The sequence below is a fragment of the Rhinolophus ferrumequinum genome, chromosome 18 (assembly GCF_004115265.2).
Source record: "Rhinolophus ferrumequinum isolate MPI-CBG mRhiFer1 chromosome 18, mRhiFer1_v1.p, whole genome shotgun sequence".
NCBI classification, from domain to species: domain Eukaryota; kingdom Metazoa; phylum Chordata; class Mammalia; order Chiroptera; family Rhinolophidae; genus Rhinolophus; species Rhinolophus ferrumequinum.
The window spans coordinates 35,480,633-35,541,580 of record NC_046301.1 but is presented as its reverse complement, the minus strand read 5'-3'; the positions used below and the strand labels follow the sequence as shown (position 1 = coordinate 35,541,580).

At 37.8% G+C, this 60,948-nt stretch overlaps 1 protein-coding gene across 2 annotated transcripts; it reads right to left on the bottom strand.

Moving 5' to 3' along the window:
• Positions 1–810: 810 nt before the first annotated feature.
• Positions 811–32,720, bottom strand: AADAT (aminoadipate aminotransferase). 2 transcript variants are annotated; one of them, XM_033135488.1, is made up of 13 exons: positions 32,340–32,720; positions 31,558–31,726; positions 30,446–30,578; positions 27,122–27,196; positions 22,446–22,655; positions 19,612–19,677; positions 18,349–18,431; positions 17,794–17,890; positions 16,477–16,538; positions 16,143–16,207; positions 14,692–14,798; positions 12,253–12,354; positions 811–1,842 (listed from the first exon to the last, which is right to left on the bottom strand). In XM_033135488.1, exons 1-13 carry the CDS (start codon positions 32,404–32,406, stop codon positions 1,825–1,827), a joined length of 1,254 nt encoding a protein of 417 aa, XP_032991379.1. In that variant the 5' UTR covers positions 32,407–32,720; the 3' UTR covers positions 811–1,824. The 2 variants fall into 2 exon arrangements, with proteins under 2 accessions (XP_032991379.1, XP_032991378.1); XM_033135487.1 differs by lacking the exon at positions 811–1,842 and adding an exon at positions 8,619–10,933.
• Between the last annotated feature and the right edge of the window lie 28,228 nt (positions 32,721–60,948).

Here is a 60,948-nt window from a genome sequence, read left to right as displayed (position 1 = left end):
AACTTTGTATTTGCTAGAAAGAAGGGATAATCATCATGGCCATTTCAGTAAAGAGCAAGTGAGGTAATTAGTTCAATAAATATTAAGTGTTAACCATAACCATATGCAGCTATGGGGAGAGGTGTTGGGAATACAGGATCAGGAAAAGAGCCCCTCTCCAGAAGCAGTTCCCCCAAATCTCTTAACTGTTTTAATCCCAACAAAAAGGTCGTTTTCCTGGCTATTGTATAATGTCACATTTGGATTTCCCAAGGTTTCTGTTTTTCACCTTTTTAGGTCTTACAAGCTTCAAGTTTCTGAAATTTCTCATATTTGTCTTCTTTCTTCAGTAGAGTTGACAGCTTTTTCTGCTGGATGGGTCTTTGGCTAGCCTGAATAAATGGTGTTTACTGTGTAAACTAAGCATTTGGCAAGCACGCTCATGTTTTTAAATGTAGTGTTTGGCAAGTTCTTGCTACGTGGAAAGTGTGCCATAAACATTTGTTTTAATTATTGAAAATAATTTTCAAGTTGTCAGGGTACCATTTAATGTTAAAGTGCTCAGTAATTGAAGTTTGGGAACAGCAGACAAAATGTGTGTCATTTGTGTTCTCGGGAATAAGGAGAAGGTGGAGCAATGTCTAGGAATTGAGACTGACACCCCAGAGTTTGTACGTCTTTTTCTTAGTCCTGAACCCCTTGGAACTCACAGTCAACTTTAGGCCCAGGCAGGTCAGTGGTTAAAGCATTAAGAGAGGGACATTGATAATAATTTTATTTTTACTTATTATAGAAGGAGTACATGTTCATTTCAGCTAATCGATAAACAGATATACGGGAAAAAACCTCACCTGTAATCTCACTACCAAGAGCTATTGCTTGTTCACATTTTCACGTATGTCACTAGGTGTTTCACAGTGAACGCTGCTGAGTGAAATTATTTTACTCCCAGTTTTGCTTTTTAAACCCCCTCGACTTCACAAAACTGCTTTTGTCCAGGTGACCAATGATTGCACTTTGCGTGATCCAGTGGGTCAGATCTCAGCCCTCAGCTAATTCACCAGTCGGCAGCACTGGCTTAGCTGGTGATGCTCTCCTACTGGCTGCCCTTTCTTCTCTGGCTTCCAGAGCACCACACTGGCCTGGCTCCTTCTGCCTCGTTGGCACCTCCTCAGCCAACTTGGTCTCTTCTGTTTTGCAGCCTGTCCATGTTAGTTTGCTCCAGGCTCAGTTCTTGAACCGCTCTCTATAATTGGTGATCATTCAAGCTCAGGGTTTAAACACCCTCATTTGCTGATGACTCCCACATCTTATCTCCAGCCCATGACCTCTGACCTGTCTCCCAAACTCCAGATGGACATTTCCAACGACAGGCTCCACCTCTCCATTTGGATGTTTTGTCAGTCAAGAAAACAGAAGACATGGCTATACATTCTGAGTCTGAAGGGTTTGACTAAAGGGAATAGGAAGTTTAAATAATGGTGAGAAGGACTGGGGCAGGGGTAGTCAAAATAATTGTTACTTCTATTTCAGCCTGCAGCAAGCATGTCTGGAAGCCATAGAAGGGCAGGATCCTCCCATCAACTCTTTCAGGCTACAGCAATAAAATCCTGAAGCTGCTGCGAACAGGAAATACCTACCAACTATCCCTGATGTGGGCAATTTTCAAAAAGCTCACTCAGAACTCACTCTGGCTTCAATAACTTCCAGAGAATAGGGTTTTAGATCTCAGTCCTCTCATTGGCTGACTCTGATGGAGAAAGGGGATTCTGGGAAATGTAGTCCCCTGTCTCTTCTTGCCAGATGCAGTAGTCCCTCTTATCCGCGGCTTTGCTTTCTGCAGTTTCAGTTATCTGTGGTCAACTGCGGTTTGAAATATTAAAAGGAAAATTCCAGAAATAAACAACATGTAAGTTTTAAATGGCATGCCATTCTGAGTAGCAAGATGAAATCTTGCGAGTCCCTCTCTGTTCTGCTCAGGATATGAATCATCCCTTTGTCCAGCATCTCCATATTACATACGCTCCCCACCCATTAGTCACTTAGTAGCCATCGTGGTTGTCAAATTGACTGGCTATCAGTATCGCAGTGCTTGTGTCCGTCACCCTTATGGTAGCCTACTGCAACAACATGACATCTGTGTCATTCACCTCACTTCAGCTCATCACGCAGGCATTGTATCAGCTCGCACCATCACAAGAGGAAGGGTGAATACAGTAAGATAGTTCGACAGACAGAGACCGCATTCATATAACTTTTATTACAGTATATTGTTGTAATTGTTCTATTAGTTATTTTTATTGATCTCTTACTCTGCCTTATATATAAATTAAACGTCATCATACATAGGTATGTATAGAAAAAAACATAGTATACAGAGGGTGCCAAAAAATGTATACACATTTTAAGAAAGGAAAAAGCTGTATTAAAATTATGCTGATGGTAACCACTTCGAGCACCTCTTGTAATTGCAGAAGTCAAACATGACTTGTATTCAGCTTTTGTTATTGGTATATATTGAGTATTACAATTTTAATACAGTTTTTTCCTTTCTTAAAAAGTGTATGTATAGATTTTTTTTGGCACCGCTGGTGTTTAGTGTTCGGTACTATCCACAGTTTCAGGCATACACTGGGGGTCTTGGAGCTTTTCCCTTGTGGATAAGAGGGGATGACTATATAGTAATTCCGCATTTAATGTTGTTGATAGGCTCTTGGAAACTTTAAGTAAAATGATTTGTAACAAAACCAATTTTACTATAGGCTCATTGATATAAACAAGACTTATGAGTAAGTTCCTTCGGCATATTTCTGGTCACAAAAACATTGCCAAACTTTTAAATAAAGAAAGACCCAAAACACCTCTAATAGTAAATATTGATAAAAATTTGTGAGCTATACATATATTTTAAAAAGATTAAAAGAAAAACAACAAGGAAAATCATTATTTTCCAACCTGCTTATTCCACTTCAGGGTTGTGGGTGGCAGGAGCCTCGCCAGCTAGTGGTGCAAGGCAGGACACCACCCTGGACAAGATGCCCATCCATTGCAGGACACATCACCCTCACTCACACTCACTCAGACTGGGACAATAAAGACACACAAGTCACCTCATATGTACATCTTTGAGATGTGGGAGGAATCTGGAGTCCCCAGAGAAAACCCATGCAAACAGAGGGAGAACCTGCCAACTCCACAAAACAGTGGCCCCAGGCCAGTGGGAATTGATTTTTTTTCTCATCAACATTATAATGAAATGAGATAGAAAAAAACGATGTTATTGAAGATGGACCTGCTGTATTTTAGAAGAGGGTGCCACTGATAATGTGTTGAAAACAATCTGGCACAGATGTGTAGTAGACTTCTGAAAAATACGCATGCAAAGCTCAACTTCCATTCTTTCTTCTCCAATCAGCTTCATCCTTTGCCTTCATCTTTGTTATTTATTGTCAACTCCATCCCCAGTTGCTTAGGTCAAATACTTTGTTTTTTGATTCCTCTCTTTCTTTAACACTTCCTAATCCATTAGGATATCCCATTGGCTCTATTTTTAAAATACTGGACACTGACCTCTCCTCACCATCTATTCTGCCCTTTCTTGGATCTGAGCCATCATCTTCTCTTGCCTGAATTACTGCAACAGCCTTTAAACAGGCCACCCGGCATCTCCTCCCATTCCCCTCAGCTCAGTAGCCGGAGCCATTCTCTCAAACGGGATATCGTATCTCTCTCCTAGTCAAAATCGCATGATGGCTCCCCAGCCCTAATAGAATGAAAGCTAAAGTCCTTCCAATGGCAACAAGATACTCTCTCGCCACCCCACTCTCTCCTAAAGCACTCCCTCATGTTTCCTCTGCTGCAGCCACACTGGTCTCCTGGCTGTTCCTTGAACAGGCAAGGCTCAAACCTGCTTTGGGGGCTTTCTGCTCCCCCAGATACCCACGTGGCTAACTCCCTATCTTGAATCTTTGCTCACCTTCTCAAAGGACAAGGCTAACTTTTCTACTTAAAACTGCGACATGCCATTGTGCCACAAGACATGTGTGCGCCATGTCATACTGAAGTCCTTTCAACACTGGTGATCAATCGATCTCTTGAACGAGGTCCCAAATAGACCTGTGCTATATTCCGTCTTCTGGGAAATCGCTCCCTACACCTAATTTGGGAAATTTGAAATACATTCAAATTATAAATATAAAAACAAAGAAAAACAACAACAAAAAACCTGCAACCTGCCTCTCCCCAGCTCTCCCAAACCTTCTTTTGCCAACCCCTACCCCACCCATGGCCCTTTTTACCTTCTCACATACTATATAAGGCCTTATTCATTATGTCTGTTACTTGTGGTTAATCTCCCAGGCTGTATGAAAGCTCCACGATAACAAGGATCTTTATCCACTGATGTGTCACAAACACTAGAACTGTGCCTGCAAATATGGGCATTCAGTAAATATTGGTTAAATATACGGATATATCTTTTTGTGAAGCAAAAAAAGGGATCATATTTTATAAACTATTTCATAAAAATGCTTGCATAATATTTCTTGACTATATTCCCATGGCAATAGACATACAACCCTAATATTTTTCACTAACTGCATTCCATGCTACTGTATGGCAATTTTCATTAGTTCAATGTTTAGTTAATGAATTTGTTTGCTTTAATGGTAACATTTTTAACAGCTTGAATGACATGTAATTCACATACCATAAAATTCACCCATTTAAAGTGTACAATCCAATGGTAACACATATTTATGGAGACCCTGCTATCTGCCAAGCACTGTGATCAGCTCTGAGGATAGAGCTGTGAAGAAAATGGACATAGTTCCAGTCCTCACAGAGATTATGGTCTGGGAGAAGGGGACAGGCAGACATTACCTAATAATTGCACAAATAATTACTGATTGTGGTACGTGCTACTGAGGAAAAGAGACAGGGTGCTACATAAGCAATTAACAGAAGGCCCTTAGCCTAGTTTGGGGGCTCAGGACAGGCGTCTCTCAGAAAGTAGAATTTAAACTGAGCGCTACAGGGTGAGTGGGAATTAGGCAGGTGAAAGAAGTAGGGCCATGTGGGGGCACTAGAAGGAAGGTGGTTTTGACTGGACAGCTAGACTGTTTCATTCTTTCACTAACACCGGGGGTGCCAAAAGTATGTATACCAGTGGACACGTGGGTCCACATTGCTCAAGCAGTAGTTCGCTGTCATCAGAAGTGTCTGGACGCTGATGGTAACCACTTTGAGCGTCTCTTGTAATTACACAAGTCAAACGTGACTTGTATTCATCTTTTGTTATCGGTATGTATTATTCCAATTTTAATACAGTTTTCCTTTCTTAAAATGTGTATACTTTTTTTTTTTTTGGCACCCTCTGCATTTGCTGAAATGAAGGTCCTTAAGTTATTTCCTTAAGATAAATTGTTGGAACTAAAGTCGCTAGGTCAAATGTGTGCAGATCTGTCTTCCCTCCCTCCTCTTTGTTCTTAATTTTTTGCTCTGTATCACCTTGCTACAAGGGTGGTAGTTTAGGTGGCTAGGGAATTGCAGAGGGAAGACTGCAATTTTGTTGCTTCCTTCCTGAGATGATTCAGATGGGGTTCAGGGAGACTTGGAAAAGAAGACTCTGTGGCAAATCTTTGTGAACTGAGGCTAGTGGATAGTTGCAATGCCAGAAGCATGGAGGACATCAAAAGATCTGACCCTTCAAATCAGGTTCCAGTATTTCTGCAGTGTAGTAAGAAATGTTTTTATTTTCTCTTAGTTTCTTCTTTAAACCATTAAGAGCTCCATTAAGTTGTAATTTTGATTGCTTTTTCAATGACTCTAATGAACACATTAGGTATTGTAGTCTCTGGGCAATCTCACTATTTAAATACTAAGTGTTACTGAAATTATGACCATATTTCAGGTTAGTATTTAAATTTTAAATTTTGCTATAAATTCCAAGTTAAAAAAAAAAAGGCATAAAACAGTTCACAAAAAAGCACATGAAACAAAATGGGAATTTAAAAATGTGAAAGCAGGAATAGGAAAGAAAAGCAATTTAGTTAGGTCAGGTGAATAAGAGAAATAAAATGAGTTTACATATGCAAATTATATGAGAGTAGGAATCCTGTAATACTTATCTCACCTTAAATTGATAAGGTAGCCTCTTTATATTGTTTTTATTGAAAAATTATTTTGCGTCTTTCTTTCCTCAGATATCTGCATTAGCTGCCCCTCACTTTATTCAGATCTTGCCTTAAATGCCATGTTATCAGAGTTCTTTCCTGATCATCCTAATTAAAATAGAAGGTCCAGTCTGCAGACTTAAGTGGTCTCCCTGCTTCTAATTTTGCTCCATTCTGATCCATTTTTAATGCTTGGGTCAGAGTGAACTTCTGAATTCCAAAGTTGGCTCATACTGTTCTCCTGCTTCAAACCTTCCAATGTCTTCCCATTTCCAAAGAATAATTCAAATTCGTGCGTGCCCTGCAAGGCCCAGCCTGGTCTGGCCAACCCCTCACCCTTATCTCTCTGGCTTTTTATCTTTTACCTCTTTCCTTTCGTTGTGGGCTGAATTGTGTCCCCAAATTCATATATTGAAGTTCTAACCCCCAGTGCCTCAAAATGTGAGTTGGAGATGGAGTCTTCAAAGAGGTAATAAAGTTAAAATGCGGTCATTAGAGTAGGCCGTAATCCCGTATGACTGGTGGGATTGGTGTCCTTACAAGAAGAAATGAAGACACAGCTTTAGACGGAGGGAAGACTCAGTGAAGATTCAGGGAGAAGACAGCCATTTACAGAGGCTGCAGAAGAAACCAACCCTGCTGACACCTGGATCTTGGACTTCCAGCCTCTGTGAGAAAAGCAATTTCTGTTGCTTAAGGTATCTAGTCTGTGGTACTTTGTTACAACAGCTGAGCAGACTGGTACACTTCTGTTGACTCGTTAGCCACTCTGAACTCTCTATAGTTCATAAAACGGGCCAAAGCTGTCTCTTCTCAGGGCCTTTGCAGTTTAGGTTCACTCGGCATGGAATGCTTCACACAGAGGATCTGCACAGCACATTCCCTCTGCTTTCTGCTCTCTGCTCATGCGTCACCTGCTCTGGACCTCTATTAAAAATAGTACCCCTGCGTTATCATCCACTATCCCTTTACCCTTATTATTTTCTTTGTAGCACTTACCACTACGTAATATACTTTAATTAATAATTTTTGTTGTCTGTCTTCCTTCAGCAGCCCTTGCCCCCAATGTAAGAATAGATTTTGTTCTATATGTTGATTGTCTAGAATAGTAGGCACTCAATCAAAATTCACTGACAGTGAATAAAATGAATATATGAAAACCTAAATCCTGAAGCTTAAAAGTAGGATAACTGTAACGGCAGGCTAATCAATACATACCTTTTACAAATGACACTCTTAGTTGAAATTGGGTCCCAGAAAAAGGAGTTATGGTATTTGACTTCAGGAAACTTAAAATCTTAATAAACCCGTGTCACCAGTTAAAATTAGATGTTTAGTTAATATTTGATTTTCATTAAGATTTTTATATTCTCTAAAAATTTACTTTTGATAAAGTTAATAATTGCTACCCACTGAAGACGTAAGTAGCACTTGAGAAGGAATTTGGAGATATACCATGCTGTAGAAGTATTATAGGGAAGCATGAAAGACTTTCTTACATGGAGGGGAGGAAATTCCTAAAGTGGGCAAATATTCAAGTTTAAATCAGAAGAGAAGTGACAATGGTTCTGTTAGGCCAATTTGAAATAGCCATACTGAATACACCTAGACCAGGTGTTCCAGCTGCTTCAGTTCATTGTGGACCATGAATGGTGACAACCAGGAATGCCAGAAATAAACAACAGAGAGTGACAATAAAAAACTAAACCTATGTAATTTTTGACCAGATTCAATTGACTTTGGTTATATGGATATGACTTCCAATTTGATTTTCCATTAGAGTAGTTGCCACCCACCATCCTGAGATATATTTTTTACCATTGCCTTCAAGAACCTCTGCTTATCCAACTGAAAAAAGTGTGACTAGTTGGCTTAAGATATTAAAACAAAAACTTTATTTTTAAATTATAAAAGGGCCATGTTAATGAATATTTTGGAAATAAAGAAAAACATTACCCAACTGTTGCCTTTTTGAGAGGTGTCTTCTTAGTAGTTACAGAGTTGTAGTTAAAGTATAAGCACACTTATACCCTGATCTTTCATTCCATTTTATCTGTATTCATTTTACCGTAATGCTTCATAAAATGAATGATACTGCTTCCTAATGCTGTTTTACTGGTTGTCTAAATCTTACTTACGTGGGTGAACCATAACTGACATAACCATTTTCTTATTGCAAGACCTTTAGTCACAAAACTTTGACCACAAGCCCCAGCCAGCATTTTGTTGTTTTAATTTACAACGACTATCTTTGTGTTTTTTAGTTTCTTCCATCTTTTGGGTTATTCTTTATGGTAAATGAATAGAAGTGGGGTTCCTGGTGGGTGGAAAAGGTTAACTTAGCAGCTCTGAGTCATTCAAATGGGGGCACATTCCCTAGAAAGGGCTGTTTTCACGATGCCCTTAGCTGGGAACAGAACTCTGGGAATATTCTGACCAATAAGAGTGTTTTGCATGCCGTGGGTCCTGACAGACTTTGCCCTATGCACATTTTCCCTTTGAGATCTTACTATACTCTTTTCCTGTAATAAACTGTACCTGTGAACACAACTTCTGAGTCTTCTGACTCCTTACAGGGAACCAACCCCTGTCCTGGTTGGCATTCAGTTGCCGATAATGGGTACTCCTCTACCTGGTTAAAGCAAAACGTGTTTATGATTATGTACTCTGTGGTTTCCAAAATTGTTGGAATGGCTGAGAAAGTAGACGGAGCTTCCAGGAACAATTCATCGCTAGCTCCAAAATTTCATTTTGGCAGAAGCAGAAACCACCAAATCAAGAAACTGCTTGCTGCAAAATCATGCTGCCTCAGCTATGCCAGCAAAATGGATGCCTCACTTCCCTCTTAACTCAGTTCTGAATCCAGGCATCTGAATGACAGAACGTAAATCATACCTGGAACTGTTGCTGCAGGGGCATCTCAAAATGCAGTATTTTACTTTTGCAGCGCTCAAAGTCTCAGGAAGGAAATTAGAATTTATGCCAAGTGAGTCAATCCACAGTACATTGTGTTAAAGACTGTAAACATTTTAATGTATCTCAATACTGCCAAGTTGCTTTCTGAAAAAGCTGGAAAAATTCACAATGGCAGTGACAGCAAGCAAGGCTCCAGTTTTATACTGCTTTAAAAAAGTGGATTAAAAAAAAAAAGAACATCCAGTAATAAAGGGCAGCCTTATCATCGCCTGTGTTCTTTCACTGCCTTTCTCTCACTCTCAGTTGTTCTTGGAAGATACAGATTTCTATAGATTGAGCTCACAGGCAATCTCCTGCATGAAAATTGGGGATAATAAATGAACTTATAAATCAACTATTCTATGTTGGTGACTTAAAAAACAACAAACAAACAACAAAACAAGGCACTCATTTATATAGTGCATGGCTAAGCAATTTTAGTTATTGTTGAAAACTACTGAATAAAGTAAGTGGAAGTCTTATTTTACTTTTATTAATCTCTCTAATTTATACTTTCCTCTTTTTATCTCAGGTTCCGCATCTCAGGCCTCCTCCAGGCTCTGCGTTTCTCCACTGGTTGCTTTAGAAAAAAGAACTTGGGCTTTGAACCAGCTGATTTGAACTCTGAGGTGAGATTTTTGCTCACGAACTTCAACTGTTGGAAGATATAACGTCTCATCTAGAAGCCAGGAAAATAATAACTATCTATGATGCAGATGTTTGTATACACAAAAGATGGCATAACAGACAAAGATATAAATTTCCTAATTTCTCAGAGCAGCTTCTAACTTTACAATTACTGGATCTTGGAACACTATAGCAATTTCTTACACAGCTGTGGAAAACTTATACAGGGTATTTATGATACACTATTATAATGAGATCTTATTCTTTTACATGTTACATGTATATGCACAGAAAAACATCCAAAAGGATGAATGATAAATGCTGACAGCAATTATTAAGGGGAGAGTGTGGGACATCAAGTGGCTTTTCCTTTACTCCTTGTGTTTCCTGGGTTGTTTGAAACATTTAAAGTGAGCATATGTTACTTTGTTAATCACATGGGAAAAATAAACCTCTTGAAAGGTGACAAAGAAAATAATTTAAAAAGTATATCCTAAGTACCTCAAAGGTGGATTTAAATTACATAACTGGTAAGAATGTGGTTTTGTAAATTGTGTAGTATGAAAAGGCAGTGTAGTAAATTTTTCTAAGTTTCAATCTCTCCTTAGACTTAATAGATCTGATGCCTTCAGGTATGTTTTAGTTTCAGAACTTTATTTTAAAGGGATTTCTATGGCATAACATAAGGTCTGTGGTATTTTTACTGAAAATCATTTATAATGGTCAAATTTTAATAATCTTTGCAACAATCTTTCATTAAAATTTCCTAAAAAATAGAAAATAGTTCACATTATATACCATTTGAACTTAATTATTTTCTTACATTTTTGAAATAATTTACTGTAAAACGTTAGTTTCAAAGAAAATTTGTGGAAAATTATAAAGCAACTACAGAGTTCTTTACAATAAAATCCCATCTAAAAATAATTTATTTTGCAAGCTGAAAATTTATCAAAAGGTATAAGTGGATTATAAACATATTTTGGCAATCTGGTGGATTTAAGGGCATTTTAAAAGTTGTCTAGTTAAATTACTACAGAAATGACATATTTGATGAAATCCAACCTGTTTAACATCAATGATCATTTCTTCCTGACAAACCATAGAAATAATTTATCTGAAAAAAATCTATGAGTACTATGATGTGTTTTATGTCTTCATAAAGATTCTTTTATAAGTTGGGCTAATCTCTGGAAGGCCTAAAATAGAAAATAGATAAGAATTAATGAAATGAGGGTGCTATTTAGGAAAAGTCTGCCATAACTTTAAAAATACACACAAAGAATATCCATCTAAGATAGGGGTGACATAAGGCAATGAAAAATCAAGTTTAACCTCAGTCTTATCTTGGTAGGATATCATCGATGTCATAATATATGTGGAAATAAACATATCAGAGTCCCAGAATATTTGTTGTTGTTCTTATAGCCCTCAAGGTCATCATTTTCTATATTATCTGCACCACATATTATTTTATTTTTTCATATAATCTCTCACCTGCATATACAGTCTGTATAGTTTCAATTGTCCAACTCTATTCTTATATAACAGCAGAGATAGCTTATTTAATGACATGAGAAAACAAGTAAATAAAGAACACACAAAGAACCAATACATCTGTTGGGATAAGTATAAACTTTTCCTAAGGTTAATGGCACCATTCAATTTATGGCTCTTCTTTTTAAATTCTCAGATACATAGTCTTTAGGAACTTGTTTCTTTGTTTCTTGTTACTTGGTTAAAGCTATACTTTGTGATTAATTTGAAAATATTATTCTATTTGACCCTTGCTAATATATATATATATATATATATATATATATCATATATATCACACACATATATATGTATATATGTAATATATATGATATATATCATATATATGTATATATATGAGATATATATGAGTATATATATATCTATATCTATATATATAAATATACATATGATATATGAAACATATATCTATATATCTACATGAAGAAAATCTCTTTCATTCCTTCATGGAAGTAACATGAGCCAAAAGTACAAATTCATGAAGCCATCATTCTCTTTCATTGAGGGAAAAAATCTATCTATCTATCTGTCTAGATAGATATATCATCTATCTATCTATCTATCTATCTATCTATCTATCTATCTATCTACATATTTTTTTTCTTCAATGAAAGAGACTGATGGCTTCATGAATTTGTACTTTTGGCTCATGTTACTTCCATGAAGGAAGGAAAGAGATTTTCTTCATAGCATATTACTCAACTAACACAGTTTAGTAGGTCTGAAAACTATTCATGCAAACGATAAAATATAATTCCAATTTGGTCTCTTCATTTGTCTACAGAAGTCTAGAAACAAAGTAAAATGTGTCTTTTAGTGGTAGTTCATGACTTTTTAACTAATACCTGTTTTTCAGAAACCCAAGAAGACATTAAATCATACTGTAACTCACAAAATGAACACATGTACCAAAAAATAGAATTGATATCTAGTGTTACTCTGAAGAGAATATTCTACTTACTGTATCCATTTGTTCTGGAGAAGCCAAAGAGAAGGACGCTCTTAAGTAAGGGCTAGGAGTGGAGCTATCAATGTAGAAATCACTTCCAGAAATGAAGAATATCTAAGAGTTTATGGGAAATAAGTGATATAACATTAAAGAAAAACTAAAAGAAAGTACAGGGAAATCAAAGCTCAGAATGGGGAAGGACTTTTTAAAACTAAAAGAAATTAAAGAAATCATAAAAGAAAAATACATTTATATAAAAATTCTGTATGTCATACAGTAAACAAAACTAAAATAATAGAAACTAGAAAATGTTTATAATAAATATGGCAAAGGCTACCTACTCCCCAAATATAAAGAATGCAAAAATACTGAGAAGAAAAACAGTAAAATTCTAGCTTTAATGAACAAAGGGCAGGTTACCAAAGAAAATGAAATGGTACTAAACATGAAAAAATGTTTAACCTAACTAGAAAAGTAATATAAGTTCACACAGTGAGGTATCCGCTTCCTGGGCATACAAATATATTCTGTTCCCCAGACTCTTTTTAGTTTTATGTGGACACATGGATCCTGGCCAATAGATGAAGTCATGTGTGCTACTTCTAGGCCTGGCTCATACAATTTTTTCCCTGTGTGATCCACCATGCTCTTTCCATTTTGCAGCCATCGTGGAGTCTATGTGTTGAAGACTGAACAACAAGGAGGTGGAAGGAAGCAGAGTCTCTAAGTCACTGCTTGGAGCAGAGTTACCTGCAGATCACATCTTTGAAAATGTTATGTGAGTCAGAAATAAATTTTGATGGTTTTAATTCTTTGAGATTGTTATGTAATACAATCATGTAATGCAATCAAAAGCACTAAGTAACTACTTGTTATAAATCTGGGCATCTTCTGCTAAAGTAAGATGAGTTGGAAGTGAAATGATTTGGGGCAGTCTGGGAAAAAAGATTTCAAGGCAGAAGATGGGACTTTGTGTCCTGATAAAATGAAAATCATTTCTCTTAATATAGTATAAAACTTTTGGCATGTGAGTTGTTGTTCAGAGAGTTGGAGATTATTTAGGAAAAGTAAATATATGTGCAACAGGATATATGGAATAGAGGAAAAAAACTGAAAAAAAACTACAAGAAAATATAAAGTCTCTATCCTTAGCAATAGATCAGAGATACATACAAATAGCCACTTATCAAATGTTCTTAAGATAATGGCGTTGATAGAAAAGCAAAGAAAACATAAAATGGATTTATTATACTGAAATGTGTTTCTTTGAAATAAATCAGGTTAGTGTTTATTAAGTATCTAACATATGCTGTTTCTAGGATTGGAATGATTCATAAAGCATGAGTCCTGCCCTCCAGGAAGATGGTTAAGAGAGGATGAAAGACTTTCCCAAGGGAGTGGAGCTAGCGCTCAAGTCCAGCCTGTCAGTTCCCAGGTTTAGCCTGTAGACTGCGTCCTCGCTTTTGCGCTAGCAGCGAACATGGCCACCATCAACACCATCTGTCCTTTTGTACTTTCTGCTTCAAGAAAAGAGTGATACTAGAAATAGATCTTAGTGTTTGCAAAAGACTGACAAACATGATAAATGAATGAATTAATGGAGAAAGGATTCTTTATATGATAAATTGGAAAGCTACACAAAAATATATTTAGGTTTCTCAACTTAATGAAGGCCTCCTAAGGAAACCTAAGTAAACTAATGATTTAAGTATAAAAGGAGAAAAAAATAATAGAAGGACTCTCACAGGCTAATTTGAGGTGAAACAAAGCAGGCACAAACTTTTCTGTGTAATTTTAACCATGTAAAATAACTGTGCAGCCAAAACACTAGCTATATATAAGCTTTTCAAGAAAATACATCACAAAGAGTCATAAAATCTGGTGGTGAAATTATGGGCTATTTAAAAATTTTCCTTTATATTTTTGTTCATTTTCCAAGTTTGCTGCCATGAGTATTCTTTACTTTCATAATCAAGAAAAAAACAAAACACAAAACCCTCTATTTTAAATACTAATGGCTAATACTTACTGAGCATTTACTATTTGCCAAGTCCTTTATACATAGTAACTCACTTAATTATCATAGCAACCTTATGAGACAGGGATTCTCATTATTTCTACTTTACAGATAAAACTCAGGGAGGGTAACTTACGCAAAGCCACACATCCAGCAAAGGGTGGGATTCAAACCCAGGGTGTGTGGTTCCAGAGACTGAGCTCTTAGCCACTAAACTAACTGTTTAGTAGCGGAGATGAATCACTATATTCCCGTTAATTTAGACCAGAAGAAGAATTACATAACCCAAAAATCTATTACGATTTTAACAATAAGATAACATATCTGATATTAAAACATTATGAGTTGAGGTGCTGGGCAACGATAACTATCTCTCTTGATTTTTATTTAAGAAATTACTTTTTAAAAAAGTATAATCCCCCCCCCTTTTTTACCTCTTTCTTAATGGCTTTTTCTTCAATCATTTTTTTTACATCATAAATGCCCTTAACTTTAATCCATAGAAACATTCCAGCAGTAGGAACGTGCCATTCTGCCAAACCTATAAACAGGAGAAGGGAATCAGTATCTCCTGAAGCTGTTTTTGATGATATGAAATGTATCGTTTAATGACATAATTGCAGTAACTATAAACTAGTATTTCCAAAAAAAGTTCCTTCAGTAATAGCATTCTTTAAAAAATATAATTTTATAAGTCCTGAAAATTGATGTTCTATGTTTTATTTCAAAAAGTGAGTGAGACAGTGGGTGCAAGGGAGGGAGGGAGACTTGTGTGTGTGTATAGTTACAATTTTAGTCTTAGGGTGGTATAAGAAATCTAGTGCCTATAGCTACTTCCTTTAGTTAGAAACAAATCTAAGCCAAATATGGCTCTTTCAATTTTAAAAAAAGGATTCTTCAACTCTTTCTAGATTCTTCCAGTATTTCAATTAATCCTATCATTTATGTAATAGTTTAGAAGTCCAGTGGATTGGAGTTTTTATCAGAATGTAATTAATTATGAAAAGAAGTACTTAAACTTCAGGAATTCCAGGTATATTTGTAGGCTTTATGCTTCATTGAGCATTAGGATAGAGACACCAAGGAGGAAGGATAATTATTTTGATTTTAATTATTATCTTTTTTTTAAAGATGTTGATTAAAACCTTTCCTTCAACTTCACTGTACAAAATGGTAGAATAGTACTCATCAAAAAAGATAATTCTATTTTTACTAAGACTTCGTAGGGAACAAGATATGACAGAAATAAAGAACTGATATATTTTGCTTTCTCTTATTCATACCAAAGGCATTTTTAATGATATAATTAAAGTCATGTAATTCATTTTGCTTCCTTTTTTAAATAGAAAATTAAATCTAAACCATCCTGCAATCAAATTAGCGATAGATAATATTAGACAGATAATAAGGTTAGTGATTAAAAGGCAAAGCATTTGTAATGAGAATCCTCTGTAGATTGTACTACTTTGTCTTTGCATAATCTTGTTAGAAAAGGAGTGTGTTGTTTGTTTCACCATGCCTCTACGATTTCGAGGAAAATTCTGAAATAAACTCTAAAACCTTTTGAATATAGATGTTGTTTAGCTTTAAGTTACTGATTGCTGGTTGATTATTAGACTAATTGGTCTATTTTTTTTTTTTTTAACCACAAATTCTTTGCAGCAGACAGGTAAAATAGAGATAAGTAGAAATGCGCCAGAGTTTGCAGACTATTACCTCTGAGATGATTTATAATGTAATATTTTCTTAACAAGAATACTCCTGGACTCCTGTTTCTCTCCCCTCAGGATTATTAACATTAATAATAGTACTTCTATGGGGTGTTTGTCACCCATTTTTATAGGTTCTACTGTTTATCACAGGATGGGGTACATGTTCCACTCACCACTTAACCACTTGTCTGCAGCTGCCAATATTGCATCCTTCTGGTTCCTATAGAAATCAATAACCCTAGAAGAAGAAACCAATGAAGGGATGTGTTTAGTACATTAACTGAAGAGACTACAAGCCTCTGCAGCCCAGTCAATAAGAATCTGTTTTCTGTCTCGATTAAAATGGTGAATGCTTGTATGGGAATAGAGCATATTTATTTGACCTTTCTGGTGGTAAACTTTTCTACCAGGATATTTTTTTCCTTTAATTGTGTAATAATTAAAAGACTGAAAATTACTAAAGCAACATCCGTTTCTATGTAAAACATGGAATCTAAAATACAGTACCTGTCTACATGTGCCAGGAAGCCCTCTTCTCCCCATTGGTGTAGAAGCTGTGCTACCAGAAGCTAAAAGAAATAAAACAATAACAAATGTCATGGTTCATCCTTTAATATGGGCTTTTTGCCAATCAGTCTTGATCACATGGAAGAAAATATAACACCATAAGAAAATATAACAAGCTGACCAAGCTTTATACACTCAGTGATTTAGAATAAATGTTAATTAAAAACAGTGATCTGGGCACCAAGCAAATATTTTTATTTTAACAATAAAAACAAATTTATATCGTACTTGCTATGTGCCAGAAACTATTCTAATATATTAATATATTTTTGCTAATTTAATCTTGTAATAACCTTATCAGGCAGGTTATTAGTTCAGTTTTACTGATGGGGAAACTGAGGCACAAAGGTTATGTTAACTTTCCCGAGGTCACACAGCTAGTTACAGGGCCTGGATTCATGTCAGACTGTCCAGCTCCAGGTCAATGCCATTAATTACTATACAGTACTTCCTCTCTAAATAGTACATATATATATATTTTATATACATATAGTAGAAATATAAAATTATATATTTAGAGATTTTTTTCTGTCTAAAATAGAAGTTCTAAATGTTATTCATGGATATGGAAGTTTCATTGGTAACAGGTACAACACAGAAAAGGAAAAAGTCCCAAACTTGATAAATAATGTAATGTGAAATACCAAGCAAACGTCCTAGTCTACATAAACTTTTCTATGCATTTGGAGTTCTTGGGTAGCAATTCTATCCTTAAGATCTGATTTTCAAGATTGCATTTGGGGTGGATCCAATAATGTCCCAAAGCTTGTGAGGAGATTTATAGGTTCTTCGAAATGAACTTCAGTTTAATTAGAATACATACAGTGTCTTTAGGACAGGTTAGCACACGTTCAGCGACGGCACACAATGAGTCATGAAACAGGTTTGGAATTCTCATTCTCATTACAGATTCCAGGACAATGAAGCTCAAGTTACATTATTTCATCCAGCCCAGTTCCATTTTGTTCAGTTCAACAGTTCCTGGGCTAGATGCTAGGAATGCAAGATTAAAAGATAGCCTGGCTCTCAAGGAGCTTGGTCAATGCCACAAAATAACCAGGTTAATTTGACTCTCATTTGTCTTTTTGAGTAAACATCTGTAGTGTCTGGTTTTCTAATTCTGTACTTATTAGAACCAGAGATTCAATATCAGTGATTTCCCTCTTTGCCATCTTAACTCAGACTTACTTGCCAACATCCATTTCTATTCTTATCAGATTTAAAATATTTTTTTTTCATTCCCTAAATAGTCCTTACCTGTGTAAAAGTGCTGGTTTGCAATGTTGAAACTTGTGTGTGTAAAACAATTCTCTCTACCAAGGGTTTTGGACCAGTGATAAACCCTATTCTCAACCTACACAAAAAAGAAAAAAGGCACAATACCAATCCTGAATTAGCAATCAATAGATGTAATTTTCCTGATTTTATTAGAAAGAGAGTTGTGACCTGGAACCTAGAGAATTAAATCATTCCAATGAAATCAACTACTACTTATTTAAAATACAAATTTACATGTAAGTGTACATGTAAAATATAATGCACGTCTGACCAAGTATTTCTAAATGTGCTCTTTCGTATATGAAACCCAAAACCTGACCAGTCGCTCTACAACTTTAGATAAATGGCCAGATGTGACTACTGGGGATGAACAGAGAGAAAAGACCTATATTCACATTAATAATTTAACTGGTGTTTTAAGGCAAGTGGTATACAAGCCTATTAAATGAGAAGAATTGCTTGGACTGAAAGATACTGAGGCACAGTCTCTGTCTCTTTTAGATCTAGCCTTAAGTTAGAGACCAAGGGTCTTACCCAGAGGAGAGGATTTTTGAAAAAGAGTCCGCTCTGATGACACGCCCGTCAACATCCATGGAAAGAAAGGATGGTGTCCAGGGCTTGAAATGGAAAAAAGGAAATACTGTTGGTTTGAGAACTCTCTGTTGGTGACTGTATAACCACTTTGTGTAGAGAATGGGAAGGGCATGGATTTGGGTAACAGCAGCATGACCATCTTTTCCATTACCTTTATCTCAACCTTTCAAAAAGGAATAAAGACAGAAATGCAGGTTCTTTTCTTAGTATCTGCGTGTCTTCATGACTTTTCTGCCAAAAACAGACAGGAGGGTTTACTCATCTGGTCAAGATGCCATTCTTATGAATTTAGGGAGACCTAAACCAGCCATTCCTTGCAGCAAGGATTGGAATCCAGGATTAACAGATTTAGAGGAAGGATTCAAGAAAAACTTGTTTGGATGAGAGCTCAACAAAGAGGGCTAGGAGCATTCAGAATTGTTTAGAGAGAGAAGGCTGATCCTTAGAACTAGAAAGATAAAAAAGATGAGAATGAAGGTAAGAAATTTAATCAACATGACATCTTGTCTTCAATATCTACTTCAAAAGTCGATGTACGTAAGAAAAGGAACCATGGTCATGTGTGAGAGCGGGGAGTAGGGAGGGCAGATGATATTCAGGCAAACCACGTAGGAAAATTAACTAAGAGTTTTTCTTTTCAGTAGATTTAAAGGGGGAACCAAATCCAAGTATATGTTCCCTGAAAGCAAATATAGTATTTGATTTTGAGACATCAGGCATTGGAAGTCTGTATCACTCCCACGGTCTACTAGAAAAAAGTGATTGTGAAAAGTGGCATACATACATAGTGAGAGGGAACCTAAAAACCCATTCCACTGCAGGTAAGATCTAGGATCTAATGAAAGGGATGGCAAATATATGACATGCTGCCAGGAATGCTTTATCTGCTGTCAGTAATGGACATCACTAATTGATCACGGCTCTCTTTCTCTTTCAGCGTGAACACCGCTTCCAAATCTTCTGTTTGTCCAAATGCATGGTACAGAGAGCCAGCTATTATTTTCAAGGTAAGTAATTTCTGGAAAGAGCCGTAATAGCCACGATAAAACTGAAAGACTAAAAGTTGAAGTGGTAGCAAATTAACAATCATTTATTTAATTTCAATGTAAAGGTGGATTAGCAGCCAGGCTAAAATCAAATGCAGTGCAATAACTTACAATAATTTGTCTTCTAATTGTGAAATATGTTCACATCATCACTTACCTTGTTGAACTGGAGAAAATAGTAAGGATCATCTTCTATTATGAGGAAATCATATTTTCTTGCGAGCTGGAAAAGGTTAAAGTATTATATTTACTTCTTAAGAGCTATCCCCAAATCAAAAGCATTTGGAATCATAATTCTTTGTATGCGTGCATTCAAGAAGCTATTGACTGCCTATCGTCTAGACAATGAAGATAAAGAGATAAGGCACTAAAGGCTCTTGTTCTCAAAGACAGAATATACATAAGCTAATGGCTAATGAACAGAAGAAATATTAGATGGGGGATTCAGGGGCTAGGCAGAACATTATACGGGATGATGTTTGAGAGAAAGAGAGAGTGACAAAGTAGCTATTTCAAGTTGAATCACTGGGAAGCTCTTCCTGACAAGTTAACCCAAAAGCTCAGAATGGCATAAAGGGACCAATTGTGCAAATATCATGGAAGAAGCTTCTAGACTGAGGGATTAGCAAGAGCAAAGAGCCTTTGGATGAAAAAAAATCTTGGCATATTTAAGTGTTAGAAAGGCCAGGGTGACTGCAGTGAGTGTCTGCAATAAAGATAAGAGGCCTGAGAATAGCTGAGGAGGTCACATAGCTTTGCAAGCCAGGTAAAGGAATTGGGATTTTATTTGAACTGCAAGGGGAAGCCACTGGAGGACTGCAAACAGGAAGCTCATGAGATTGGCTTTACATTTATGTTTCAGCAAGGGGAGGACATGAGTGGCTGCTGTTGGAAAAATGCTTAAAGCTCAAGGGTGGAGTGCAGCAGGGATCAGGTGAGGAAACCGAACTCCACAGTAGACGAGTGAGAAAAGGCAGCTGCTAGTGGAGTAGATGATGAAGGTAATGATAGTGGAGAGAAATGGATGGATTTGGATAAAGTTGTTGGTAGAGTGCACAGAATAGACTGGATGTGGGGGGAGGAGGAAGAGAGAAGGGAAAGAGAATAACAGGTAATTGTTCACGCTGGCACAATTTATGGAGATGGAAAATGTGTGGATTGGAGGTTTGGGGTGTGCTGGAAAAACTTCAAGAGTTCTATGTGGCCATGTTAGGTTCAAAACGTCTGTTAGCCATTTATGTTGGATGTTGGATACAGAAGTCTGGAGTTCAGGGGAGAGGCATTTCCATTAGAGAATGGAATTTATAACCACAGAACCTAATGAGGCAGGCTAGGGAGTGTGTGTAAATAAGAAGAGACTCAGGACAGAGCCCAGGAATGTGTGAAAAATAAGAACATTTTGGTCGGTTATGGACTACATATATGAAGGTGATCCCATAAGATTATAATGGAGCTGAAAAACCAATATGCGGTACAACTGAAACTAATATAATATTGAATGTCAACTATAATTTAAACATAAAAAATAATAATAAAAAGTAAACTAGAATAAAATTGAAAAAAAAATCCTATCACCTACTGACATGGTAGTCATCGCAACATTGTAACATATGCATTATTTATGTGTTTGTGGTGATGCTGGTATAAACAAACTTACTGCACTGCCAGCTGTATAAAAGTATAGCACATACAGTTATATACAGTACGTGATACTTGATAATGATAATAAGCAACTGTTACTGGTTTATGTATTTACTATACTTTTTATTGTTATTTTAGAGTGTTCTCTCTCTCTCTCTCTCTCTCTCTCTCTCTCTCTCTCTATATATATATATATATATATATATATATATATATATATATATATATAAATAAAAGTTCTGCTGTAAAATGGTATGTGGTGTTCCACTGCCCCAGTCTCATACATCTCGTGTTCACCTTGTCTTTTGAAAGCATCATTTTTTCTTGTGCTAGCCTGGGAGCAATAGGCTATACCAAATAGTTATACCATGTAGGTTTGTGCAAATACACTACAATGTTAGCATGACTACAAAATTGCCTAAAAACACATTTTTCAGAGAGTATCTGTCATTAAAAAGATGCATGACTATATATGTATATATATAGTCTCTATATATTATATTTTATATACGGTGTATATATTATATATACTAGACATACATATACACACATACACACACACACACAGAGCAGATCCTTGAATAATGTTGTTTCGTTATTATGTTGATGAGATACTGTAGGAACTTAACTCTTGTTTATATCAATTAGGCTGTAGGAAAATTGATTTTGTTATAAGTCATTTTGTTTAACGTTGCAGAACCTATTGATATTAAGTGAGGACTTACGATATGTGTGTGTATGTATATATAAATATATATATATATATATCTACATATATATGCAAAATGAGTAAAAGTAACTGTTTGAAATCTTTCTTATGATTCTCCTTTACAAAAAGTCACATTTCTCTCATTTTTCAAAGATTTCTGTATAACTCCATATTTGTTTAACATTTTAAAAAACTGCTTATGGTGAAAAACTTAGACACCATAGTCAGGTACCTAAAAGAGACTTTACAAAAGGAACATGCTTTTTATTTTCAAAGAATTTCTTTTTAACCTGAAATGACAAAGAATAAGAAAGAGACAAGTTGAAAAATACAAACATAAAATAATGAAAATCAAACTTGGGTTCAAATATTAAATAACCCCACATCATTTACATGAGTCCAAGAATGCTATTTCTTTTTATGAAAATATCAAAGGGAAAGAAAAATCTCATAGTTAACAAAGGATGTAGTAATTTTCTTGTGTTTAAATTAGAACCTTTGGCATAGATGATTTCCTTTTATTAAAAATCATTTTCCTTGAAAGTAAGAGGCTAATAAGAAAGGGAACTTGCCCAGTATTCTTCTAAAACAATTTTAAAAGAATCAAGAACAAAGCCACATAACACATTTTTAAAAAATACCTCATAGATCTCCTTTTTGCGGTCACTTGTTAATGAGTTTCCGGTAGGGTTGTTGCCATTTGGGACAGTATAAAGACATTTGGGGGTGTTTTTCTGGGGGTTCTTTGAATCTTCTGGTTTCCATCTGGAAAGTACTTCTTTGAGGGAGTCTGGAATAATCCCACATCCATCACTGGGAACATTAATAATGTTGCAGCCCAGTGGTAGCAGCTGTTGAGGATAAGAGAAAAACAGAAAGCCCAAGATTCCGACATGATTACAAAAGGTAAATGTCACTGATACTTCTTATATCTTTCCATGTATAAACGGAGGGTTGAGATTGTATATTCTAATTCTGTTGTTGCCCTGGGGTAGGTTCCGTTATAGTTCAAAAATATCCCCTGTCCATTCCCAAGGGAGGGATCATATTTCCCTGCTCGTATGCCAGGCTTGGCCATGTGTCTTGTTCTGGCTAATAGATTGTGAGCAGAGGGATGTGTTCCTTCTAGACGGAAGCTTTAAAATCTAGCTTGCAGTTCTTTATTTCTCTTTTCCCTCTGCTCTAAGACTCATGATAGTGCAAAAAGAGGCAGCTTCTGTCACCTTGGGGCTTGGGATGCAGATGACATGGAATAGAGCTGTAGCTACCTTGCAGTAGACATGTAGTGTGAGAGAGAAGTAAGTCTTTGTAGCTATAAGCCACTGAGATATTAGGGTCACTTGTTAAGTAAGGCAATCTAGCCTCTTTGGACTGAATTATCTTTATAAGTATAAGGAGAAGCGGTTCACAAAGTAGGTGTTTGTTAATAAATGTCTTTTTGACACAGTAAATTAATCCTATAATGCATCCGTTATGCTAATACATAAACTGGTTACAAGTGGAGGTGATATTCAAAATATTTCACAAGTGGCGTAGCATGGATACAGTTGCAGGCTGGAAGGGGGTCCTGGCGGCCCCCTGCCATGCCAGCATTAATTCTGTCTCATGGGAGGTTCAGGGTGGTCTTAGGAGAGAGGCTAGGAAAGCCAGGGTGCTGGCCGGGCACTAAGGGGGATCAGGGCAGCTCTTACCAAAGAGTGTGGAAGTATTTCAATATTTTACCAATTGCTAAGGCTGAACTGGCAAGTAGTGGCCTTGCTTATAGACATATTGTATAAAAATCTTGTGGAATCTTATTCTTGGATGAAAACACTTGTAAAAAAAAATCAGAACTTAAGAAATAACAATAATTGAGTGAGGTTCTCAGAAAAAAAAAATTTCAAAGGATAAGCAAACACTGTTTTTAGCAGTCACATGTAGAGTCATGCACTAAGTGGGGATAATTCAGACCCTACTTTTTTGAAAGGTCTTAGATGGAAGGACACTGGAATTTGGGTGGTGAGCACACAATGCCATACACAGAGGATGAATTACGGAATTGTACACTTGAAACCTATATAATGTTATCAACCAATGTCACCTCAATAAATTTAATTTAAAAACAAACGGTCTTAGTAAAAAGCACATCTACAACGAATAGAACAACTAAATATTGGACTATGAAATAAATACATATCTCCTATGGGCTTATTTCCTCAGAGCTTGGCACATAGCTTCTGTTTGGGTATGTGAAAATGTTGTCCTGTGTGTATGCATGTTGTTTATGTAGACACAGGTTTTATACTCATAGGCATTATGCAATCTTAAGTCTTAGGTATTTAGGGAAATAATAATTAGTGTCTAATCATTAGGAAAAAGCAATTATTTTACTTTAGGTTTTTAACTGTGGTAAAAAACATGTAAGAAAACTTTTGCCATTTTAAAGTGTACAATTCATTGGCATTAATTACATTCACAGTGTGTACACCCATCATCACTATCAATTTCCAAAACCTTTTCATCACCCCAAATGGAAACTCTGTACCCATTAAGCAATGGCCCCCCACCCCCCCCGCCCCGTTGCTCCCTCTCCCAGGCCGTTGTTAACCTCTAATCTACTTTGTGTCTCTATGAATTTACCTGGTCTAGATATTCATATAAGTGGGATTATACAATACTTGTTCTTTTGTGTCTGTCTGGCTTCTTTCATTTGGCATAAGGTTTTCAAGGTTTATCCATGTTGTAGCATGTATCAGAACTTTGTTCCTCTTTGCAGCTGAATAGTATTCCATTGTATGTATATAGTACATTTTGTTTATTCATTCACCCGTTGATGTATAATTGGGTTGCACACCTTTTGGCTACTGTGAATAATGCTGTAGTGAACATTTGTGTTTCTGTCTGCGTCTGTTTTCAATTCCTTTTGATATATACTAGGAGTGGAATTGGTGAGTCACATGGTAATTCTGTTTAATTGTTTGAGGAACTGACAAGTTGTTTTCCACATCGGCTGCACCATTTTCCATTTCTATCAGCAATGTAGAAAGGTTCTGATTTCTCCATATATTCACCAAATGTTCCATTAAAAAATAATAATAATAGTCATCCTAGTAGGTGTGAAGTACTATCTCCTCGTGGTTTTAGTTTTCATTTCTCTATTGACTAATGATGTTGAGCATCTTTTCATGGGCTTATTGGTCATTTGTATATCTTCTTTGGAGAAATATCTGTGTAAGACTTCTGTCTACTTTTAAATTAGGTTGTTTGTCCTTTGTTGGATTATAGGTCTTTTTATATTCTGGATATTAAGCCCTTATCAGACATAACTATGCAAATTTTTCCTCCCATTCCTTAAGAGGTCTTTTTACTTCTTCATAATGTCCTTTGATGTTCAAAAGTTTCAATTTTTGATAAAGTCCAATTTATGTATTAATTTTTGTTGTTGTTGCTTGCATTTTTAGTATTATATCTAAGAACTTAGTGCCAAATCCAAGCAAGAAGATTTGCCCTTCCGTTTTCTAAGAGTTTATAATTATAGCTCTTACATTTAGGTGTTTGATCTATTTTGAGTTAAATTTCTACCTGGTGTGAGGAAGGGTCTCATTTCTTTCTTTTGCATGTGGAAATCCAGTTGTCCCAGAACAATTTGTTGAGAGACTATTCTTTTCCTATTGAATGGCTATGGTGTCTTTGTCAAAATCAACTGGCCACACATCTATTGGTTTATTTCTGGACTCTTGATTCTATTCCATTGGAATACATATATATTATGTATGTAATATATATGTATATATATATATAATATTATATATGTGTATATCTACACACACACACACACACACACACACACACACATACACATATATTTATGCCAATACCACACTGTTTTGATTACTGAAGCTTGCAGCTGGTTTTGAAATTGGAAGTGTGAGTCCTACACCTTTGTCCTTTTTTAAAATCGTATGGCTATTAGGGCTCCTTCTAATCCTACATGAATTTGAAGATTAGCTTTTCTATTTCTATAAAAAAGGCAATTGGAATTTTGACAGCAACTGCTTTTGCTCTGTAGATTGCTTTGGTAGTATTAACATCTTAAAAATATTAAGTCTTTCCATTTATGTGAGTCTTCTTTAATTTCTTTCAGAAATGCTTTATAATTTTTAATGTACAAGTCTTTCACCTTCTTTGTTAGATGTATCCCCAGATGTTTTATTCTTTGGATGCTACTGCAAATGATTGTTTTCTTAATTTCCTTTTCAGATTGTTCATTGGAAAAAGCAATTTTTATATTATCAATTTTATCCCTACTTAAGAGTGTTGAGAAAATATGCCTTTCATTAAGATTAGCTAATTGCTTTATATATATAGATTTTTACAAAGGTAATATGAAATTTGAATAAAAAAGAATCCATGAGTTTAGAATTAAGAACATGGAGGTCATCTCATTCAATTCCTCTACTTTAGGCTAGAATTACTTTTATAATATTTGTGTTGGGTTGCAATCAAGAGGAACTCTGAGCGTCTGCAGTGATGTGCAATGCTTTACCTCCTCAGGGAGTCAGGTCACACCGATGGTTAGAAAGTTGTTGAATTGATATTGTTGCCCTGTGGTTTCCAACCTTTAGTTCCAGTTCTCTCAACCTAAGAACGTGCATAAACACATCTAATTCCTCTGTCACATGGCTAACTTTGTATTTGAGGACAATTCTCATGTTTACTGTCTCCTCTTTAGGGGGAAAACAGCCGTAGTTTCTAAAACCATTCATCATGTGGTATGGTTTCGTTTCCTGTTCACTCTGATTTCTCTGATTGCTCCAGTTTGTGGACATATCTATCCTACAGTATTGTGCCCCAAACAGACCTAATTCTCAGCGGTGTGTTCTGACCAGTGCGCAGCAGAGCCAGATAATCAGCTTCTTCTTTCTGGTTATTATAGTCCCATTACCCTAACACTGGAATGGAAAGTCCTACTTCTACCATATTAGTTTGCAGCTGTATTAAATTGGCATATAACATGATTATACTTAAGCATGTGGTAATTAAAGATGGTAATGAAAAAATAAATTATTGTAAATTGTCACGCGTCAAGTGAAATATTAAGAAAACTAGACATGATTTTTCACAACCTAATTTTAGCACCTATACATCTAAACTTGGTAAAAAGAAATGTACAAAGAGGGTAGGTACATGTAACATAGTTTGTATATATCATTTAAGATTCTCCTGTTTACAGATGAAAGATGCCATTTTATTTTTCAATGGACAGATGATTCTAAAGGTGCAGTGGTTTCTTCTTATTTATTATAAGAGAATTGCCTTTTGTAGAATGTATACTCACAGCTTGAAGTGTTCCTGAATAAGCAGGTTCATTTAGGAGGATATTATCTCCGCGATTAATGATCATTTCAAACACCTAACAAAAGAAGCATAGGTTAGCTTGAATAGTATTGTTTCTATTCTTGGAACCCCCTTTTTTAAAAATTTGAGCTCACTAGAATTCCAGAGTAGGAGTTGGGAAATATTCTATACAGTACGTATTTTGTAGGCCTTGTGTTTCTAGTGCAAATACTTCTCTCTGCCTCTATAGTGGGAAAGAGCCATAGACAAAATGTAAAACAATGGGTGGGGCTGAGTTCCAATAAAACTCTATTTACAAAATCAGACGAAGGCTGGATTTGTCTCTCAAGCCACAGTTTGTTAACCTCTGTTCTAGGGTTAGATGAAAAAACTAACATAACTGGTTTGGCTCCTAAAATTCATTTTCTTTTGTTCCTTCTTTGAAAACATATTAAATATTTACTATAAGCCAGGACTGTATAAGGTATGAAGTGATGAGCATAATGGCATGGTTTTTACCCTCACGGAGGTAACAGTCACCAGAAAGGCTAAACATTAATCATATAATTACTCAAATAAGTGTATATTTAAAAACAGTGATAAATGCTATTAGGTATAGATGCAGAATGTTGTAAGAGCTCCTCAATGTAGGAGAAGTTGGGCATTCGGGAAACTCAGGGCATTTAGAGAAGGCTTCCCTGAGAAAGTGAGGAGTTGGTGTAGGGGGTGACAGTAGGTCTGTTTTGAGACACTGAAAGAGTTCTGTGGCTTGAAGCAGAGGATAAAGGGAGAGTGAAGTGAGATCAGACAAAGGTGGGCAGAGGCCATACCATGCAGGCATTTGGGCCAATGAGGCCAGTAAGAATTTCAAGTAGAGATGGGAATGAGGAGTCACATTATCAGATATCCCTTTAGAAAAGATCATTCTGGCTCCAAATGAAAGAACGAAAAGAGGAATGAGACTACACGTGTAAAGTTTGGAAAGTGTTTATGATTATTTGGGACAGATAATGGTAGCCTGAACTAGAGTGATGATGGTTGGATTGGAGAGGAGAACTGGGAGGTATTTAGGAAATCAAAACCCACAGAACATAATTATGGACTAAAGAGGAGTGAGGAAGAGCAGGTGTGAGGAATGACTGCTAGATTTCTGGCTACGGAACTAGACACACCATGAAAATGGTGGCATTCGCTGAAGAGCAGACCCAAAACATTGTCCATGTCTGAGGGAGAAGAGGATGAGTGTGTTTTGGTTTGAGATGCCTTCAAAACATCTTGTCCACAGATGGACAAATGGATTTAGAAGGAGCTTGGAAGTTACCAGCATATGATCAATCACAGGGGTATGAATGGAAGCACCCAGGGAGAGTGCATAGATTAAGGGGAGAAGAGGTTCGAGGCCTGAGCCTTGAGGAACTCCAACAAATAATAGCTGTGTGGAGGAGGCCACTGCCACGGAAGCCGGGCAAATGGGCCAAGGAGAGGTGCCCAGCGTGGTGCTGAGAGGGCCAGAGGAGGAGAGCGTTTCACAAACAATGGGGAGGTCCACAATGGTAAAGGATATTTAAAGGTCAAGGAAGATAGGCTTGACAAATCTTAGGTTTTGTAGACAATATGATGTGACTGACATCAATAGAGCCAGGCAATAGATATTTCCAGCCTAATCAAAGGAGTCTATTATGACTAAATTTTACATAAGTCACAGAATATTCCACTCTTACCCTGTGATGTTTCACAATCCGCAGGTCAAGCCTCTATTTCCTATTATTTTAACAACCTACATCTCATGAGAAACAGTACAGACATTATCGATTGAGAGGGAACATAATACTTTTGTTTACTGATTTAGCCTAGGATGTTCAATTTACCTTTTCCCTATTAGCGTTTGGCATTTTATGACAGACAGTATCCTCCTCTGAAGAGTTTCTCATTGATTTGGGTTTTATAGGATATCCTCCGACTAAACAAATTACTTGGGTGGCATGTGTATTATCAATAGATAAAATGAAAACTGAATTACATAAATTTTCATGTCAATTAGGGGACATGAGAATGTCAAATATCTTAAATGAAGAGGAGGGGTATTTATTATCTGGCAGCACTGTTTAATAGATGTAGACAGAAATACAACTGCCTAAAATAATACCTATTCTGGAGAACAAAGTGGAAGAAATATTAAACCAGATTCCCTCTAATAAGCACATCTATAAATAAGTGAGTTATTGATGTATTTGGCCATCTATTCTATCTTTCTTCTTTCATATTACTGATGTTGTGATAAAGAAGACTTTGTCTTCAACATCTTTCTGGAAAAAAAGCTCATAGTATACTTTCTTAAGAAAAGAATTTCATTGAAAAAAACTTTTTTATATTAGTCAATGAAATCACAAATGTTTCTCTTCAAGCAATAAACAGTAGCTAATTATTTTATTTTCCTAATTAAATAAAAAGAGGGAAGAAAATTATACAGATTCTTATTCCTTCAACACATTATTTCTGTAGTAATAATTTAACAAAAATTCATTAAAGTTAACCAGATTACAACTTTTACATTTACATAAGAACGGAGAAAAAGAAAGCTACATTGGTTTAAGATAAGAGTCATATTTTAATCTAGATGTGAAGACTGAATGGATATAGAAACTCTTTATTCTGGACTAATTATTCATGAAAAAGAAGAAGAAGAAAAATGATGAAACTGAGAACCATAGGTGTAGTCTCTTTATTGTGGGAACCGCCCAGTGGTAGTTCCTGGAACCAGGAGAGAGGCAGATGGAATAATGGAGAGAAGGAGAGAGAAAGAACCCAGAGGAAAGTCATAAATGCAGACATACTCATATACATAGATGTAGAGAAATCCAGCCAAGAAGGAGACAAGATACAAGCAGTAGGGACCACAGATGACACAAGCAGACACAAAGGAATTACATTTCATCTGAGGAGTACCGGGATATGCCCGCTAAAGAATTTAAAAGTTATACTGAAATTTCATAACTAAAATAACATAAATCAAAATGTAATCTGAATCTTTGAGCCCGATGAAATTAAGCAGTGCTCACTAAGCTTCTGGTAGGTGTTGAGTAGTCCCTCAAAGGGAATCTTGTTTGAATCCCTCATAGCTCTGGGTCATTGACCACATGACCTATGTTTAAGAAAAATCAGGTTGGTGAATGTCTTCAAGTTCCCTGTTTATAATTCTAGGTAAAGACAAGAAAGACTGTCAGTAACTGACAAAACATGATCCTCTTGTTCGTCAGTGAGAGATGACTGTATTTATGAACAAATTTGATTTTTAACGTGGGGTACCCTTTTCTTTCAGTCTTACCTTACAAAGACCTTCTTGGCTGCCAGATGTAACACATATGTCCATTTGTCCTTGGCTGGATGGATAATGGATGGTGGGAGGATTATGCAATTTTACTTGTAACTGTTTTAGCCAGGACAACAGCTCTGGGATTCTAAAGCATAAAATGTATTTTCAAATAGTAGTAAAAATCATAGTAAGAGAGGAATTAAATGGTAGGTTTATACCAGGTACTTTATATAGTCAATTTTAAAATCCTCAAACACTTTTTGCCAATATTAATATCCCTATGTAAATGAGAAGGCAATAGAGTTAGAGATTAAGAAATTCACATAAAGTCAATCAGCCAACGATTAAATAATTTGAGATTTCGATCTACATCTTTTTTATTCAAAGCCTACACTCTTTATTTTACATTAGAGCACTCACTGCATAACTGATTCTTTATTCTCCTTAGGAATATTTCCATAGGCTACCTACAAGTCCAGGCTCAAAAAGTACTTTGTATCCTGGAAAGACAAGCCTATGTATATATCACATGTAATTAATATATGCATAACATGTATTATATTTCAATATACTTCTCAATCACAGAACAAAGAAGGCTTTAATAAAGTATAATTTATAGATACTGTATAAATTATCCTTTATCACTGGAAGAAGATTAGCTAAGGAAAATCTTAAGGGGTGTGTGTTCTAGCTTGCCTTTAAGAATTAGACATCTGAACTGAGGGCAACATATTCACATGGCTGCCTATTTAGAAAGGGAATGTCATTCTTAGGAAATTGCCCTGACTTAAAATTGCTACTTCCTGGATCATCCTTTACCTCCCTTCTCCGAACCAGCTTCTTCACCTAGCTATCGTCTCATTTTTTTTTCTGTCTCAGCTCAAATGGTACTTCCTTCCAGAAGCCTTCTCTCACTCTCCTGGTCATGTAAGAGTGAGAAGCAATCCCTGAGGAGTGTGAAGCCCTCAATATCCCTGTTCCTCTTAATTATTCTTTGAAAACTGTTCCCCCAACTGTCCTAACTGGTAAGTGCCCAGTTTAAAAAAAAGACACAAGTCACTTTATCAAATGGCCTTAGAATATTGCTCATAAAATGAGCCAACAACATTATGTTATCTAGTTACCCAGCACTTGGAGAATACTGAAGTGCTCTTTTCATCACCTCTTCATCAAACTGGATGGTATTGCCTTGTTTTGTAGTGATAACAGCAGTCTTAAAAGGGAACGTGTTCGGATTTGGTGATCCAGTAGCCAAGGAGATGACTGATTTCGGTGCCCTGCTCAATATTTCAGCTACAATTAATACGGAAGAGAAGAAACACTTTCACTAAAGACTTTTCTAAACAGAGATAGTTTAGTATGTTGCATTATAGTCAATACAACTGTAAGGTTTAACAATATCTAGTGACAGGATGCTAATCTAAAATAAACATAAAATAACTTTTTCTGGACCTAGCTCACTGGTGGGTGAACTAAGGAATGGAGATGTCCAACTAAGAAGGCAGTGATGAGGCAGATGCGCAAAGGGCCACAGTAACAGAAAACCCTCCTTCATTTAGCCCCGCCCTGCCTGTCAAGCTACAAGGCTCCCCCCTTTCTCTCCCATTTGCCAAGCCCTGCCCATGACCCACCCGTCGGCACACAGCGCCTTCCCCCTACTCTTGTGATGGAAACTTTTTTAGATAGCACTCTCTCTCTCTTTCCAGGGACCTGGCCCCCAATAGCCCGTGCCTCTCGGTTACTGCTCCTACTACACTGAACCGCCTAGCCGGGCTCAGTGAACTTTCACACTTGAATGAACGATGGCAAGCAAGTGCTGACCTGCCGGCACCGCCCTGAGAAGCTCTGCGAGGACCACCTTCCTTCCCCCACTGCCCCGGAGGAGGGGCGCTGCCCCGGCACTCACTCCAGATTCGTATAGGAGAAGGCTTTCTTGCTGCGCTCGTCGCGGTGAGGAACCGTGCGTAATTCATGTCTCTGATACCCAAGCACCAAGCACCTTCTTCAGCAGTTGCAGGCTAGAACAACCGAATAGCCGCGTCAAGTATTGCCTCCGCACTCTGCAAACGCCACCTTAGTTGTCCCCCTGCTGCGTTTGGGTTCTAGAGCGCAGGGCTGCGGGAGAGCCGCCGAATTTCCCCGGCTGGAGACGGCGCTGCGTGCCTAGCTCCTGAACCGGCCTGGGGCGGGTGGTAAGACTAGCGAAATCCACCCGCAGAGGGAGGGTCCCCTCCTCCCCTCCCCCGAGCCCGCGCCCCACGTGTTCAGGCTGCCAGGGGCGGAGGCGGGGTTGGCCTCGCCGCGCCCCCTCCCGCCCCGCACAGCAGCCTATAGCTGCGGGCCTCGCGTGTCACCCTGCCCCGGGTCATCGCCCTCGGAGCACCGCGCTTGGAGTGAGGGCGCGCCGCGTGGCAGCTGCAGACCTGGGCCAGTGCTTGAATCTATTCAAAGCGAGTACAACCTTGCAGCTGGAAGCCACCGCAAGGAAGCTTCCTAGTAGGCCTACACAGGCAGGGGTACTGAGATCTTGCGGAGGGACTAGTGGGGGTGGGGCCTGGAATTTCACCGCGATCCTAATCCGAGGGTACCATCTGGCGGCTGCTTTGGTCCATTGCAGCGGGCTCCCTTAAACTGCATTCAGCCTGGCGCTGCCCGGAGCTTTCCTTACGCTGGTGGTTGGTTACCTGGCCGCTGGTGATGCAGACAGCGCATTTTATCCCTCTGACCACTGTTGTGTAAAATACTCTCCTTTCGTAATACAACCATAGGCACTATTCTGCGAAGTCAACAAGGCGACCCTGATGATTTCCAATGTCACTTTCTCCAAGATCTGAGCCTTTTAGAGTGAGGTTTGAGTGTTGAGAGAAATTTTGCGAGAATCATTCTGAGGGTCTCCTCAAGTTTGAGTATCTCCCTTCCCCTTGAATTTTCTGATCATTCATTATGGACTTAAGTTGGAAGTGTATATCCAAAGAGATTCATCGCTTTGGGTCTAGCACCATGCTCTTTTTTTCTTACAGAAAAATCCTCCCCACCTTCTACCTTCCAACACACACCCCGTTTTCTCTGTGATTTCTCCTTCCTGAATCACCAACATGGAATGCACGGGGTTTTCTGTGAGCACTTGGTGAGAGATGATTTTTGAGACAATCTCTCTTTGTTATCCTTAAATGGGTATAAAAGAGCCATTTGTTTTTTAACAAATTCAAAACTGGATCCATTCATTCATTCAGTAAACATTTATTGAGTACTTCCTGGATGAGTATTGGCACACTGCCAAAGGGCTCCTTTCCAGATATAAATAGATTGGTCCAGATATAAATAGATTGGTCCAAATAAGACCTAGATCACTGCTCTTATCTAGGTCCTGACAGCAGAAGGATGAGATAACCCAGTGAAATCTTGAAGCCAGCAGCTAAGTAACAAGGGAGTATCATTAGCAAAGCTGCTAGAAGCCCAAGTGGCAGTAGAGCTCTGGATTCAGAGACTTGAAGTGGTTTAAGTCCCACTTGATATACCAGTTGGGTATCTTGGGACAAATTACTTAATCTTTCTGTGTATCAATTTTCTCACAGGGCTGTTGTTAGAAGGATTAAATGAGATAATCTATGTTAAACTCATTAGCACATTATGAAAGCACTCAGTGAATTTAGCTGTCCTTATGAGTGGTAACAATGCTTTTAGCAAAATTGCAGGACTCAGCCTCCAAATGTTATTAGCTAGAGAAACTAAGTGGCAACTTTTAAGGCAAAGTGTGTCTTTAGTTATAGCACATGTACAATTAAGGATGTTTTTGAGATTGTCTGTTTAAAAAAGGGTTGCCTTTGAATGTTTCTAGAAATTATTTTAAGAAGCTCTAAAACACACCTAAATAAGTTATAGACTAAGGTTAATTATGAAATATAACTAGAAATGTTGATGTACTAGAGACTTCAGGCCTTTTAATTTTAATTTTATTTTATTTTTACTGTAGTTAGGATGGTTCCTTCAGGTACTTAATACACATTTAAACTTCTTCCCTTTGGTAGGAAGAACCTATTTGGTGAAAGGAGTTTGGGGTTCTGCGCCAAGAAAAACACTAAAGATTAGCCTTTACAACCACATTCATGCACGTCTTTTATTCTTGCAATATTTATTACAGACATTTTTTTAAAATGTAGAATTCATTTTTCTTCCCTTGTCAATCAGTGGTAACAAAATTAAGGGAACCAAAACTAAAGAGATTTAAAGCCATCAAGTCATAAGATGTAGCTTCTCAACCTTAAACAGTCTATTGGATTTTCTGTTTGGCCTGCCCTGGAGTTGGAGGTTGAAGGTGCTGATTAATTATAAGGTGGGTGATGATTTATACTAGGTAGAGAGGCAGAGAAGTAGCCCATCAGGGCAGGCTAATGGAATGCAGGAGACCTGAGGGCTATGTTTAGAAAATGCAAGACAAAAAATGTCCACGGTGGTAGGCAAGGGACAGGCAAGAGTTAAGTTGAAGAGAGCTTACCTGATGATCAGAAGCTGAAACTTGAAAATAAAATTGATTTCTAGAGAAAGCAAACAGACCTGACGTTGAATTTGTCAGGAGCAACAACAGAAGGTGTTCTCCTTAGGGAGTAAAATGAAAGAGCGAGCTTCACAACTCAGTGTTGCCGTCTTAAAGACTTGCCTGATGATAGAATTAAAGGGGCCAGATCGTCTGGATTCAATCATTCTTTAAACATTTACCACATTTTTGGAATGATTACTTTGTGCTAGGAAACTATAACAAATTTTAAAAGGTAACTAAGGCAAGTCACGAAGGAAGAGCAAATATTTGTCCATTGAGTGGTGAATAATTTTCATTTAATTCAATGTTTATAGAAGAAGTAGGTACAGGTTGCTAAGGAAAGCAGAGAGAAGGAAGTGGGGTTATTTCTTATTGACAGAAGTCTCAAATGGCTTAGTACCAAGCTTCTTCCTCTCATCTTCTTCCGATGATCTTGCTCATGCTCATAGTCGAAAATCAAACAGGGTCACACACAGGCTAATTGTCATCCTTTACTACTTTCACTTGAAACTCAGAAGTCACTCTTGGGAAGACTTGTTCCTCACTTGAGAGACTTATCATAGAGTCTTTTCCGTAATTTGTGAGGGAGTCAAGTTTCAGAACACCAAATTTGTTCAAAGAAATTATGCTGACCGTTGAGACAGAATAGAGATGAAAAATGTGTATGTTTATTGTGGGGTGGGTGGGAGTAAGTATACTATTATATTATCTATTGTTGTATGACAAGTTATCCCAAAACTTAGCAGCTATAATAGTGTTCTGGGGCTGCCATAACAAAATACCACAGACTGAGTGACTTAAACAACATGCATTTATTTATTCAGAGTTCTGGAGGCTGGAAGTCCAAGATTAAGATGTTGGCAAGGTTGGTTTTTCCTGAGGCCTTTCTCCTTGACTCGCAGATGGCTGCTTTTTCACTGAGTCCTCACATGGCCTTTTCTGTGTGTGTATCCCTGGTATCTATTTCTTTTCTTATAATGACATCAGTCGTATTGGATTAGGGCCCTATCCTAACAGTCTCATTTTATCTTAATTACCTCCTTAATTCTCTGTCTCCAAATATGGGCACCTGGGGGTTAGGACTTCAATATATAAAGTTTGGGGGATGCAATTAAGTCCATAACAGAAGTTAAAACATCAAACATTAATCTTAGAATTTTCATGGGTTGGGGATTCAGGAGATGCTTTCCACATGTTTCTCTCCATTTCTTGAATGTCCTCATGACATGGGTAGCTGGTTTCCCTCAAATTGAGTGACCCAACAGAGAAAGGAAGAGACCTCGATGCCTTTTATGACCAAGTCTCGAAAACTACACTGCCACTTCTGCCATATTCTGTTCATTAGAAGTGAACATTTAAATCTACTCCATTTTCAAGGGAAGGGAATCAGGCTCTACTTTTTGAAGGAAGGAATATCATGTAATTTGGATATATTTTAAAACCACTACAGAAAGGAAAGAAGAGTTAGGTCAAATTAGACAGAAATATTGGCCAGGGTAGGAATCAAGTCTTAGAGATTGTACCTATCATAAATACTAGAGTCAGACACTGAATACTCAAGAAAGAAGGAATTGAGTAGTTGAATAGCTAAGGTTAGTTATCAGAGAAATGAAACTAAAGAGGTTATGAAAAGAGAAAGAATTCTTCTGGGAAAGAAAGTTCTACCAGCAAGGGTTCCTTTGTAATTTCAGAAAATGCATTTTTCAGTTCTATAATTTCCATTTGGTCCCTTATAAAGTTTCTATTTTTCTGTTGAGATTAACTATCTTTTCGTTGATTGTAAGTATGCTTTCTTAGAATACACTACACTAAGGAAAACTTTATTTATTTATTTATTAATATTTATTTATTTATTAAACGAACTACATACTAGTAGTTGGTTTAGCATGTTTACAATAGTTGCTCTCAAATCCTTGTGTGCTAATTCAAACATCTGGGTCATCTCAGAGTTAATTTCCTTTGTCTTTTTTCCTGAGACAAGTCATATTTTCCTAGTTCTTTTTATGTTGAGTAATTTTAAATTTACCTTGGCATTGGCTTTGTGAATGTTATGCTGTGAATTCTGTTACATTCCTTCAAGGAGAGTTCAGCGTTTTTTTGTATATTCGTTTGTTTTGTTTTGTTTTGTTTTTAGCAGGCATTTACTTTGATTGGCATCAAAGTGCACTTTCTATCTTTTGGACAGCTCTCTTATCTTTAGCCGGGCTCCTTGAGTCTTCCCTGGACATGCATGGCTCAAGGATAAGCCAGGGACTCAAGTAGAATTTATACACAGAATTTGGGGTGCCCCCTCTCAGGCTCTCTCCTTCCTGGGATTTTGTCCTTTACTTTGTGGTGCCTGTAGTTGCTCCAAACTCTATCCTTTCATTCTTTAGACCAGAGGGACTGTGGATTTTCCATTGGAGTTAGCTGTCACATGAAGTGTTGTTTTCGGTTTGTTCTTGTGCTGGAAGTTGTAAAAATGGAAATCTCTTCTTCCAAATATAGATTCTCTCCAGATTTTTCAAGCTTTTGTTTACTTTCAAGAAACTTCAGTTTTTCTTTCCTTTTTTCTTTTCTCCTTTCCTTTCCTTTCCTTTCCTTTCCTTTCCTTTCCTTTCCTTTCCTTTGCTTTCTTTTCTTTTCCTTTCCTTTCCTCTTTTCTTTTCTTCTTCCCTCCCTCCCTTCCTCCTGTTTTGTATTTTGTACAGAACTTATATTTCTTATCTGCAGGAGGATTGGGTCCAGTAGGAGCATACTTCGTTATATCCAAAGTGGAAACCTATGGCTGTGGCCTTTTTTTAAAGGGATGGGAGACAATATAGTGCAGTTAGTGATGATGGCTTTAGAATTAGACTGCCTGGTTTCAAATCTTAGCCTTTCTACATACCCTCTGTGAGTCCTTGGACAAATTTACTTAACTTCTTTATGTCTAAGTCTCACCTAGGGTATAAAATAAGATAAAAATGTTGCCCATTTTACAGGATTATTATGAGTATCAAGTGCATATAATTTGCCTTGCAGTGTCTGATATATAATAAGTGCCTAATAAATGTCAGCATTTTCACTCTTATTATTAGCAATATTAATAGTGATAAAAGGGACAACTCAGACTACTTGGAGAAATCCTAATTAAGAAGGATTTATCTCAAGGATTTCTTAAAGCTTAAGGGGACTAAATCCATTATTTTAAAAAGAATTATTAAATGTTTACCAAATACAAACTGTAGATTGAGTTTGCTAAGACAAATAACACATATCGTGTTTCCCCGAAAATAAGACCTAGCCAGACCATCAGCTCTAATGCGTCTTTTGGAGCAAAAATTAATATAAGACCGGGTCTTATATAATATAATATGATATAATATAATATAATATAATACAATACCGAGTCTTATATTAATTTTCATCCAAAAGGCGCGTTAGAGCTGATAGTCCAGCTAGGTCTTATTTTCAGGGAAACAGGGTAGTTCCTATTGATGAACAACTACAAGTGTGGGTATAGTCAGTGAGTATTAAAAGATAACAAATAATGATAGAAAAATGTGAAAAGTATAATTGTTTTGAGCATAGTACACATGGGAGTAATTAATTTAAAGGAGATCCTTGTTCCTCATTCAACACATTTATCACAGAATCTATCCATGATCTGAGAAAGATTTAAATTTTAGACAATGAAGTGCATTGGTGAGAATATGGGCTTTGAGTCCGTAGTAAAGAGAGGTGTATAATATTATCTAACCTACCCAGGTTTTAGACCTGAGGTATGGACATACAAGGTGTGATTAAATGATACAATGAATATTTAAATTAAAAAAATATATAGTACAGTAAAAGACACATTGCCATTAATCCCCTTCAGAATACTCCCCCTTGCTTTGAACACATTTATCCCATCATTCTTTCTACTTTCTGAAGCAGTTCTGGAAGTCCTCTTTTGTGAGTGTCTTTGGTTGCACTATCACGGCTGCATCGATGTCCTGAATTGATTCAAAATGTTTGCCTTTCATGGTCATTTTGACTTTGAGGAAGAGCCAGAAGTCACATGGTGCCAGGTCCAGTGAATAAGGTGGATGAGGACACGCCATAATGTTTTTATTTGACATTAATTGCTGTACCAGAAGTGCTGTGTGACATGGAGCATTGTCATGGTGGAGGATGATTTACTGCACACTTTATTTATTTATTTAATTCTATTTTATTTATTTATTTATTTTGTTTCAGGTGTACAAACCAATGTAATAGTTAGACATTTATATCCCTCACAAAGTGATAACCCCCCTCCCACCATCTACTACCCCCTCTGACCTCATATATAACTGTTACAATTCCAGTGACGCTATTCCCTATGCTGTACTCCATATCCTGTGAGTATATCCTATATATAATTATAGTTGACATTCATTATTATTGATCTTCAGCTTCAGATGTACACTTTAGTGGTCAGGCATTTACACTGACCTTGAAGTGGTCTCCCTAATAAGACAAGTGTCCATCGGATACCCTACAAAATCTTTACATTATTGATTATATTCCCCAAACTGTCTTTCGTATCCCCATGGCAATCTTGTGGATACCAATTTGTGCTTTCTAATCCCCTCCCATCTAGCAACACTCAGTTTTTTCTCTATATCTCTGACACTGTTTCTGATTAGTTTGTTCATTCTACTCTTTAGGTTACACATATAAGTGAGATCATATGCTGTTTATCTTTCTCCATCTGACTTATTTCATTTAGCAAAATGTTCTCTAGGTCCATCCATATCGTTGGAAATGGTAAGATTTCATTCTTCTTTATGGCTGAGTAATACTCCATTGTATAAATGTACCACAATTTCTTAATCCAGTCATCTGCCCATGGGCATTTCAGTTGTTTCCATGTCTTGGCTATTGTGAATAGCACTGCAATAATCATAGGGGTGCATAATTTTTTTTTGAATTAGTGTTTTGGATTTCTCTGGATAGATACCTAAGAGTGGAATTGCTGGGTCCTAAGGTAGTTCCGTTTCCAGTTTTATGAGATTTGTCCATACTGATTTGCATAGTGGCTGCACCAATCTGCAATTCCACGAGGGTTCCCTTTTCTCCACATCCTCTCCAGCACTTGTTGTTTGCTGATTTATTGATGATAGCCATTCTGACTGGAGTGAGGTGGTATCTCATTGTGGTTTTTATTTGCATTTCTTTAATTATTAGTGAGGTTGAGCATTTTTTCATGTCTGTTGGTCATCTGTATGTCCTCTTTAGAAAAATGTCTCTTTATGGTTCTCTGTCCATTTTTTAATTGGGTTGTTTGTTTTTTTTGGTGTTGAGTTGAATGAGTTTTTTAAATAAATTTTGGATATTAACCTCTTGACGGATATATCATTGACAAATATCTTCTCCCATTCAATAGGATGCCTTTTTGTTTTATTGATTGTTTCCTTTGCTGTGAAAAAACTTTTTAGTTTGATGTAATCCCACATGTTTATTTTTTCTCTTACTTCCCTTGCCTGAGGGGATACATCAGTACAAATATTACTAAGGGTAATGTCTGCAAATTTACTTCCGATATTTTCTTCTAAGAGTTTTATAGTCACATCTTACATTGAAGTCTTTAATTTATTTTGAATTTATTCTTGTATCTGGCATAAGGAGATGGTCTAGCTTCATATTTTTGCATGTGTCTGTCCAGATTTCTCAGCACCATTTATTGAATAGACTGTCTTTACCCCAGTGTGCTTTCTTGCTTACGTTGTTGTAGATTAAATGATCCTATAGGTGTGGATTTATTTCTGGGCTCTCTATTTTGTTGCATTGATTTATGTGTCTGTTTTTATGCTAGTACCATGCTGGTTTGATTACTATAGCCTTGTAGTATGATTTGATGCCAGGTATCATGATACCTCCTACTTTGTTCTTATTTCTCAAGATTGTCATGGCTATTCGGGATCTTTCATGGTTCCATATAAATTTTAGGATTATATGTTCTATTTCTGTGAAAAATGTCTTTGGTAGTTTGATAGGAATTGCATTGAATCTATATATTGCCTTAGGCAGTATGGACGTTTTAACTACATTAATTCTTCCTGTCCATGAGCATGGTATGTGTTTCCATTTATTTGTATCTTTTTAAATTTCTCTCTTCAGTGTCTTATAATTTTCTGAGTACACATCTTTTACTTATTTGGTAAAATTTATTCCTAAGTATTTTATAGTTTTTGAAGCAATTATAAATGGGACTATTTTCTTAATTTCTCCTTCTGATAGTTTATTATTGGTGTGTACAAATGCAACTGATTTCTGGATATTAATTTTGTTTCCTGCTACTTTACTAAATTCATTTATCAGTTCTAATAGTTTTCTGGTGGAGTCTTTGAGGTTCTCTATATATAGTATCATGTCATCTGCATATAATGATAATTTTATTTCCTCCTTACCAATTTGGATGTCTTTTATTTCTTTTTCTTGTCTGATTGCTGTGGCTAGAACTTCCAGAACTATGTTGAATAGAAGTGGAGAAAGTGGGCAACCTTGCTTTGTTCCTGATCTTAAGGGGAATGGTTTTAGCTTTTCCCCATTGAGTATGATGTTAGCTGTGGGTTTGTCATATATGGCCTTTATCATGTTGAGATTACAACACACTTTAAAACACACCTTAACTCAACCATAGCTCACACTCAACCCACTGCACCGAGCAAGTTGAAATTTGTCACACATTGTACTAAGGTTCAATGCACCGCTTCCCGTATTGAAGATCCTTACTTTTCCATTGGATGGAACTTGGCAACAGCATTCACTGTATTTTTTGATCACACCACATATATTTAGACAAGATAGGAATTTTTGGACTTTTGACTTTTTTTTTCTTGGCAAAAAGAAGTATGTAGTTGGCAGCTGACACAAGATTCAAAGTAGGCAGCAAGGTATTGTTCTTTTGGCAAGTGGAAGTCCCCAGGGCAAGGATTGATTTGAGAAATATTTTTTTTGATTTCTTATGTCCAGTACTTTAAAAGACACTGGTAAGGGCTGAGAAGAAAGGCAATATATATGTGGAAATATATAAGGCATAGTGATATAGTCATGGGGGTTGAACGGAGAGAGTCCTCTGAAGAAGTGATGTTTCCACTAAGATCTAAAGGTTGAGTAGAAGTAGGCAAAGATAGAGTGGATGAGAGTTGAGAGCACTCTTAGCAGCAGAAACAGAATGTGCAAAGATTTCCTGGATGAGTGAAACATGGTATATTAAAGGAGGTGAAAGGAAGCTAGAAATTGAAGAGTTGAATGGTAAAAGTTGAAACTAAAGGGATAGCCAGAGGTCAAATCATACTGGTCCTTGGACTATTATCAAAAGTTTAGCTCTTATCCCAAGAGTGAGGCAAAATATTGAAGAGTTCAAATTGGAGGATAAAGGTGGGGTAGAAGGGATGGAGGGGACAACATTATAAGTGCATTTTGCCATGCAGGATGGATTAGAGGAAGCAAAAGTAAGTGAAGAGAGATCAATTAAGAGATTACTATCATAATCCAGGTAAGGATTGACTTTATTTTGGCTAAGAATTGGTTGTGATGATGGAAATTAAGAGAAATGCACAGATTATGAAGTCAAATTGGTAGTACTTGATGGATTGGAAATGGATTCAAGGGAGAAGGAATTGACAAATGATTTCTAGGATTCTGGTTGGCAGAGCAGGGTGGACCATGGTACTGTTTACTGAGTTGGAGTCATGGGAAGAGGTTAGATTTGGATTTAGAAGGAACAACAGTGCTCCTATTATTTTTATGTATTTCAGGACACCAGGCAAAAACTGGTAGACATTATCATCAAAATGTATTGAATGGAATGGGTGAGAATGTAGAGCAAGAATTTCATTCGTTTTTCTTGCTGGTTTTGGCAGTAGAATGGTACAGTAAAGGAGAAGAGAAGAAACATGGTGTATTTATTTGCAGAGATACACTTCTTTTCCAACCTACCAGCTGACATTAGTATTTGTGCGGAGTATTTGACTGAATGGAAAGAAGGGGAAATGGAGTGGGCGATCCCCAGTCAGGCTGAGAAATACTGACTTAGTTTTTTTTGTCCTTGTTCCCTGTCTTCAAACACTCTTACCATTTGCGACAATATGGATGGACCTAGAGAACATTATGCTAAGTGAAATAAGTCAGACAGAGAAAGACAAATACCATATTATCTCACTTATATGTGGAATCTAAAGAAAAGAATAAATGAATGAACTAATCAGAAACAGCCTCAGAGACAAAGGAAAAACTGAGGGTTGCTATATGGGCGGGGGTGGGGGTTTGGAGATCAGGGAGAAGGTGAGGGGATTAGAAAGCACAATCGGTAACCACGAGATTGCCACGGGGATACATAAGTCAATTTGGGGAATGTAATCAATAATGTTGTAAAGATTTTGTAGGGTATCCGATGGACACTTGTCTCATTAGGGAGACCACCTCAGGGATGATGTAGATGCCTGATCACTGCACTGTACACCTGAACCTGAAGCTGAAGCTGAAGCTGAACAATAATGAATGTCAACTACAAAAATATATATATATTTATTTACAAGAAGTGGAGTACAGCATTAGGAATAGAGACAGTGGAAATGTAATGGCTACATGCGATGTCAGAGGGGTAGTACATGGGGGGATATAAATGATAAATGTCTATTACATTGTTTTGTACACCTGAAACTAATAAGAAAGAAACACTCTAGGGTAGTGGTACCCTCTCTGAAAAAGGGTTAAGATCTATGATTTCACCTGGCATTCCCAAAGCATGCAGGTGTATGTGTTTAGCTTGACGATTTGGCTTAAATGATAAGGTAAGGTGATCATGATTAATGAGCATGCTTTGAGTAGAGAGAATTCCTGATTCTCAAACAGCTGGTGGACCAAAGTTTGTTTTTTAGCTGTTTGAATGAAACTTAATATTTAATTCCCCTAGAAACAGTAGTTATAAATGTGATTTTATTTTTCAAACAGTATTTCTGTTGAAATGTATTCTGAGTTGAAACTTGGATTTCTGGAAAAATATATCTGATTAGGTTTGGTCTAGTATAACCTGAGGGAATTTGATTGCATTTGGTGTCATTATTTCAGAAAGTGTTTACTGAGCACTTTATATTTTCTAGGTACTATGTTAGGTACTGGGGATATTCTAATGAACTTGACATATGTAGCCTGTGCTCTTGTGGAATTTGCATATTAAGTGCTTAACTAAAAATGTGTTGAGCAATAGAGGGTGAGTAGGAAGAGGTGAGAAAGCATGGTAAGGTTGAGGAACCTAAAGAAGCCCCATTTGACTGGCCTTGAAAGAGGAATGAAGAGGGCACTGATGGTTCACTTTGGGGTGGTAGGTGAGCTACATCCCAGAAGGATTTATTATCCATGTTGAAGGTGTTAGGGTTTATCCTATTTGCAGGAGATGTGTTTTATTCAAGAGAACGGCATGTTCGTGTTCCTGTTTTAAAGGTCACTCTGGCTCTTGAGTAGGAAATGGATTGGAGAAGAGCAAAAATAAGCATGTGGAGCCAATCAGGTGTTTTTTATAGTAACAAGATGAGAGATGATGGAGGTTTGTATGAGACAGTGGCAGTGGGGATGGAGGAAACAAATGCATTCAAGAACACGCAGTGGATAGAATAAATATTTGTGATAGATTGGTGGGGAGAAGGAGAAGCCAAGGCTGAGTCAGCGTAGCCATTTCCTAGGACTGCCGTAATACCTTGCCAGAAACGGAGTGGCTCGAAATAACAGAAATTTATTGTTTCGCAGTTTGAGAGGCAATAGGTCCTCAACTTGTATGACCTCAACTTGATTACATCTACAAAACCCCTATTTATAAATAAGGCCACATTCACAGTTTCTGTGTAGACATGAATTTTTCCTTTTTTTTTTTTTTTTTTTTTTTGCGAAGGGGTGGGGAGAGCACGATTCAACCCACTCCAGCCAGTGACTAGAAAAGCCTAAAATATAATAACCTGAGGGATAAGAGGACAACCGGAAGTTTACAGTGAGAAAGACAACAAAGGAAGAGAGGTTTTGAGAAGGACAGAGTGGTACTGAGAGGATACACTTCTCTCTCTAATCTTGGAACTCCAGGGACACGCCACATCTCCAATTCAACATATCAAACTGTGCTGCTTTCCCCCAACCTGTTTCTCCCAGTGTTTCTCACCTTAGGAAACGGAACCATTGTGTAGCCAGTTGATCAAGCCAGAATATTCTAACAGGAGCTTTCCGTAAATTACATCCTGACAGTGACTGTAGGGGCTGCCAACAGTCTACACATCACATCGTATCATATCTTTCTCTCACAGCCTTTAAACCAGCCTTCCCATGTCTACTGTAACCAAACTAAACTTAGAAATGCAGATTTGATTATATTCCTCCCCAGTTAAAGTCTTCCAGTGACTTCCTTAGGAATCCAGGGTAAAATCTGAAGGTCAAGAGAAAAAGGCTTAATGTGGCCCTTGAGAGTGTACATGAGCTAGCCCTTCCCCGCCCTTCTAGGTTCATCATTCACCCCTGTCTCTCTCACTCCCTCACTCCAGCCACACTGGTCTTCTAGTAGATCTTACACTATAGCAAGCTTGGTCCTACCTCATTACTTTGCACATGCTGTTTTCTCTCTTGGAAGCTCCACTCATAGCTGAACCTTCTAACATTTCCTTTGGAGTGCTATTCCCAACTGTAATTGAGTAATTACTTTTGAAATTATTTTCTGTTTGTATTTCTTCTGTGAAACAGTATAGCCCACCAGAGTAGGTATCATATTTGTCTTGCTAACCACTGAACTGTGCCACTGCTTTGCACACCATTTTAGGTGAATGGTCCCCTCTGCAGTCATGCAGTGCAGTGGCCCCTGATTCTGCCACCTGGTATAGTGTCTGTCCCATAGGGAGTGCTCATTAAATACTTTTTGGAATAACTGAGCCAATGAATGAATGAATCGAAAGATCCTAGGAGTAATAGAATGGGCTGAGCTCCACCAGGGAGAAAAGGACAGTGTCTGAAGGGGCTCTAAAATGTAAGGGTCACGTAGAGTAGAAAAGGCTAGCAAAGGAAACTGAGGCATTGTCCGGGAGGTGGAATAAAATCAGGACAATGTGGCAGCACAGACACAAAAGGGAGAAAGAACTTAGAGGAGGGAGAGTGGTCAAGAATGTCAAATATGTAGTTTTAATCAAGATAAAACAGAGAAGTTTTCTTTGAATTTTGTGATGGAAAGTCATTGCTGAACTTGACCTGCATAATTTTGTGCAGTGTTCCATGCAGAAGCAAAATGAGAGTGGGCTGAAAATGAGTAGGATATTAAGAGATGAGACAACTCTTTTAAGGAGGTTAGTTGAAGGGGAGGAGAGAAATTGAGCAATATCTGAAGTTTTATGTGGGTTTGGAAAGAGGGTTTTGGTTCACAGCAAAATGGAGTGATTGGCCTTAGATGGAAGGTAGGATGATTTTTATTGGGAAAGGCAGTCACACACAACATCTCATGCCCTGCCCGGCCCATAAGAATGGCCTTGGGCCTGGAACATTTCCTTGCAAAGAGACAAAGAGCCCTTACAGCCTGTGCTGGGCTTATCATCTCATGAGGGAATAGCTTGCCCTGTTCTGAGCGAGATGTACATTCCTTTGTTCTGCTGAAGTGCATGCATCAGTGGCCTTCAGACATGCTCTTAGTGTTCCGTATTTCAGACCCCATAGGGGAGGACTTGGGGTCCTTCTACTGCAGCATGAAGTGGGGCGTGTGCAGTCATACTGCACACATTGGCAGCAGATCGGATCTGCTGGCCATGAGGGACCAACACATTGCAAGAGGCCGGATGTTGTGCAGGTCTTGCTCCTCTTGCTGTAAGTAAATGCTGTCCCACTTGAGCCTGTTGTGCAAGTCGTCTATTCTCAATGACCTTGAATCACACACTGGTCTCTTCCTTGGGGGGCACTTATCTTTTAAACTTGGCTGAACAGCCTGGCCATCCAGTGAACAGTGAATTACGTTTTCTTTTTTAAATGGGTGTGGAAATAGGAGGGAAATATTGATGCAGGTATAGGAGGGTGTATCTATTTATTTTTCTAGAGAAGTAGGATGTCCTATTCTGAGAGAGAAGTGGGATGTGGAAAGATTGGTGTTTGATAAGAAGAAGGAATATTTAAATATTTGTTGTGGAGGATAGAGAGCATCGTAGCATGGCTGATCAGTGTTACCGGCCCATTTGAGGTCGGTAACTACAGGTCAGGACTAATCTACACTGTTAATGAGATTTTCTTTATCAACATTTAGAGTAGCACTTAGGGTGCAAACACAAGGAAGAAATACAGTCGGATCCATCCAGGATTGAGGTTTTTGCATGTGGATGCAATGAGATCATTGGAGCAAGACAGTTGAGAATGTTAGAAAAAGAGGAGTTGAGATTATACCTAAGAAGAATAAAGAGGGAAGCGAAGAAATGAAGCATCTGATCGATAAAGTAGAGAGTTTTATGGGCTAGAGGTGCTCTGGAAGTTGAAGAACCCATGTGGTAAGTCAGAAGTGAGTGAGCTGGAAAGATGGAAGATTATGGGCAGAGAGTGAGATGTCTGAATCAGTGACATCAGAGATAGAATGCTTCCCACTGATGACAAGTTTCAGGGAATGTCTGTAGAGTGTAGCTGAAGTGATGGAAGAGGTAAAGTCATGACCGTGAGAAGTCAGGGAGTAAATCATTTGTCCACATGGAGAGTGACGTGTTCCAGCACGATAGCAGGACTTGGCATGGGAGGAATATTTTGAGCTCAATGCCATTGGCAGTGAAAGAGGTTGGTATATGGCAGTGGCAGCAAATGTGGTGGTAGAGCATGTGTGGAGATAGACGTATGGCCAAATTGCATGAGTCTCAAGGGAGCAGGAGCTTTTGTAAGAAGATACAGGAGTAATGGCATGGTTTTGGGAGAAAGGAAGACAGCAACCTCACTTTCCAAACGTGGGGTAAATGGGATGTAGGAAGATGAGCAGTTTTTACTAGAGAGAGCTACAGAGAAACTGATGTCTTCTGTGGGTAGTCAGGTTTCCGCTAAGCCAGAGTTTGGTAAAGTCAGGAAATGTGGAACAGAGTTTAATGGTCTATAGGAGTTAATGATGACCCAGTTATTCCAGAAGCTTGGGAGAAGGGAAGAGGGATTATTTGATCAAAAAAGAAGTTATAGGGAATATTTGAGTGACGGGAGTATTGGGGAGTGTAAATAACCAAAAGATTTTAATTTTGGACGGGAACGAAGGAAAATAGGGATGCGTGTTTTTGTGGCTATCATTTAGGTATCTTTTGTATCTCAGAGCATTGTCTATGGGCCACTTGTAGCAGAAGAATTTAGAGGTTTATTGAAAATTCAGATTCCTGGGCTGCCACTGACTACATTAGAATCTGATGGGAGGAGTGGGGTGTGTGATGGAAAGATACTTGGGAACCTGTATTTTCTTTTTCTTTTTAAATTTTTATTGGGGAATATTGGGGAACAGTGTGTTTTTCCAGGACCCATCAGCTCCATGTCAAGTCGTTGTTTTCAATCTAGTTGTGGAGGGCGCAGCTCACTGGCTCTTGTGGGAATTGAACCGGTGACCTTGGTGTTATGAGCACTGCGCTCTAACTACTGAGTAAACCGGCCGCCCCAGAATCTGTATTTTCTGAGCTCCCTTTCACAAATGAAGTAAAGAAAGCAAGACTCTAGGGGGTAATGGGCACATCATTCATGAGAGGGTGCTTGGACCGCTGGATGATGGAGTGGAGAGATGTAGTCATATGTGGTTAGCCAGAGAGTGAATTCAGTTAGTCCTGATAGTAATGGCCATGGATCAGACCTGATTAGGTTGGACAAGACTGGGGTTTTCAGTTATAATAGTGGGAAATGAGCCTGTCCTTAAAATTGAAAATGACCAAAATCTTTGCCATCTGCCCCAGATATTGTCAAGGGGTGGGAGTGAGAATCTCACAGAGTCTGTTTGGAGGAAGTGGAGGGGGCTAAAATCTGCTTTTACACATAATCCATCAGTTTTAGCCCCTTTAAGAAAAGAGTTACGGTTCCTGTCCTTCAAGCTTCCTCCTCTCCCCAGTTAAGTTTTGACCAGCAGTTCTGCCATCACTTCAAGGATGTCATCTCATTCATGACTTTCCCGGAAAATCAGATTCCAACCTTTTACCTTCTGTCCAAGTTTTAGAAGTGATTGACTGATGTCACTCCAACTGACTCGTGCTGGTTCTGGCCTGGTAGACGGTGATTTTTGTGAGTTTTGGTGACCTCCCCTTACCGGAACTGCGTACCAGCAGTACGTATTCCAGCTGGAACTCTAGAGGATTTTGCTCTATCTGCACCAGTTGCTGCTATTGGTGGGCCAGGAAGACTGACATCTTCCTGTGGTTGTGTGTGGAAAACTACCCCTGGTCATGCCCCAGAATATTTGTAAGCCCAAAGGTTGAGGAAAGGGGCTAGGACTCCTTGTGGGTGGTGAATAGAAAAAACCCTAGCTGTACTTGGAGTGCTAGGGCACAGTTTACTGGACCGGGACACACATAGGTCACTAATTATCAGGTCACTATTATATTGTTATGATATAACTGTCATATATGAGAGCTCTTCTGGACGCTAGACATTTGTCCATCTTCATAGGACTAACATTATAGCATATGTATAGAATACTCTTAAACTAGAGCCAAGAATACTTCTCTAGTTTCTCTCTAGAAGGACGTAGATTGTCAGAAGATTGGTACAGAGAGGTAGATAGCATTTTGTCGCACACAGCTGTGATCTCTTAACCAGGAGGGTGGAAGAGACATTAGTAAAGCAAAATTAAACCCAGGGAACATAGAATGAAGGTAGTGGCTCTCAGGCAGCTTTATGTGAAGTACGTCAGGCTACTGGCCCTAATAAGGCTCTTAAGGACTAGTCTTAGGGGCGTGTAACAGATAGCTGTTTGTCGTATTTTCTCCCCTTCTCTGGAGCATATGGTCATCCAGCTTTAACTATTTTCCAGCTTCTTTTGTGACTCAGTGTGGCCACGTTGACCAAGTTCTTACCAATGGAAGGTGAACCAAAAGGATGTCCTTAAAACAAAATTGCTTGCTCTGGACTCCCTCTGTTCCCCTCACATGAGCTGGATCATAGACACGCCTGTGACTCACCTTCAGCCATGCAGATGGGGACAACCCTGTCATACAGGGGTCAGCAAACAAAGGCCCAGGGACCAAATCTGGCCCTTGGCCTGTTTTAAAATTATTTTTATATTTTCAAATGGTTGGGGAAAAAAACCTCAAAAGAAGAATAATATCTCATGGCATTTGAAAGTAATGTGAAATTCAGTGTTTATAAATAAAGTTTTATTGGAACACAGCCATGCTCGCCCCCACCCCCCCTTATATTCTGTGGCAGCTTTTGTAGGAGGGTTAAATAGTTGCAATGAAACTATATGGCCTGCCAAACCTAAAATATTTACTATCTGGCCCCTTGCAGAAAAGCTTGCCCACTTCTGCTGTAGCATATGGCTAAACACAAAATAAAATAATGCATCTGCGTCCCTAAATGTCCTTAGGAAGCAAAGTGCCATACCACATGAATGGCCAGACCACTGTCTTCTTCAAGCCACTACATTAAAAAAAAACACACACAAAAACCCAACCATATATATATATGCTATATATATATAGCAGCCTCTGCTTTTCCCTAATATAGAAATTAATACTGGAAGTGAAATGTTGCTGTAACAAAAATCGAAGATATATGACATTGGCTTAATGTTTGGGCAGTGGATGATGAGGACTAGATTATGTCTGAAAAACTGGGACCAGGTGACTCTTGTCATGTTGTGACGAATCATGTGGTGAGTTCCCCCTGGCATGCACAACAGGTCAAAGCAAAGAATAGACTCTAGAGTGAGCCTAGGATTTCATTATTGTTAAAGTGTAATTTTCAAAAAGGTAAATATCATGACACTCATACACATGTAAAATGAGCCCATGTCAAAATTTTATTTAATTCGTTATGAGGGAACCGATAAAACATTAAAATGTGTTGAATGGATATTGTGTCTTATAGAGCTTTATATTTTAGGCAGGGACAAAACACATTTGCATTGCCACAAACACGTTTCAACAGGTAACTATTTGAGGTGATGGATAGAACTAATCTTATTGGGGTAATGATTTCGCAATATCTAAGTAGATCAAATCATCATGTTATGTACCTTAACCTTACACAATGTTATACATCAATTTTATCTCAATAAAGCTGGGAAAAAATAGAATTGCATGTGCAAAAGATATTTGTAAGGCATAACATTTTTTTCTTTAGCAGAAGAAAATGCTATCTCGTGCTTAGGAGAGTGTTGTCCCACGTCTGAGTTAACAATTTCAGGTCCTGTTAATTTACAAGATATCAGAGTTAGTCAGGTGGGTGCATAGGGTTTGCATGAAATTTCCAATTTGACTCTGCAAACAGCTTGCTTAGCGAATGTGGAGAAAAACATGCTGAAACCGGGAATAAGATATTTAAAAATGGGATGCTTTAACATCTAGGAGAAGGAGTACAGAAATGCATGCTGTGATTTTATTACTGTAAAATTTAAAACATGCAGATGATCCATTTGTATTATGTGCTTCTCCTCAGTGAGTTTGCATAGAAGCAACAGAGGAAATTAAAACTGGCAAAGCATGGCCTTCACCCATGTGAGCAGCTTGCATCTAGACAACAACGGGATTTATTGAACGATAGGACAGAACGATATTGCCAGGTTCTCGGGTTTTTGTTGTAGCTGTTTTTGTTGGATGCGTGGGAGCTGGCAGGAATAGCTTCGTTAACATGTTCCATCGATTTCCAGGTTTGGCTTGGTAGACTTGGCTGGCGGGGCATTGGTGCATCTTTTCCTTTTTAGCTGCTCCATGCTGGTCACTATGGCAGCTGTCTCTGGTGAAGAGAGTCGAACGTCTGTGTGTTGTTATTCAGAAAAGCATATGGAGCCTTTCCAGGGGAGGCTGGATCTTACCTGTGACGTGCCAGTAATGCACAGAGATGCTGTGATCAGCTGAGTCTACCTTGTAGGGTGACTGTTTGGGACTGGTCTTGAGATGGGTGAGGTTTTCAGTCTGGGCTTTATTGGATTCTGTAGTCTGATCTTAGAAACCCGCAGCGGCTGTCCACCTTAAATAGTGCGGGTTTGAAAATTTAGACCAGACCTGCTAGAGAATATCTTAAGAAGACTACAGAGTGTACCCGACAGTTTGTTGCCCATGGATGGGTAGGAAATGAGGGAGTAGGAGGAAGGGAGGGAGGGTGATTGTAGATGGAGGTGGAAAAGAAGTAGGTGTGGCCCAGAACAATGACTTACTGGAACAAAAGACACACGTATAATAATCGGTCTCAAAGTTCACCTACCTCTTTGAAGCTCACATGAGTGTCGTCCCTGAATTTAATTGATCACTGCCTGCCCCTCTCCTGTAATGGCTACATTTCTTGAGGGCAGCCACCCTGTCTTAATTCTTTCTCTTGTGTTCAGAACTATCTGCTTTGTTTAGTGCCTGGAACATCTGAGGTAGTAATACGTCACTATTTCTGGAATAAATGAGTAATTATTTTACACAGTATTTGGTAACAGGGTTCTATAGGTAGGGGAGGCTATGTCCCAGAGAAGATGAAAGACTAGACAGCGGAGTCAAAAAAGAGTCGTGGTATATGTAAAGAAGTGGGCAGAGAAGTACAGGGGACAGCAGATCCTCGAATGTCATGTTGTTCAGTAGTGTTCCATATCACGTTGATGATATGCCGTGGGAACTTAGCTCTCATTTGTATTAATTAGCCTACGGTAAAACTGGTTTTGTTACACATCGTTTCGCCACAGTTCCAAGAACCTAAGAACAATTAACTGAGGAGTTACTGTATTTTTGACCTGGTAGTGTCACTAACAGGAATTGTGACTTTAGGTGATATAAGTTAATTAATTTTTCTTTGGAACATTAGGGAGCCTTAATTGAGAAGACTATTATATATTTTATTTGACAGTGAGTGTCGAGATAAATGCTAATGAAATCATAACAGTTGTTAAAATGAGATTTGGTGTATCCTGATTTGGAAGATAAGAAATAAGTGGAATGACTAAGAGAGACACACAACTTTCTACTAAAGAGATGATGTATTCGTGGTGAAATGTTTCCTTTGCACCAGTTTTCCCGCGCTGAGATAGGTCTGGAGAGGCAGTGGGGCATAGTGGGAGGCGCTTGAGTTTTGGGAGACAGACCTAGATTTAAATCTGCAATTTAGGTATGTGTCTGGGTAACTAGCTCACACTCTCCAAGTTTCAGTTTCATTATGTAGGATTTATATAGAATAATACCTGCATCGCAGGGCTGCTGTAAGGATTTGAAATAATACTTATCAAGGCTTTGGTACAGGGTATACTAGCGACTCAGTAATTGGTAGATACTCTTACTGATAGTTGTCCAGAAAGCAATAGGCCTGTACTAACCTTATGCTGCACGCACTTCTCTCTTTTAAACTGCACTCATATTTGGTATTGCTGTGGAGACAGGTGTTAGCTAGCTCCAGTTTTTGGAGGTGAATGTGAAAGTACAGTGGTAACTTTCCCACACATATTTAAGTAATGAAGTAGAAATTATGGTTATGATAGCGTGCTTCCCCGAAAATAAGACCTAATCGGAAAATAAGCCCTAGCAGGATTTTTCAGGATGACATCCCCTGAACATAAGGCCTAATGCGTCTTTTGGAGCAAAAATTATTACAAGACCTGGTCTTACTTTCGGGGAAACACGATAATGTCCTCTGAAGGACAAGAGAGGAAATTGAAATTTATTTCATATAAATATGTTTTATCAACCTTTTATTGTTATTATTACTTTTCATGGTAGGCCACTGAAAAAAAAAACTACTTGAGTATTGGAAGTGAAAATAAAATAGTAAAAGCTTAGGGCGAGCCAGGGAAGACATTCTGGGTTCTCGTCCTGTGGTTTTCTGGTCTCGCTACTATCCAGCAAGCTGTTTTCTCTTTTGAATTGTTTTCCTGTATCTAAAGAGAATGGAAGGGCTAAATATATCGCTGCATGCCTTAATTTCTAATATATCAATTTGTATCTCCTTTTGTGCCCACAGAGGCGAGGTTAGCCTACTGGTGGAGAATGGGACGTCACTTGGGAATGAGCTGGATAAGGAAAGGAAGCTGTGACATGGAGCAGCATTTCTGTGCTGGAACACTAGGTGTCTCTCCCACACTTGCTTTTAGCTGTGCAAGTCAGCTAGACTGTTTCAGGCTTAGACCTTACACTTAGTTTATAATTCTTCTGAGTCTTTCCCCAGTACTTAAACATTCTTCTATGATGTTTGAGCCAGGCTCCTGCTAGTCCATAATCTCTATTTAAAACTCATTCTCATCCTTCAACTGCCTGGTCGATAAAAGAGAGAACTCTTTGATTCTCCCCATTTCACTGCTTCCTAGGTCCCAGCATTCTTGTTCTTCTTTTCTAAGAAACGTCCTGCCATATAGACTTCCATCCATAGTTCTTTTTAACTCACTAGAGCCAAAATATCTTCTGTAAAGTATAGCGCGTCGATTCAATCCCTGAGCACTTACTGAGTTTTTGTTTTGTGTGCAGCATAGGCTCAGCTTATATTTTAATGTGAAAGCACAGGTTTTGTTCCCTATGCATTTAGAAGAATCTTTGGGGAAAATGGAAACTCCACAAGCCATCATACAGGATCCCTTTATCCACCAGAATGTATAGGTTGGACACTGTTTTCTAAATAATATGCATTCTCCACAATAGAAAAGGAGAAATATGTTCTGTATTGCTAATGCTTTGGGGAGTGAGAACATCGAGTTCTATTCTGAGGGGGAAAAAAAGAAGCAGAACGAGTTTTGTGTGGGAGGAGTAATGAGCGTTTGGGCAGAGCAGGAAGAGACCACTGAAGGGGAGGAGAATTAGGCAAAAGGATGCCAGGCAGTGCCTGGATTCATGCCCCCAAGTGGTCTCATAGATAGTGATCAGTTACCTGGAATGGATATGCCTTGGGTGTGTCTAAGCCCTGTGGTTCTGGGATGACCTAGCTGGGCCAGCTGTCTCAGGTAAAGAATCACTACTGTTATTGAATGGAGGCAGTATTGTGCTTCGTTCAAAGTCCTCTACAGCTAATATGAACAACGAAGATGTTGACTGCTTAGTTGTAGCAACATCTCCCTGCCTAGACATAGAGATATCTTTAGCCAGTTACTTCACCATCTGTTAGGTGGAGAATGTTATGCGCCGTGCCTTGAGCATGACACATACTTTGGCTAACCTATACATATGCTTCTCTCTGTGGTGCCAGGTGAATAGTAAGCTTGAGTGACTCCTGGACTCCTAGTGGGATGGGCGGTGGCAGGAGGTTCTATTTGGCAGGGGCATCCTGACCGGAGACAGGCAGGGAGTGTACTCCACAGTGTCATGTGTGAAGCTGTGTTCTAGGCATTGCGGGATAAATACAGATGAATACGAGTTGGTCCTTCTGTCTGATTTTTATATATGTGGATCCACGGTAAAATGTCAGGTCAGGAAGTGAATGCATTCAGGTAAGGCTCAACTTTGTTTTAATAAAGTTTTGACCCCTCTTAATTCATTGGCATATTTGTGAAACAAAAAGATCACTTTCTAAATTTCTTGAAAAAGCCAGATACCCTCTGTAAAGTCTTTTAGTGAAATATGATATTGCACAGAGGGAGAATTACTGTCTGAATCATAATACTGCTAGCTAGATGAGTTTCTGGTTGAAAACCTACATCCAGAGGGTGTTAAATCTGATGACAGCTTTCTGCTGGTAAGTGTCATGGCTTTATCCTGGCCGGTATTCTGTTTGATACATTTGTCAAGGGTTTAAATATAGGTGTGGAGGACATACTCTTCATATTTGTGAATGATGCAGAGTTAAGAGGATTAAAAATACTGAATGACAGGATCAGATGAAAGAGGTCTTAACATGGTAGAGAACTGAACCGAACAAAAGGAATTTGATAGGGATAAATAGTGAGTGCTATATATATACATATATATATATATATAATATATATAGGCATATATATATACGTATATATATACATATACACGTATATATGTATATATATACATATATACGTATATATATGTGTGTGTGTGTGTGTGTGTGTGTATATATATATATAGGCTTCAGTATTATTGAGTATTAACATTAGATGCATAACAAAGCAAAAACATGCAAAACATACCAGAATATAATAGTTCAAAACATATATATTTATAAACACATATAATTATATTATTAAAACACATATAATTATTATATTAGCATAATGTCCAAAACACACTATTTTGCAGTGGCCCATGACTAAATGGGTAGAAGAAAACAGACCTTGTGCATTCTACATTGCCTCACTGAGATCATTAAAACAACAACCTGAATCTTGGGCGACGGTTTCATTTTGTCCTCTTTGGGAACTGTGTTTTTGACATTGACAGCATCAAAGTCAGCCTTATTTATTCTGGAAGTAGCTGGCCAGAGAAAATTACTTGAGTAAGAATATCTTAAACTTTCATGTCTCCAGTCAAGAGTAGCTGGTCTACAGTGGAACATATTGGCTCCAAGTATCAGTCACACACTTTCTGACATCACCAAACAAAACCACCCTATCCATCTCATTGACTTTCTCTCTTTGTTAATCAAAGTAAATTCAGCATTGAATCTGTCTGTCTGCAATTAGGTAACACTTTTGGAACCACTTGTAAGAGGGAAAACAATGCTACAGTCTCTCTACTCTGTAATATTTTCTTGCATCCACTGCAGACTGGAGATTCTGTGTATAAACTATCTGCAGGAATATTTTTTTAAAAATCTCTATGAGAAGTGTATATTAACCCTAGGTACTGAAATTGTGTTGGTTACAAGCTTTTCAGAAATTGGAGCATGGCTTGTTTTTTGTGTGTATTTTTTTTAAATCTTGTTGGGCATATGGAAACGTCCCTCTGGGTGACAATGAGATTTTGCAAGTGTTGATCGTGATGGGAGGTTCCACAGATTTATCTTAATGTCCTCACCGTCACTCTCTATGATATAGCTAGCTTCCTCTCTTGTGCTTTCACCAGTCTCTATTTGGATGTCCTGATTGCCGAATTTCCTGGTGATTGCCTTGCTCAGACCTAAGCCCACCTCTTCACCAATTTCTGGGACAGGTCCTGGGGTGAGCTGTTACTGAACCCTACCATGTGGTGCACGATGGGGGGTTGGTGGGTGTGCAAGGCAGTAAATGCACGCCACTTATTTTAAGAATAAAAAATTTATGAATTACAACAAAACCAAACCAAAAACCAACTAATGTTCAGGAACAAGGTGAGAGAGATTTAGCAGTAATATTTGTGAAAATGTTTTAGAGGCTATAAATGAGAAACTTCTCCAAATGAATCAGCTGCGGGATGTGGCTGCAAACCCATTGATGCGTTAGACAGTGTGATGGAAGTGGGTTAGAGTAAGGGAGTGGGAAGCCCCTTCTATGAGTTGATCAGTTCACAGCATTCAATTTTTGCTTTCAGTTTTTAGGAATGGAGTTTTCTTTTAAAAATAACATTATTTGTTTTTATTACAAAGCAATGTATTGTCACTGCAGAAAATCTGAAATGTACAGAAAAATACATTGGGTAAAGACCATCTATAATAATCACATTGGTTGGAGGGAATGACTGTTAATATTTCCTTATGTATTATTCCAGGTTTATGCACACACATACACGTACATAAGTGACCTTAGTATACATTTTGTTGGTAATCTCCTTCTTTTCCCACTAGACAACACAAACATTTCAATGCCTTTCAGTTACTTCTTCAACATGCTTTTTTATTTTATATAGGTACACTGTACCATACTATTATTTTTAAATACTTTATGTAATGCTGTGATGTACATTATAATATATAAGTATTTGCTTTTATGTTCCTCATCATTGCCTTAAGGAAAATTCTTGGAAGTGTAAATTTCAGATAAAAAGGGTATTGTAATCATTCTTTAAGAGGTACACGGATAAATGAAGTATGTTCAGAGGAGAGTGACTTTATTTTATGAAGGGACTAGAAACTATGTCATCTGAGAAAGTTGCAAGAGAATAATTGAAAATAGTTGCAAGAGGAATAAAAGGGATCCAAAGATTCTTCACATATTTCAGGGCCTGTCCTAAAGATAAGAGGCAAAAATACAATAAATGTAGTATTAATGGTTTGAAGTCACAGGGAGATGGCTAATGCGATGCAGAAGCACTTGTCACTGCCAGAGTTATTAAAACTTGGAGGAAAGTGACTCAAGAAGAAGAGTGGCCTGAACTTGGAGGCACAATCAGAGGCCTGTGGTCACTTACAAGAAACGTGGTCACGGGTATTCAGGGGCTGAAAGTGGATTGGGTTCTTCTAACCTTCTGAGTCAATGATTTGTCCTAAGCAGAAAGTTTTTGTAAGAAATGAATGCCTGATTAGATCATGTTTTGTTGTTTGATTCATGTTGGTAAAAAACAATTTACATGGGGTTTTGAAAAAAAACAAAACCAAAACCAAAAAACAGCTGCAAAGCTGTCTTATTTCAAAATTCATGTATATTTTTGTCCTAAAATAATTTTAATAGAAATTTGTTTTGTAAAGGAATTGATAATAATTTCCCTCATCTCTGTGTTCATTATCACCTGGACATTTTAAAATTGTAGACAGTCTTTTTTGTGGTTATTTATAATATACTCACATATGTAGGGAGGTCCCGTTTATGATATATTTTTTTCTTTTATTCTAGGGAGAGATCGGACAGAAAGACATCTTGTCATCTTCTGTTGGTATGAAGGCAGCTTCCTTCATGAAATGTCTTCCTGGGGGCAGTTGGAGGCTGACAGCCATGCCTGACACAGAGAAAGTGGTCAACAAGTATTTGGTAAGTGAATGAATGAATGAATGAATGAATGATGCAATGCCTTTTGGGGGTTGAAGAGGACACTTCTAGTTTCTAAGAAGAGAGGCATAATCAAACTCTTTGGGTGTCCCAGATGGAAAGGGAACCCCTGCCTGATGTCTGCAGATACGGATTCTTAAAAGGAAAGTGGGGGAGTGGCTCGGGGTCTACAAAGGGATGATACCTGAGCTTGGGACTCCTGAGCTTGACCCCTTGGGGAAGACTGAGGATTGGTGACTAAGGTTGTTCAGGCGGTAGAGAGCCTTGTTCTGGCTTGTTGTAATCTAGAGGGAGTTGGGTTATCCTCTCTTAAAGATCCACTTGGGGATCCACTTCCTATGTGGGAACTGAATGAATATCAGCCCAGCTAATCAGCAGGAATCTCAGAATCAGCATCAGCCTCACCTGTTAAAATGGGACTAGGGGTATCAGCCACTGTGTGCCATCAAGAAGCCATGGCAACAATGGAATTGTCAGCAGAGTACAGATTCTCTGTGCTTAGGTACAGAAGTTGAACTGACATTCTCACATTTGGACCGAGAAAGCTGTTAGGTTTGAGGTAATTCAGGGAGGGTGTTGCCTCCAAAGAAAGATCTGGTTGAATACAAGTTAACCGAAGGCAGACATTCCTGATGTTTTGTTTATTGATGTGTCCCAAGCACAGAACAATGACTGGCACTGTCACTCAATAAAAATTTGATGAATAAATGACTACTGGATTTCCTGCTAATCAGGCAAATGGGACTTAAACTGTTAATTAATTAGAAAAATAAAGATGTAGCCATATATTTATTTTGATTTGTGGAGTAGTTTGTATAGTCTCATAACTAACACACACATAAGGAGATGTGAGGATGGATAAAAGGCATCCATCCTGTTTTATTCTGAAACAGGAATTCTTTTCAACTCACCTCAATTCTGCAGCCATCATTTTGTCAGTGTCATCACGGTTATCAGTGAGTAGATTATCATACTGACTTATCTTTCAAACCAGTGTTTTTGTCTGTGTTATGAAAGCCGAAAGTAGATGGAGCGAGGATCAATAAAGGATCCAGCTAATACACTATAGTGTAAGTAAAATGAAAAAGAATAAGAAGTTAAATGACTTCTTCCAACAAATGCCAGTGCAAAAACCCTCCGGTTGTCATTTGAAATGGGTAAGGTAGGGAAACTCTAGTTGCAGCATGGACTTTAATGTGTAAATCTTTATGGCACAGGTGAATTCCAAAGGTGCTGGCTGTTATGAAGTGACGTATGTTTCTGATCATTTCTGACTCATTTACTGATTCAGATATCTGTTTCTTAGTCACACAACGTGATGAAGAAGGATGTTTATTTTAGAATTCTAGAATTCTCTTTTGTACTTAAAAAATTAACCATAATTAGGTGTTACCCATCCCCCTTACTTTTCTTCTTGTAGAAAGGCTTCAAGATAGGTTTGAAAACACCACCCAAAAAATGAGATTATTCACCTTGAAGTCTTTTGGAAAAAGAAATATAGGTTTGTACTACATTTGATACAGATGCATAAAAATATTTTTGATGGACAGCAGCCATTAGGTGAGTTAAAACTTTATTCTTCAGAAGTGTGCACAGTTGTACTGTAATGTGCACCACTGGATAATAGTTCCCTGAGGAGGATAAAGAGAAATGGAAATTTTCTTTGAAAAAAAAAAGACTTAATTTAACAAGAATTTTTATAAAGAAGTTGAGGAAAATGCATATGGATATTAGAGATTTTTGACCAATTCCCAGGCCAAAAATATCAAAACTATAAGCTGAGGAATCAACAAAGATAAGAATGATTTTTACACACATCTCTAATGATTCTAAATGGATATAACTTGAACATGTTCTAATGAACACTGTAATATAACTAGGGGCTGTTTCAATACGGGGAGACAGAGTCTGAAGTTTTCTAACACCTAGCAAGAGAAACTACTCTTATGAGGGTAGACTATTTTTTTTCTTTTTTTTTAATTTGGCTGAGTTCACATGTTCAAAGGCCAAAGAATCATTTGGGATGAAGACTTTTTCATCTACTTTAAATCCAAGGGT

Excerpts from the sequence above, each read along its gene's own strand:
- AADAT (XM_033135487.1), bottom strand. The coding sequence starts at position 32,406 with ATGAATTACGCACGGTTCCTCACCGCGACGAGCGCAGCAAGAAAGCCT. Across the intron at positions 27,197-30,445 it reads GCCAAGAAGGTCTTTGTAAG|GTGTTTGAAATGATCATTAA; the intron begins GTAAGACTGAAA and ends TTCTTTTGTTAG. Across the intron at positions 12,355-14,691 it reads AAAAAGCCATTAAGAAAGAG|ATATTCTTCATTTCTGGAAG; the intron begins GTAAAAAAGGGG and ends ATAAACTCTTAG.